General features: G+C 39.8%; 10 protein-coding genes across 17 annotated transcripts; 6 read left to right on the forward strand and 4 right to left on the reverse strand.

The window, feature by feature from the left end:
* The first annotated feature begins 30,049 nt into the window (after positions 1 to 30,049).
* On the forward strand, positions 30,050 to 32,445 carry LOC106435088 (26S proteasome regulatory subunit 6B homolog). The gene is made up of 6 exons (XM_013875935.3): positions 30,050 to 30,619; positions 30,775 to 31,005; positions 31,099 to 31,257; positions 31,429 to 31,581; positions 31,744 to 31,827; positions 32,109 to 32,445. The coding sequence occupies exons 1-6, from the start codon at positions 30,167 to 30,169 to the stop codon at positions 32,241 to 32,243; spliced, it is 1,215 nt and encodes a 404-aa protein (XP_013731389.2). The 5' UTR covers positions 30,050 to 30,166; the 3' UTR covers positions 32,244 to 32,445.
* Positions 32,446 to 34,840: 2,395 nt separating this feature from the next.
* Positions 34,841 to 37,270, forward strand: LOC106435078 (protein NETWORKED 4A). Of its 2 annotated transcripts, XM_013875927.3 has the most exons (4): positions 34,841 to 35,072; positions 35,245 to 35,291; positions 35,386 to 35,500; positions 35,609 to 37,270. In XM_013875927.3, exons 2-4 carry the CDS (start codon positions 35,277 to 35,279, stop codon positions 37,144 to 37,146), a joined length of 1,668 nt encoding a protein of 555 aa, XP_013731381.1. In that variant the 5' UTR covers positions 34,841 to 35,072; positions 35,245 to 35,276; the 3' UTR covers positions 37,147 to 37,270. The 2 variants fall into 2 exon arrangements, with proteins under 2 accessions (XP_013731381.1, XP_022565723.1); XM_022710002.2 differs by having other exon boundaries at positions 35,034 to 35,291.
* On the reverse strand, positions 37,259 to 39,842 carry LOC106435080 (malate dehydrogenase [NADP], chloroplastic-like). The gene is made up of 11 exons (XM_048768937.1): positions 39,546 to 39,842; positions 39,369 to 39,462; positions 39,128 to 39,214; positions 38,708 to 39,045; positions 38,468 to 38,633; positions 38,284 to 38,385; positions 38,073 to 38,195; positions 37,922 to 37,990; positions 37,783 to 37,851; positions 37,648 to 37,701; positions 37,259 to 37,566 (listed from the first exon to the last, which is right to left on the reverse strand). Exons 1-11 carry the CDS (start codon positions 39,716 to 39,718, stop codon positions 37,510 to 37,512), a joined length of 1,332 nt encoding a protein of 443 aa, XP_048624894.1. The 5' UTR covers positions 39,719 to 39,842; the 3' UTR covers positions 37,259 to 37,509.
* Positions 39,843 to 39,873: 31 nt separating this feature from the next.
* Positions 39,874 to 42,895, forward strand: LOC106435082. Of its 5 annotated transcripts, XR_007328931.1 has the most exons (6): positions 39,882 to 41,095; positions 41,180 to 41,367; positions 41,491 to 41,554; positions 41,636 to 41,751; positions 42,097 to 42,167; positions 42,760 to 42,895. XR_007328931.1 is itself a non-coding variant. In XM_048768938.1 (5 exons), the coding sequence occupies exons 1-4, from the start codon at positions 40,070 to 40,072 to the stop codon at positions 41,672 to 41,674; spliced, it is 1,317 nt and encodes a 438-aa protein (XP_048624895.1). In that variant the 5' UTR covers positions 39,874 to 40,069; the 3' UTR covers positions 41,675 to 41,676; positions 42,097 to 42,332. The 5 variants fall into 5 exon arrangements, 3 of the variants coding, with proteins under 3 accessions (XP_048624895.1, XP_013716715.2, XP_022549034.2); XM_048768938.1 differs by lacking the exon at positions 42,760 to 42,895 and having other exon boundaries at positions 39,874 to 41,095; positions 41,636 to 41,676; positions 42,097 to 42,332; XR_007328930.1 differs by lacking the exon at positions 42,760 to 42,895 and having other exon boundaries at positions 42,097 to 42,332.
* Positions 42,760 to 45,100, forward strand: LOC106435079 (probable serine/threonine-protein kinase WNK4). The gene is made up of 7 exons (XM_048768936.1): positions 42,760 to 42,907; positions 42,983 to 43,248; positions 43,326 to 43,549; positions 43,635 to 43,792; positions 43,862 to 44,150; positions 44,220 to 44,513; positions 44,602 to 45,100. The coding sequence occupies exons 1-7, from the start codon at positions 42,848 to 42,850 to the stop codon at positions 44,979 to 44,981; spliced, it is 1,671 nt and encodes a 556-aa protein (XP_048624893.1). The 5' UTR covers positions 42,760 to 42,847; the 3' UTR covers positions 44,982 to 45,100.
* On the reverse strand, positions 45,020 to 46,615 carry LOC106435083 (transcription repressor OFP3-like). The gene has a single exon (XM_013875929.3). The coding sequence runs from the start codon at positions 46,136 to 46,138 to the stop codon at positions 45,098 to 45,100; it is 1,041 nt and encodes a 346-aa protein (XP_013731383.1). The 5' UTR covers positions 46,139 to 46,615; the 3' UTR covers positions 45,020 to 45,097.
* A 384-nt stretch (positions 46,616 to 46,999) lies between these two features.
* Positions 47,000 to 49,951, forward strand: LOC106435084. The gene is made up of 12 exons (XM_013875930.3): positions 47,000 to 47,116; positions 47,287 to 47,901; positions 47,987 to 48,105; positions 48,191 to 48,310; positions 48,407 to 48,494; positions 48,622 to 48,713; positions 48,790 to 48,894; positions 49,007 to 49,116; positions 49,194 to 49,281; positions 49,386 to 49,421; positions 49,525 to 49,642; positions 49,732 to 49,951. The coding sequence occupies exons 2-11, from the start codon at positions 47,319 to 47,321 to the stop codon at positions 49,606 to 49,608; spliced, it is 1,425 nt and encodes a 474-aa protein (XP_013731384.1). The 5' UTR covers positions 47,000 to 47,116; positions 47,287 to 47,318; the 3' UTR covers positions 49,609 to 49,642; positions 49,732 to 49,951.
* Positions 49,952 to 50,246: 295 nt separating this feature from the next.
* Positions 50,247 to 53,745, reverse strand: LOC106435086 (glutathione S-transferase T3-like). Of its 3 annotated transcripts, none has more exons than XM_022709142.2 (2): positions 53,609 to 53,745; positions 50,247 to 52,182 (listed from the first exon to the last, which is right to left on the reverse strand). In XM_022709142.2, exon 2 carries the CDS (start codon positions 51,719 to 51,721, stop codon positions 50,381 to 50,383), a length of 1,341 nt encoding a protein of 446 aa, XP_022564863.1. In that variant the 5' UTR covers positions 51,722 to 52,182; positions 53,609 to 53,745; the 3' UTR covers positions 50,247 to 50,380. The 3 variants fall into 3 exon arrangements, with proteins under 3 accessions (XP_022564863.1, XP_022564864.1, XP_048624896.1); XM_022709143.2 differs by lacking the exon at positions 53,609 to 53,745 and adding an exon at positions 52,360 to 53,580; XM_048768939.1 differs by lacking the exon at positions 53,609 to 53,745 and adding an exon at positions 52,360 to 53,570 and having other exon boundaries at positions 51,926 to 52,182.
* An 817-nt stretch (positions 53,746 to 54,562) lies between these two features.
* On the forward strand, positions 54,563 to 55,249 carry BNAC09G33850D. Its single transcript, XM_013875934.3, has 2 exons — positions 54,563 to 54,918; positions 54,993 to 55,249. Exons 1-2 carry the CDS (start codon positions 54,757 to 54,759, stop codon positions 55,092 to 55,094), a joined length of 264 nt encoding a protein of 87 aa, XP_013731388.1. The 5' UTR covers positions 54,563 to 54,756; the 3' UTR covers positions 55,095 to 55,249.
* Positions 55,250 to 55,328: 79 nt separating this feature from the next.
* On the reverse strand, positions 55,329 to 57,564 carry LOC106435085 (CBL-interacting serine/threonine-protein kinase 10). The gene is made up of 2 exons (XM_013875932.3): positions 57,365 to 57,564; positions 55,329 to 56,999 (listed from the first exon to the last, which is right to left on the reverse strand). Exon 2 carries the CDS (start codon positions 56,811 to 56,813, stop codon positions 55,428 to 55,430), a length of 1,386 nt encoding a protein of 461 aa, XP_013731386.1. The 5' UTR covers positions 56,814 to 56,999; positions 57,365 to 57,564; the 3' UTR covers positions 55,329 to 55,427.
* Between the last annotated feature and the right edge of the window lie 5,196 nt (positions 57,565 to 62,760).

Consider the following 62,760-nt stretch of genomic DNA (forward strand, 5'->3'; position numbering starts at 1 on the left):
AATGTTATACTGTAGCATGCTTTTTTTTTTCTTTTCTTTTTTAAAATAAAATACCTTTTATGACCGTTGTTTTGTTTTCAGCTTCCAGACGTGTAATTTGATACCTTTTTAAAAATTGGAGTAACCATAATTGATTTAGTACTAGGGGAATTGCCCTCGCGCAAGCGCGGAGTTGTATACAGAGTTTTTGTTTCATTTCAATATTTGCTAGAATTATTGTAGTTGTGAATTTTACGTTTTGAGTTGTTTTTCAAGTTTTTTTTAATTGTTATAGGGTTAGAGTTGTGATGATGAACTTTGTATGCATTGTTCTCCACTTATGAAAGACTAAACGGTGTTACTAATGTGATTAATATAGTTCGTGTTGTTGTTTGATGTGTCACTGAGACTTATTGTTTGTTTGTCTTTTTAATTTGTTTCTTGTACTGTAGAGAATACATAAATTATATTAAAGTTGTTGAGATTACCTTTTGTTTCTAGATATTTTTTTCTCAAGTTTAGTTGTGTAAGTTGTGTGTATTAAGTAATAATTTTTATTATCCTTATTATGTTTGTTATATGTTTTTATTTCATTTTTAAACTTGTTGCTCTTACCGGACCTTTAAAACAAATACATGAAGACTTGTAGAAATAACTATAAAATGAGTGACAGTTCTGAGTATTTGGCCTTTAATGAGTTATAAACGAAATTATGTATTTTTCATAAGAAGACAATAGCATTGGCCTGTTGACATTAGGCAAGTAAGATATTTTTATAAGACAAGAGGAGTGAGCAGGTGGAGATGTTGTTGCCGCCTTTGTGTCTGTCGAGATTGTCTCTTGTATCTCCTGTTGTGGCTGTGTTTGTTTATCTTTTATTTGATGGGTAATATGTAAACAAAAGTCATTCTTAGTTGTATTTATCAGAATTCATAACTTACACTTCTTTTTTTTGTTTAGGTAATTTCACTGATCTTAGTTGTCGTCTTCGTCTTCTTCGTTGCGAAATAAGTTTGTAAATTGTTAAATAGCTGGCCGTGTAGTTTGTATTTGTTTAGCTGACTCGATGTATGTGTTGTTGCTAAAGTAAGTTTGTAAATTGTTAAATAGCTGGCCGTGTAGTTTGTATTTGTTTAACTGACTCGATGTATGTGTCGTTGCTAAAGTAAGTTTGTAAATTGTTAAATAGTTGGCCGTGTAGTTTGTATTTGTTTAGCTGACTCGATGTATGTGTCGTTGAGTTTTAATTGAGGTGATTGGTTTGGTATATTTGTTTTGAAGTATATTTCTAAGATTAGACAAAAAAGAGAGGTGATCATTAATGATTCGTCTTTTTTTGGAATTCTAGTTTTTGATGTTTTGATTGTTTGGGTTGTTGTGGTTTCTTTTAAGCTGTAAAATAAAGGTTTGTGTAAAATTATTTTGATAAGTAAGAGAAATAAATAGACGACCACAAAATTTGGGTAGGAAATATTTTTGATTATTGATGTTAGTACAATATAGATAATACTATAAAGGGAATTGTGTGTTAATTTTTTTCTTACGGATCAATTAGGAGACGGATAACAAATCGAGTTGTTTCATTGCTAAGGTCGGAGCCTTGGATAGAATGGATTTGCCCAACCATATCTGCGAGTTTAAAATATCAGTTATGATAACGAAACATATTATAAACCCAGATGCAATATGATAATATACCTGGGAGTTCTAGGTTTGTGTTCGCAATCACTTGGAAATTGTCAAACAGTCTAGTTATGATTGGAGATTGATCTCGTGAGAACATGTGATGTTCATCAATAATAGTTGGTGAGATGAAACGAATGAGGAATGGATGATCAATTATCTTGTACATGCTTGAGCACCTATCAACCTCAAAACGATCGACTTTCACAATTGAACCGGCTTTCAAAGATGGCATGTAATGATTAGCACGTCCGGCGGGAATAAACCCATGAATCACGGAATCTGCAAATAATATTATTTAACAAAGAATCAGGAAATTAATTAAAAATAATTATATTAAATAAGTGTGATAAATCGAAGATTAACTTACCTTTTCATCAAGGAAGAGAACCGTGATTTCCATAAACTCACTGTCTTTCTTGAAGTTCAGGGAATCCCATAAGTGAGGAGGTTAGAGGCTATGCTCTGACTACTACGACCAACACGGAGAGACTTGAAGGTTGAGTGACGGATGTCGGGAACGCCGGTTTGAGGAACTGGAGAGGCAGAGAGACAGTTTCTAGAAGATCGTTAAAGTTAAGAGGAATCAATGAGTTTTGTGGAGATGCAGATTGGGTTCATCAAAGATGAGAATCATATATATAGGTTTTATAGAAAGGCTACAAATCAGGAACATTTAAGATCAAGCGATTTATGATGGGGAGATGAAGAGTTCACCGGTGAAAAAATAGATTACGAACATACACACGGCGCAACTCTATAACTCAGACTTGTCTGAGACAATGATGAAAAGAACCCTGACTCGTGTTAAACTATGACAGTTTACAATATGGAAAAACTATAATTGTTATTTTTTTTCATATAACGTGATGAACCTCATTTAAAAATGAAACTCATAATACACTTGTAGGCCCGACCCACAGAGAAAACCTAAGAAGCAAAGGTTTCTGACCTTCATAAATATATATTAGTTTCGACCATCGATGTACAAAATATCATTTAGCTTAGTAGTATAAATGTATTGTTTATTTTTTATTTATCAAATCCTGTTTTATTAATATATTATTAGTTTTCATAATATATTTCTTACGATTGTAACATGTTTTCTTACTATTATAGTAAATACGGCCAATTTAATATATTCATTGTTTTAAATTCAAAGATGTATCTCCTTTTCGAAACAGAGACATACAAAGGTTTAAATAAAAAAATATTTTTAAAGTTTTAATGTTTAAATACACTAAAAATTCGTTATAAAAATATATTAGTCTAAGTTTCATAAATTTTTAAATTTAATTTTTAAATTATATTTATTTGAAAAAGTAATGCGTATATTTTATAAAAATATATTATAAAATGAAGTTAGAAGATTAGAATTCAAAATTGGTTGTTACAATAACACAAAGCACCTTTAATCAAAATAAAATAAAATACACTACAAGAAAACACAAATTTAACGACGGCCAAAATCGTCGTTATTTCCTCGGAAAAGAAGGCTTACGAGGAAATGGCGATGAAAGGCGTTTCGTCGTTATATGATTGTCGTAAGAGAAGATTCGTCGCCATTTCCTCGTTAATTAGCGAGGTTATATTTTCCTCGTAAAGAAGAATTAAGTTTTCGTCGTAAAGACCACGTGGGGTTTCCACGTAACGCGGTCGTTGTGCTTCCTCGTAAGAAACTCGTAAATGATTCGTCGTAAAAGACACGCAAAAACCTCTAAATAAATTCGTCGTAATAAAAACGTAAGAAACACGAAAATAATTCGTCGTAATAGAATCGTAAGTAAATCCACGTAAAATCCTCGATAATTGTTCCTCGATATTTCGTCGTTAATTTTCCTCGTTAATACATCGGGAATTAGCGACGAAATTACTTTGTTTTCTATTTACTGAATTTATAAATAAAAATTATATTTATTTAATTTATTAATAAAATTTTAATTGAAATTAAATCGAATAGGAAAAAAATTTTTGGCCGAATTAAAATGAAATTATATAATATATAAACAAGTTTTGAATTTTAAAATACAATAACAAAAAAAAAACTAATGCTGCATTGCCGCGTCGTAGAATTCCTCGCTCCTTCTCGAGAGATCTTCCTCGTTGACTTGCACGGATGTCTCGCCTGGAATGGGGTTTTGTTGTCTCATGGTCCTGAACATGGCCTCCCATTCCGGATTTGTGGCCGCTATGACGTCCAAGAAGTTCTCGAGACCAGTCATACGAGCTGTGAACGACGATTTTGTCGAGGCCAACTCGTTTTGTGTCGACGACAGCTGATGTTGTGTCGTCTCCAACACGTCGCGCAGCTGAGAGACTTCATCATCCCGTCTCTGGCCATAAGAGGAAGTCGCTCTCGGAACATCGTTGACGGAACCAATCCCCAACACACGTCCCTTTTTCTTAGGAGCGACCTTAAAAAACAATAAAATATATATTAAAATTTAAATTTTAAAGTAAAACGGAATTAATAAAAAATTTATATAAAATTTACCTCCTCGTAAATTCTATCCACTTCTATTGTGGATAAGACGACGGGTAATCCGTCGGCGGACTCCTGCGCCAGCTGGGTCTCACGCTCGTCAATACGAGCTGCCACATCATTGTAGATCTTCTCAGACCTCTCATCTACAAATGCGCCCGCCTTGTTTTTGTGGGTCCGATCGAAAAGTTCCATAAGAGTCGGTAAACGTCCCAACTCCTTGGCCTAAAAATAGTTAAGAAAGTTTTTATTATATATATATATATATATATATTAAAAATCAAAAAGTTAAATATTTAAATTACGTACCATTTCCAAACGGACGCGGGCGTGTGGTTTTTGGCCCGTACTATGTTGCATCGCCCTGTGGCCATGCTCATCTACCGAGTTACGGGAGGCGGAGCAAGACTGGGCGACTCTCATGGCATCAGGATCCCTCCAGTAACGGATGAGGCCATCCCACACGTCCGTGGTGATGGTTGAGGGTTTGCCCCGCTCATAGCCCTTCACGATCCAGTCACCCTTCCAGTTGGAGACCGTGTCCAACAAACGTTTCTTCGCCTTGTCGATAAACTCTTTCCGCACCTTCTCAGTGACCCCCATGGACCAATTAAATTTTTGCTGCAAAAAAAAAACATTAATAATTAGTTTAGAAAAATAAAATTTAAAAAAATATAAATCAGGAATAAATTGTAAAAACTTACAGCGTAAATCTTGAACCACGTCCTTCTGATGTAGATCGGAGTGGATTTCCAGTTGGGATGTGCCATGGAGAAGTAACCTTTAATCGTCTCGGTTACTTCTGTTGCAAGGAAGTTATCAACCCCAAACCTGGAAAAAAAAAACAAATTCAAAGTTTTAAATATTTATTAAAGTCACAAATGAATTTTAAAAAATAAATGTAACATACATACCAAAGAGTTCCTTCAGGTCGGTCGGGGTCTATGATCGGTAAGCCTTCTCTGCCTGGCAAACCGAGAATGTCCTCAACAGTGTACTGAGAGTAAGGACAACTCGCTGGCACCATCAAATCAGCATGAACCTGATGGGCGGGCATCTGAGGAGGCACATGAGGAGCTGGCATCGGAGGAGGAGCTACCGGAGGAGGCACATGAGGAACTGATGGCGATGCCGTAGAAGAAGGCGAGACTCTCTGAGAAGATTGAGTCTCGGGGACGGTCTCCTGCTGACCCGAAGAACCAGGAGCTGAAGAAGAACCGGGAAGTGAAGACGGGTCTAACCGACTACCCGGTGGACCGAACATCTGCGAGTAGTGAGCACTACGCTGGTGCCTACGAATAGTCTGCAAAATTTAAATTTCTAAATTAAATTCAAGAGTAAATAAAAAATTATGAACAGTATTAACTACGTAATTAATAAATTGAGGAAACCTAAATTTTGTAAACTAATTTCGTAAACTAAATTCCCTAAACTAACCACCTAATCTAAATTCCCTAAACTACTTAGAGAGGAAAGAGAGTTACCATGTTGGGAGGAAATAGAAAGGCTCTAGAGAGGAATTAGAGAGGAAATGAAGAGGGCTGCGGTTTCGCCTATATATAGGATTAGTGTTCGTCGACAATTCGTCGCAAAATAACGAGGAAAGACAGAGGCCCGTCTTTCGTTTTGTCGCAAGGCCCAAGCAAATTAACGAGGATATACAGAGGCCCGTCTTTTATTTAACGTCGTTCTTGCGACGATTTTTGTTTTATCATCGATTTTACGTGGGCCCGTCTTTTGTTTCGTCGCAAGGCCCAAGCAAATTAACGAGGATATACAGAGGCCCGTGTTTTATTTAACGTCGTTCTTGCGACGATTTTTGTTTTTATCATCGATTTTACGTGCAAATAGCGAGGCTTTTTTTGCTAACCCCTAAAATTTTAAACCCCAAACCTCAAACCCTATCTTTCTTATCTCCAAACCTCAAACCCTATCTTCCTTATATTTCTTATCTTATACTTCATATATTTCTAACCCTTTAACTTCAATATATATATTTTTTTGAATTTGAAAGGTTTAATACGTTGGAAAACAATTTTACAAATTTTGAATTTGACATATCACACAACAAATCAAACACACTCTACAAATCATATATGAAAGGTTTAAAAACATAAAAAAAAAATTGAAAATTAATTTTTTTTTAGTTTATATGAAGTAGGATGGGGAGTTTTAGGGTTTGCACATTTGGGGTTTAGGGATTTGGGTTTCATTTTAGTATATTTACCGACGAATTAAAATTGGAACGGGAACTTGGCCATTGCTTTTTATATGTAACTCACTTCTTGAGCAAATATCCGGCAAGTCCAACCTCGATTTTATGTTGTCTTTTGTCTTCCCTGGGACATTCAATATTGTATTCATGATGTTATCAAAGAAATTCTTCTCTATATGCATCACATCAAGGTTGTGGCGCAGAAGGAGATCCTTCCAATATGGTAACTCCCAAAATATACTCTTCTTGTGCCAGTTGTGATGAACACCGTAAGAATCAGGCATATTACGAGGGACATGCCAATTACCACCCCAGCGAACTGTTTCGTTAGCTCCGTAGTAGTCGATTTGCGCTTCAATTTGTTCTCCAGTTAGATATGGAGGAGGAGTGTCTCTCACAACCTTTTTGTGCCTAAACAAATTCTTGTTTCTTCGGTACGGATGGCCAACTGGAAGAAATCGACGGTGACAATCGAACCAACTTGTCTTTCTACCATTCTTCAGTTGAAATGCATCTGTCGTTCCATTACAATATGGACAAGCTAATCTCCCATGTGTAGTCCATCCAGACAACATCCCATAGGCAGGAAAGTCACTTATGGTCCACAAAAGCATAGCTCACATCGTAAAATTCTTCTTCGTTGAGCAGTCATACGTCCTCACCCCTGTTGACCACAAATCCTTCAACTCTTTTATCAGTGGTTGTAGGAAAACATCAAGTGACCTTTTTGGATGCTTCGGACCGGGTATTAATATGGTCAAGAATAAAAACTCCCGTTGCATGCACATCTCCGGTGGCAGGTTGTATGGCGTAAGAAAGACAGGCCACAATGAATATTGTCTCCCTGACATTCCAAATGGACTAAATCCATCTGTGCATAATCCGAGGTACACATTCCGGCTATTGCTAGCGAAATTCGGATGTACTTTGTTAAAATGTTTCCAGGCTCTTGCATCTGATGGATGAGTCATCTCACCATCCGTCTGAGTATGCTCGGCATGCCACCTCATCTTTCCAGCAGTCTGCTCCGATTGGTACAATCTTTTCAATCTATCTGTAATTGGTAGGTACCACATCCTTTGGTACGGTACCCTATTACGTCCCCTTCCTTGCGGCTTGAATCGTGGTTTCTTGCAGAATCGACATTCTTCCAACTTCTCATCATCTCCCCAGTAGATCATGCAGTTGTCGATGCAAACATCTATCATCTCCGAAGGCAACCCAAGACTATAAACCAGTTTCTGAATCTCATAATAAGAATCAGCAGACTCATTGTCTTCCGGCAAATACTCTTTAAATAAATCTGCCCATTCGTTCATGCAACTTTCAGGTAGATTGTGATCAGTTTTAATATTCATCATTCTAGCAGCCAATGACAATTTAGAGAGACCTTCTCTACAACCACTGTAAAGTGGTTGATTTGCCGCATCTAACATTTCATAAAACTTTTTTGAATCTATGTTAGGTTCTTCATCTTCATCATCATGAGCTACGAATGCATCAGTTACCATATCATGAACCCTATCATAATCTACCATCGGCTGATCCTCCTGATGGTAACTATGTGCATTATGCAATTGATGATCAACCGGTTCTTCTTGAAAGTTGTTATTACTACTACTAGCTTCATTCTGATCATAACTATAACCTTCTCCATGTTGAAACCAGATATAATAATTTGGCGTGAAACCTCTATTTACTAAATGCTTCCAAACATTTTCACGATTTGCCAACTTTGAATTGTTACATTTCCTACAAGGACAGAATATTTTACCGCTTTCTTGGGCGAGCGGTGTAGAATCTGCTTGATGCATAAAACGCTCCAACCCAGCAAGATATTCTTTCGTCACTCTCCCGTTAGCATCTCTATGCATATACATCCACCTCCGCAACTCGAAAATATTTCCCAAGCCCGACATTTTTTTCACTTTTTTTTTCTTTTTGGTGTGCTTAAAATTATGTTCAAACCTCCATATATATAGAAAATTTTCGAATCTGGTAGTTGAATTTTGCTAGGAATTTACGACGAAAAATTAGGTTGGTGGCAAAAAAAACGTGTTAAGTTGGTGGATTTCTCGTTCTTTCCTCGTAAGTTATTTCCTCGTAAAAATCATGCTAAAATTACGACGAATTTGCGACGAAACACATTTTTCTCGGAAAAACCACGTTAACTTACGACGATTTTACGAGGAAAATCTTTACTCGGTATTTTACAAGGCCATTACGACGAAACTTTATTTCCTCGCAATTTCATCGTTAAGTCATCGTAATTTCACGAGGAATAGTTTTCCTCGTTAAATTTCCTTGCTAAAACTGTGTTTTCTTGTAGTGATAACACAAAGCATATTTTGGATGGTACACAATAAGAAGGTGAATATATAATTAACTAAACTTAGTTGTGATTCAATTGTTTTTGTTTTATTTCAACAAACATTTTAACATTTTGAATCGTATTAAATTCTAGGCTAATAAATCTATGCAATATACACATTCTTCACCTTATATGAGATACTAAAATTAAACTGAAATACAGTTATTAATACTGATAGAATCAAATATTATATAATATTTTTAACAAAAAGATTATTTTCCCAATTTAAGTGCATTTGATATGGTAAAATATATCTTTTATAAAAAAAATATTAAATTAGTAATAAAAACTGGTGTATCATTTCAAGACACAAAATTCTAAATTTAGTAAAAACATAGATATTTTCCTTAAATTATTTTTTTTTCTTAACCAATATTAGTATCATCTAATGTTCATCCATATTTTCACAAAATTATTGTTAATAATTTATTTATTTTAATATTTATTGGTTGAAAGACTGAACACATAGATAAAAACTATTTCAATATCAAATGAAATTTGATGAAAACATTTCGTCGCCTGTATATTTTATTATTTTTGCCAATGTTTGTATTTGAACTCATCATATTTTTTTTGTAATGTGAACGAAATAGTAATATATGTTTTCCAGGCAAACTGATTGTTCATAGATGATGTTTGTTTTCGTTTAAAAATTGTAATTCTAACAAACACAATCCGTTTAAATTTACATGAGTCGCCGACAAATGACTTTTTTGTATATAACAATTTCTGTTATAATAACCGGTCCGGTCCATAACCGGCCCGGTCCATAGTCGGCCCGGTTCATAACCGGCCCATACCTAGAGAGACATGGCCGAAACCCTAGAGAGAGAGAAGAGAGAGAGATGCGGCCGTCTAAGGAGAGAGAGGCAGCCGACTTAGGGTTTCCATATTACTAGTTTTCCTATTCCTTGTTGGTTTATGATTTGTAATCTTTTCATTTATATATTACCATTTAAACTCCTTTGTAACCCTTATATAAAGGGATGTATTATTCATTAATAAAACACACAGAATTCCCCATTCTTTTACAACACGTTATCAGCACGATTGTCCTCTGCAATCTGAGCCTAAATCGCCAACCCCTTAAACCTAACCTAGCCGGCAACTTACCTAAGAACCCTAATCTGTTCTTGCTTGTGTTCCGGCTTGCAACTATCCGATCAGCTTAAACCCTAAAGCGTTCCTGATCCTAGACGTCCTCAGTTTCCTGTTCACAACAGAGCCAGCCCACGTTCCCGATCAGACGCTCGCGACACGATAACAAGTGTCCAGCTCGCGTTCCCGATAAAACATGTCCCGCGTCTCAGCTCAGCCAGTACGCGTCCGACATTCCCAGCTAGCTCGCGCTCCCGAAGGACCAGCTTGCAATCCGACGATCGACGCCCCCAGCTCGAAGACGCGTGAAGCAGACGAATGTCCCCGGAAGCAGTTGGCGCGCGTTCTTCGTCCCAGCTGTTCACGATCCGAAAGCAACCAGCTCGTGTCCAGCTCGTGTTTGTTCTCATTCCAGCTCGAGGTTCATATGTTCCCTTTGATGGTCCGGTTCAACCCTACAAACAAAGGTATACCGAATAATCTGAGAACATAATGATCAAACCCTAAAACCCTAATCCATTATTATGGAAATCCGATGTTATTGATCAAACCCTAAAATTGGTATAACCTAAAACTGATCATCTCATAATCACTAGATTGAAATTGATTCCCTAGAACATGATTGATTGTTTTATTGATTGTTTCTGATCTGAATTATGAAACCCTAAATTCTGAAATCGAAACACTAAATTCTGGAATCGAAACCCTAAAACCCTAAAGCTTGAATTCGATTTTGATTGTTCTTGTTTTGATTGAATGATTGATGATCTGTGGTTTTAGGATTAATAGATTGATTGATAGACCTAATCTCGAATTTGAAATCCTAAAGGCCTTGAAACCTTGATCTCATATTGCTAAAATCGAATTCTAGTATTGCTTAAATCAAAACCCTAATTTTCATAATAAGAAACCGATTGATTAGGGTTGTTTGCATAAACATATAAAACTGAGTATGAATTTCATTCGTCTTGTTTTAAAATATCGACCAGCATGACATAATAGATCGTATAAACTTGAATAGTTTGCATCATAGAATTGTATGGCCGTGCGGCCTAATACAAAATCTATGATTGATCGCACCATGGTCGTTTTATATTGTTTGAAAACATGATTGTATAAGACTTGCTTGTGGCCGAGATTATTGATTGTCTTGCGGCCACATGATCACATTGTGAAACCCTAAATTTCGAATGATAATGTGATTCAGATGTCGAAAATCTCAAACCTAGACTATGCTGCCCTTAATCTCTCCGGAGACAACTATTTGCAATAGGCACTTGACACAAAGATTAACTTGAGGTCAAAGGAACTCAGTGATGCTATCATCGAAGGCAAAAATGAGACTGATAAGGATCGGTACAGGGCTATAAGTATTATATGCCACCATCTCATTGAGGGTCTAAAAGATCAGTACCTCACCATGGAGAATCCACTAGACCTTTGGACCGCTTTACAGCGACGATATGATCACCAGAAAACGGTGCTATTACCAAAGGCTAAACATGAGTGGAAGAATCTCAGATTCATGGACTATAAGTCTGTGGATGAATACAATTCAATATTGTTTAAGATAGTCTCAATGATGAGACTTTGTGGTGAGGAAGTAACCGAGAAAGAGTTGCTTGATAAAACATTCTCCACGTTCCATTCGACGAACATGTTGCTGAAACAGCAGTATAGAGAGAGAGAGGCTTCGCCTCATACACTGATCTGATCTCGTGCCTACTTCTGGCCGAGGCTAATAATGAACTCCTGATGAAAAACAGTGAGATGAGACCCATCGGAACAGCAGCATTACCATAAGCCAATGAGGCTGAAAAGAAAGATCCCAAAGAGTGCAACCACGTCCATGATGATAAGAGATTACACGGAAAAGGCCGTAGTAGATACAAAGGACGTGGCCGTGACAACTACTCATATGGCCGGCAAGAAAACCACAATAACTGTGGTCGTGGTTCCATCTATGGACGTGGCCGAGGCAGTTATCGCCGTGGTCGAGGCGGCATATCCAAACCATCTAACTCAACCAAATCAGCTTGTCACAGATGCGGGATGAGTAACCATTGGGCCAAGAATTGTAGAACCCCTAAACATCTATGTGAGCTCTATCAAGAGAGCCTTAAGAACAAGAACCCGGAAGCCCATATTGTTCATGATACCGGGTATGATTCTGATGATGATTCCGACCTTGAAAAGGACGACCTCTTGGATTTTGAGACTTCTGATTGTCTCAAAGACTAAAATCGACATCTTGTCTTATTGTTTTATGAAATGCTTTGAGTTCATTGCTATTATATCTTGCCTGATTTTGCTTGATAATGTGAATGATTTTATTGATAAAGAAATTGCCTAAAAGACATTATAGTACGGGTATGGTAGCCTAGTAAGAAATCTATGGCCAAGGCATTGCCTAAAGAGCATTATATACACCAAAGAATGTATGACCCATTGAGTTATAATAAAATGGTTTCCAAATAGAAACAATGGGCAAAAGGAAACAAGTTCCTTCAGATTTAAAGAAAGAAAACGCCTAAGACCTTATAAGAAATTGGTCAAGACTATACCTACGTACTCTACTGATCAAAACTATGCTACAGATCAGTATGATAAGAGGCAAGAGCCGTGGTGACCATACTGATATATCCCACGAAATTATATACTTTTATGGTATGACTGGATTAGCCATCCTAGTCTAAAACTTGATGCAAAGATTGTTATTGAAAGGCACACAGAGTTATCCCATAAAGATCTCACGCTGTGTACGTGTAACATGTACACAAGGGAAACTCATTAGGCTTGATTGTCCTAAGCATCACGAAATTGTAGTATGTTCATGAGGGGGAGAGAGGATAAAACCCTAAATCCATGACCACACTACAAATTCGTGTACCATGGTCTATGACCATGCTATAAACGGCTTGGCCGTGCAGGCCATTACCTATAAGGTTTGGACATCCATCCTAAAGCTTAGGGACATCATGAATTTACATGTACATAAGGATAATATGCATCAGGCCATATAAGTGAGCATAGATATTCGCATCTCAGATTGAATACAGGTCATAAACCAGACATACACCATCTTAAGAGACTTTGAATAAACCACCACAAACATATGTACCGTCTAAGATGGAACCTCAGAAGAGGATTGGAAATATATGTTGGATAAGAATATGTCTTTCTCCCACGATTTCTAAGAGACCTTGAGCCAAAACATGGGAGATCAGATTATGACCAGGTACACGGATTGCATGACCAATGAATCCGACTATTCAACATTAGAAGGAGAAAGTTATAAGCTGGTACAAAGAAAAGAATGATAAAGAGAAATAGTATGGTATCGACCATCATTGTCTTGGCAAAGATCCTCGGACTAGAGAATATGATTATAGACGTCCAAACAAAGAAAAGAAAGGATTATACAAAGCTAGCTAATCGAGATGCCAGACACTGACCCAAAAAGAAAAGAAAAGAATGACTAAGTCATAACTAGCTTAGCACCAAACAAAATCTGATGTCCTAGAAAGAGACACAGTCAAGTTGCTACAGAGTCTATACAAGATAGACCAATGTGTTCCATAAGATAAGGAACCTCGGAACGAAAAGTGAAAGGTGAATAGAATACAGATCCGAGGTCGTAAGGGAAACCATACCAGACATTGAGAAAAGACTGCGCAGCTAAACATCTAAGGCAAACCATGTAGCTTGGGACGCCAAGCTGCTAGGTAACAAAGGTCCTAGATAATGAAATCTCAAATCGATTATATCATGTCTGGAACACAATGGAACCATATCCATAAGTGTCGACACATAAGAGATATATTTGTATAAAGATACATAAGAGAGTAGCACTTGAGTTTAAAGATATAAACGAGGATCATGAACTCACGAAAGAGTACTCATAAAAGATTAAAGATTAGATTGAAAAGATAAACGTGGCGTTTAAAGTATCTAAAGAAGATATAGGCGTATTGGCCATACATATATATACAGAAACGTCATCTGATATAAACCAGTGAAATAGATGGGTCTTGTGAGGGAAAAGAAACCGTGAGATATGGTACATGATCATGTGGTCTAAAGGTGTTCATGTTTCTTACTAACAGCATACGATCATAGCTTGTTACACAAGGATACTCACAGAGACCATGGAACAAATTATATGGAGATAAACTCCTATGTGGTGGATGCTGCTACATATTTTCGAAATTGATAAAGGTCTGGTCATAAGAAATAAATTAGATTGACATATAATGATGTAGTAAGCAGCATATGGATCACTGGATAAAGAACAACATTGTTCCTAAGCTGTTCATGGACTGAAACAAAGCAGCTGCATATAGTATGAAATACTAGTAAAGGAATTGTATAAGAACAATCCAATTCAGTCCACACACATATACAAAAGAAATTTGAAATTCCTTGTGTTTACTTTATCAGCCTAAAGAAAGGTAATTTGGATTAACTCAACTTGCTATCTCATATATCATGTTCTCCGGATAGACAAATCCGACATCAGATCCCTTAGATAAGGATCCGGTATAGCAGAACAGTTTGCTGCTGCTGTATAAGGAAACTACTCCCACGAGACTCTGTCATGAGGCTGAGAGGAGATATTTAACCTATCTCGATCGGATACCAATATTTTGCAGTCTATAAGCTCATGTGATCAAAGTCCATGACCTAATATATATATATATATATATATTCAATGTGTGATATGATACATGGCAAGAGAGGTCATGGGATGCCATCAAGATAAATATATGACTGCAATGTCTGATGTATATGGCATTACCGAATGCAAGAAAAACCGATAGCCATGTATGAAGTCCACGAGTGTATTTGGCCGCAGAGCCATAGTTTGATAAGATCGTAAAAACTCGTTGCAGCAATGATCATTGGTCACATCATGATCTTGGACACTCATGAGACGAGTTGTGGACATGTATAGACGAGGTCTATGACCCGAACATGGATCGATCAGATTAAAACATTGCCGATGGTAGTGAAAAGGAGAAGTTCATATAGTCCACACTTTATCATCGTCACCAATCATAATTGCCAAAGGGAGTATCTGTGGGCTTGTGTGGTTGAGATCTATGACTCAACATGAATAAATTAGAATAGAATATGGCCGATGATGATAATAAAGAAAGATCAATGGAAAAAGACATTGGTACACATCCGTGTATAGAAGATACACCGGATCACAGGTTTACGACCTGGGATTATAAATTCATGGTACCACACTTAGTATATTGTCCATAAGTATGTTTAGTCTGTCCGACAAAAGTATAGACAAGTCGACAGCAAAGGTTCATTTCTTGACCTTGCACACACGATGTCAGAAGACATGAGAAAAGACCGGAGAGGTCGAAGTGGTCCAATTACGGTTCAATAATAAACTTGGCCGATTTGTTTACTTCCTACCTGCACGTTCAGGAAGCTCACGCATCAGATGCGTAGACTAAAGAATCTCCACTGAGGTTCACATCAGGGGGAGTAGTACGTGTTGTACTCTTTTTCCTTCATCATGGTTTTGTCCCACTGGGTTTTTCTGATAAGGTTTTAATGAGGCAACATTAAGCGTATTACAATCATGTATGGTTATGGCATCCAAGGAGGAGTGTTATAAATCATTAAGTGGATGGCCCATAACCGGCCCGGTCCATAACCGGCCCATACCTAGAGAGACATGGCCGAAACACTAGAGAGAGGGAAAAGAGAAAGGCGGCCGACTAAGGAGAGAGAGGCAGCCGACTTAGGGTTTCCATATTACTAGTTTTCCTATTCGTTGTTGGTTTATGATTTGTAATCTTTTCATTTATGTATTTCCATTTAAACTCCTTTGTAACCTTTATATAAAGGGATGTATTATTCATTAATAAAACACACAGAATTTCCTATTCTTTTACAACAATTTTCTATATTTCCTTAAATATAATTTAAAAAGTGTGAGAACTGAAAAGGTTGAAGTTGAACAATCAAAAGGTCATGTCTACAAACTAAACCAGTTAAACCAAAAAATTAACTACTCAAATTGTCAGTTGTTCTTGTAGTTGTTTTCTATTGTATATGAATATCTATATACTAAAAATTTTAGCCAAACCTTTCCCAGTTGAATTTTTTTACCAGACAAAATGTTATACCATATGATATGTTATTCTCCAAAAGTGAACATAGACTTATTACTCGTGCGTAATTGAGAACGAGCAATATTGGATAACACTACTACTAAGACTATCATTACCAAAATCATGTTTCTTTTTACTGGGTTGGATCAAAGTATAGTATTTTTATTCTTGGGAGCCTTGATATAATAATACATCCTCTTCCACCTTTAGTTCTAAGTACCTCTCCTAACTTCACCAGAAGAGAACATATATGACCAATCACAGTTACAATACTGAAAGCACATGTAAACCTTTAATAAATACGTATAATTTTTTGTGAGCACAAATCTTGATTAAACATATTTTGACCGTCATTTACTTGTAAGTAAAGGATGTTTGGAAAAGTGATGTCCAAAAGATGCTCCTTATGCATTCCATGAAGCTGTACAAATACAGATCCATCGTGGCCTCCTTTTCTAAAGTGCTCTCATCCATAGAGTTGCTCCACAAACGCATGACTCTCTGCTCATTTTATCTGCTTTTGGTATCTTAATACATCCGTCTCTGATCATATCCAACACGCTGGCCAGAGTGCAAAGGTCACAACCATACCCAGGCTCCACACGACCCACTGGCACCGTTCCAATACAACCCTTAAACATCCTGTAGTGGAAGACGGAGGGGCTTATCTGAGGGCCGCTTGGGCTCGTTGATCTGGTCAAAAACCTCAAGGAGAGTTGGTCCATTATACCAGTCAAGGTTGGTGGACGTCTCAATCGTGTTGTCATCCTCAAAAGCAGAGATGGGGACGAATGGAATTTTTCAAGTGTCGTATCCAAACTTCTTTAAGTAAAAAAACACCTCCCTGATAATCTCATCGTACTTACCCTTGGAGTATATGGGGGTAGTTGCATTCATCTGCAACAGAAAAACAACAAAAGACATGAATTGATGTTAGTATCGTATCAAAAGAGTATGGTCATATCAAGCAATGAAAAATGAAAAGCTAGTTCACCTTATTACAGAAAAAATCATTTGCTTGACATCAAGGGTGAAGCAAGGAGAGTGTGCTCACGGGTCTGTCCATCCTTAGAGATACCAACTTCGAAACCACCAATGGTGGAGTCAATGATAAAAACAGTACAATCATCCTGGGAGGTACCACTAACCATGTTCTTGATGAAATCAAGATGTTAAGAAGCAGCAAAGACAGTGCAGTAGTACTCGGTGGTCAAAACTTCCTAAACCATGAAGCTTGTCGATCAAGTGACCAGTGTCTGTCGATTTTCCAGAGTCGTCTTGGCCTACGACCGCAATGTTGATGTAAAAATTTTCTTTTTCCATATAGAAACAATTAATACAGTAAACACATACATTCATCAAAGGAGACATAAAACCATATCAAATTCGTCATAGACACTTACATCGGACTCGAGCTCAGAGTCATTAACACTTACATTGGAAGGTGTCTCACAGAAGGAGATGTGCATCTTCCTAGTGATCTTTTCCTGCCTCCAACTGCTTGTCACAACAATCAGTGGCTTGTTTTAGTCTTTATGAGTGCAATCATCAAAAGAATCAGCTAGCAAACTCAACTATTCTCTTATAAAGGAAAGAAAGACAAAAAAAAAATAGCTCGACATACCAATGGAAATAGTCCTCTCAATCCATTTACATGGACTCGAGTTGCAACAGGAGCAACCTCAGTATTTCCATCCAGAATTTTTTGATCCATTAACCATCCATGCATGATGCAACAGTACATTGTTGTGTCTCTTCATAGCTTGGAATTCATCAGTTCTTCTCATAAACACAACGTCCACCGAGCCTTGTATCACGGCATACACGGCTGTTATGAATAGATTAAAACAAAGCGAAAAAGTAAGCAGAAATAAACACTTCGCTGTTTTAAAAAACTGATGCGAGATTAGGTTTAGGCAGAAGAGCTATTCCTTTTCCATAATCAAGGGATGCCCAAGTTACTATCTCAGCTTTTGTGAGACGGATCTCAACATTTGGTTCCAAAAACTTTATATATGCACTTCACGTACTATCTATATAACACATGAATGTTGATTTAGTAAAGGCATGGACAAAACCCACTATTCAAGTTGACGAATATATACACCTTCCCAAACAAACTTGGTTAGGAAAGATAAGCTTCTTCTCCAGCAAAATGAGAAACATCATCAACTGGAAAACATAACCTGAATAGATATCTCAAATCAGTATGCAGTGCCAAATCACAAAGCAAGATAAGTTCAATTAAAGGTAAAGCATTTATCTGATCGAATGATACTCACAATCTGGTCATCAAACTCGACTTTTTAGTTATGCTTTGGAGAAAATTGAGATATATAGTGAGTGATAAACTAAAAGAAGAGAGGAAAAACACTTTGGATAACTAAACTACCTGAACATCAGTTTGGCAGGTGGTGCAGGAGTTAGAGCAGACGGACCACCAGCTGTGGTTGTAGAGCTTGAAGCCAAAGTCGGTGGGCATCTGTTGAACCACTTATTTCCAATCAAATTAAAATATATATCATCATCAAATTTAATAGAAAGAGACGATGTCAATATCAATATTCAATTTTATCAGTAAGCAAAAGGAAGCAACAGTATCCGACTCTAACCTAATTTCGATTTGCAAAGAGATGTCTTTCCTTCAATCCAATCAACTGACTGCAATCAGCGTTCTGAATCAACCTGATCAAATACAACGTTTCAATTTTGTTTTCCTTCAGAATAATAAAAGAGAAAATAGTTCGTTAAAGAAGACAGGAAGCTGGGGAGAGGGATCCGATACCTTGATTCCACTTCCATTTACGACTGAGGCTGGCAGAGGCTTAGCAACGGTGACGTCGGAGTAAGGAGTCTTATGAATCCAACTTTCTGCTAAAAGCTTTGAATCCCATGTGAATCATGACGATAGAGAAAGTTTGGAAGGGAGTAGATGTGAATTTAGGACATGTGATTGAAGGGAACGTTTCTATTGATGATTATTAAAGTTCATTATCAATCTGGAAACCTTAGGAGGTGAGACGCTTAGAGCATGATCAAGTTCAGCGGAATATAAGCAAACTACTAAAACCCTAATTTCCCAAACATACCGGATATCTGCTAATAACACACACCAAGCAATCAGAACACAATAATGACAACGATTAAGTATAAGAAATCGAAAAGAGAGCAAAGTAGATCTTATTCCGAATTCGCGTTTGAGCGTTACAACAAGGTAAGAGCTTAGGCTACGAGAGCTGTCGGCGAAATTCCTAGTTCTAAAACCCTAAGACGGCAATAACCTACTTGAGTCGCAGCTCGAATAACAAAAACGGAAATATGCCTAATTGCTCTAAGTGCTAAGTTTGCTCTGAAAAAGTCATTCCTTTGCTTCTCGCCTTAGACTCCTTATATATTGGCTCTTAGGTCGGTTTGCGCTTTTCCTCTTCTGCCCTTAAGCCGTCATAGCGTAAAAATAGAGATATTCTATTTTTTCCGATCTTCGTAATTATCTTCAAAATTTCGTAATTATCCGCGGAAACTTGACATTTATCTTTCCTTGCGAGCCAAGCGTAAACCGCCGTGCGGCTTACGGGCTATCAGTTAAGAAATCATAAGCTGGGCCTCGAGTCGTGTCTTAGGTCCCTTTGGGCCGTCTTCTGACTCGAAGCGTTTATTACGGCTTCTTTCGATAAAGAACGAACTTTCCGCGGTTTTTACCGTAAAGTTTGATCAATGAATTAGAATAGCGGGAAACACGAAATGGGTTCGCTACGATCTTCGGGAGATAGCATCGAAGGGTAGACGAGAATGAATGGACTAATTGTCGTGTCGATGTTTCGGAAGAGCTCGGTCGCTAAGTAGCGACCGAGCGGACGAATGCTCGGTCGCTACGTAGCGACCGAGCGGACGAATGCTCGGTCGCTACGTAGCGACCGAGCGGACGAATGCTCGGTCGCTACGTAGCGACCGAGCGGACGAATGCTCAGTCGCTAGTAGCGACCGAGCTTCGGCTCGAGCTCGGTCGCTACGTAGCAACCAAGCGGACGAACGCTCGGTCGCTACGTAGCGACCGAGCGGACGAACGCTCAGTCGCTACGTAGCGACCGAGCTCGAACCAAAGCTCGGTCGCTACATTGCGACCGAGTGGAATGAACGCTCGGTCGCTACATAGCGACCGAGCTTCGGCTCGAGCTTGGTTGCTACGTAGCGACCCTTTTCGAGCTCTTGTCCGATGTCTCAGCTTTCCTCCGCAAAGCTTTTCCTAAGGAAGAATCTATTTCGAAAAAGTATTTGTCTAAGAAGGTTTTTTGTTTTCTTCTTCGGAAGTTTTGAATGTTAACTTCGTCGTAACCGTTTTTGACCCCAAAAGTTAGCCCCCCAGCTCGTTAGAGTCGAGACTCTAACGCGCGGTTTGATGATTTTGGCAAAGTTAGGCGTATTGAACGAAGTTTACTTCAAACTCCGCGGAAGAGAATTCTCGAGAAAGTGTTTATTAAAAAATATAAAATTCTGAGCTCATACTTCTATAAGTAGTGAGCTCTTGTCATTTATTTGCTTCACACCTTCCCTTCTTCAAACCTTCAAAACCTCTCTAGCTCCAAATCATTTGTCTTTAACATGTCTTCTTCCCATGGTGACAAGAGAAGTTCCGATGTGGAGATGGGCGAGGCCACCTCTCCGGCGCCGATTCCGACTTCTCCGGTCGAAGCGCCGGCTTGCGTTGCCGACCATCTCTTCTTTCGAGAGAGACTAGTTCGTCGCCAAGCCGAGAAAGAACAGGTTCGAGTCGGCGCCGAGCTCCCGTCCTCTTCTGCACTGGCCGTTGCTCCGGGTTATGGGACCGAGGGCGTAACTCCGCGAGATACGAGAACTCTCGCAGGCTCGGTCATTCCGGATGCTTTGGCTTTACCTGCTGGATCGTCAACGACTCTGATTCTCGTCGAAGATAAGGAGAGGGCTGCTGACTCTATGCCTCCTCCTCCGGCCAGGAAAGAGATCGTTCTAGCGCTGCGCGCTCCTAGTGTTGTTCCGGTTGCTCAGCCTAAGGGCCGGAAGAGGAAGTTTACCAAGGGCGGCGACGGGGAACCTTCGCAGCAAGGAGACTCGAGCATAGCGTCGGGGCTTCGCAGAAAGGTTTGTCGCTCGCTTACTCTCTTGATTGTTACATATTTCTCTGAAAGACAACGGATCCCTAACTTTCCTCCCATTTCGTAGTTCATGTCGTTGATCGACGGGATGATCAGCGAGTGCGGTTCTACGACTAGTCGTCTTGCCGGGGATTTGTTGGAGCTGCATGGTAGATGGTCTGAAACTGAGGCCATGCTGACGGCTGTCAAGGATTCTCACTCCGTGAAAGTGTCGAAACTCGGGATCGCGATAGGGGAGCTCGAGAGGGACCTCGGGAAGACGAAGAGGTCATTGCTTAAGGAAAAGAAAGGCAGGAAGGCTAAATCTTCGGAGGTGCGTCGTCTTCAGCGTCAGATTGAGGGCGATGCAGGGTTAGCGAGCCGCGGGATTCGAGATGCCAAGGACGCTCTTCGTTCTGAGTTTCAGGCTCGCTTGGCGAAGATCTCCACTTTTCTGGGCTCCCTCGAGTGCATCCGGAATAGAGATTTAGCCTTGGCGACGATTGAGGGCAGGATGGCCGTGGTTCAGTCGTTCCAGAGCCAGACTCCTCTGTCCTTAGAGGCCGAAGAGGCCCGACTGTCCGGCTGCAAGGGAGATTTGGCAGTCGTGGATGAGATTTTGATCTCATCCTAGCTGACCTTAAATCCGCGTGCTTTCTTCCGACGTGTTCAGAAGGCCCAGAGGGGAAAGATCCGGTGCTCGGAGAAGGCGGAGGTGATGCGGCCCCAGGCTTGGACGAAGCGACGGGTGAAGAAGGAGCGTGAGTTCTGAGGATGACTTTGGTTAAATCTCTTGCGGGAGATTTTTTTTAATGTTTTGATGTTTTGGCCTTAAATGGCCTCATTTCGTGTTTCGGGACTGGCCGTATGTGGCTTTGAATCCCTGCCGCTCTGCGGCTTTTCGTTTTATGACAAGATGATCGAGTTGCATTTTTCATAAGTTTACGTATGGCGTGGAAGAAGGGCGATGAGTTGTCGTCTCATATCCCTCTTTGATGTGAAATGTTTCGTTCGAGATCTGTTTCGAGAGTTTTTCCGCGAGATATCGACTTCGCGGGATATCTGAAGATGTCGAATATAAACATAGAGGCATGGTTTTGGGATCTCGTATCTTTTGGATATCATGCCTTGAGATGTTAGAGACCAGTGCGCTGGGTTTAGGGCAAGACCTAGGTTTACTTTCGGTTCTAAGATTTTATGCGGTGACTAGCCGGCTATCGATTTATCTGTCGCGATTTTAACCTGATTCGTACCGATTTAAAGTCTGCGATAGGTTCTCGGCTTATATGACTTGTTAGATATGAATCGAGCATCTCTCCGGAGATAAATTTTAAGCCAACCGGAAGTGCTGGACCAAAATTTTGGGTTTCTTTTATAGCGCGATTATCCTTGTGTCCGATGTACGGGAGTCATCTTCGTGAGATGGCTATGTCTGTTTAGGACGTTCAAGAGTTCGATGTGATCAGCACCAAACTTGGCGGCAGATGCCGTCGTTTAGAATTTTTTGCGCAAGATATGTGTCAAAATGTTTGTCATTTTTTTACGAAGTGTCCGTTTTCGTCGTTCGGAAGAAGTAACCCCCGAGGCATCTCTCGCGACGTCTCGCGATGCCAAAGGCTGCTTCTCGTAATCGGCTGATTTATTTTCGAATATCGAAAACGTTTTGCGGATGAAAGATAATTTGCTTGGTTAAGATATGTCGGAAACATCGAAGGCGTGGTCGGATGTTTCCGAGTTTGAGAGTATACGAGTATACGTATCCACTCCCCCCACCTTTTAATGAAGGGGGACAGCTGAATTTGCCTTTCGACAAACTGCCTACGTACTCTTTATGGAGATCAAACCATCTCGTAGTTCGGTCATTGTGAGTTGGTTTGTTTAGTGATAGTATTTTTTTAGATGCATCGCGTTCCAGGTCCTTGAAATTTTTATGCCTTGCATGTTGGCTATTTCGTAGGAGCCCGGTCGGACGACTTTTTCGATTTTATAGGGTCCTTCCCAGATTGCTCCGAGTTTTCTCGCGTTTCGTTCAGCGGTGTTTTGGAAGACTTTTCGAAGGACCAGATCTCCCTGATTAAATCTGCGATTTCGTACGTTGGAATTGTAGTACTCTGCGGCTGCGTGTTGGTAATTTTGGATTCGGATGAGCGCTCGATCTCTGCGCTCGTTAATGAGATCGAGATCGTCGAGGAGCATTGCGTTGTTGAGCTCCTCTCGTTCGGGAAGTAATCTTCTTCGAACACCGGGAAACTCTACTTCTGCGAGAATCATGCATTCCGTTCCGTACACCAGAGCGAAAGGGGTTTCTCCGATTGCTCACCTCGAGGGGGGGGGGTACGGTGGGACCAGAGGACTCCCTCGAGTTTGTTGGCCCACCTGCCTTTTTTGGCCTCTAAGCGTTTCTTCAGTCCGTCGAGAATGGTTTTATTAATCGTTTCAGCTTGTCTGTTACACTGCGGATACCTGGGCGTTGATGTGTTAAGTCGTATCTTCCATTTTTCGCAGAATGCCTCGAACCGGGTGGAGATAAACTGAGATCCGTTATCGATTACGATTTCGTAAGGAACTCCATGCCTACAGATGATGTTTCTCCATACGAAACTTTTGACTTGGACATCTTTTATACTTGCGTACGAATCTGCCTCTACCCATTTTGAAAAGAAATCGGTGAGGACTAAAAGGAAACGCTTTTTGCTTTGAATTATGAAAGGGACCGACGATGTCCATGGCCCAGCGCATAAAAGGATATGCCGATGTGATGGAGGAGAGAACTTCGGCTGGTTGTCGGATGGTTGGAGCATGCCTCTGGCATTTTTCGCATTTTCGTGCGAACTTCTCGCAATCTCCGATCATCGTTGGCCAATAGTATATGTGGCGCTTGATTTTCACCGCCAGTGATCTTCCGCCGGAATGATTGCCGCAGGACCCATAATGTACTTCTTCCATCACTTTTCTCGCTTTTTCCCCTTCCAGGCACGTCATGAGTGGTCCGGAGAATCTCTATTTGTAAATTTTGCCGTCCACTGTTACGTAGCGCGCGGCCTGTGTTCAGACTTTGCGGGCTGCCCATTTCTCGGTGGGCAGGTGTCTGTCGATAATGTAGTCTCGAATTATCTGCAGCCATGGGGTGTCACAGCCGTAATCAGATTGCTCTGATTGCGGTTGTATCATAACTTCTTCTTCCTTGTCATCTTGACCTTTTATGAGGTTGACGACGATTGGTGGTCCGCTGCTCGGATGTTAGATGAACTCGACCGGAATTACCCTTTTAAGTCCTGGGTCAGAACTTGATGCTAAGGCCGCGAGAGCATCTGACTGGACGTTTTCGGATTGGGGAATTCGCGTAAGGGCAAAGCAGTCAAAATCTTGAGCTAGCTTTTGGACCAGTTTGAGGTACGCATCCATTCGTTCGTCCCTGGCTTCATACTCTCCGCTGAACTGACTAGCCACTAACTGGGAGTCCCAGTAAGCGTGGATGTTTCGTATCTTCAAGCCGTGAGCCAAACGCAGCCCTGCGATGAGTGCTTCTTATTCGGCCTCGTTGTTTGAGGCGTGGAATTCCAGTCTGAATGATTGCTCTAAAATCTCGCTCGTCGGAGATGTGAGGCGAATTCTGATGCCTGATCCCTGCTTGGATGAGGATCCGTCGACGTGGAGGAGCCAAGTGGAATTTGGTTCCTCGTTGGTCGTGGTCTCTGCTGGTAGTTCGACCAAGAAGTCTGCAAGTACTTGTGATTTTGCGCTTGTTCTTGGTCGGTACTCGATATCGTACTCGCTCAATTCGACCGCCCATTTGGCCAATCGGCCCGATTGACTCGGGCTATGCAGAATCGTCCGTAGGGGAAAGGTTGTGAGGACGACGATCGTGTGGGATTGGAAATATGGTCTTAGTTTTCAGGTCAATGTTACGACGGCGCATGCTAATTTTTCCATTAGCGGGTACCTAGATTCGGCATCCAGCAAAGTTTTGCCTATATAGAAAATAGGTTTCTGTTCACCGGGTTCCTCCCTGATCAGCACGTCGCTCACAGCTGTTGCCGATACAGCGACGTACCAGAACAAAGGTTCCCCCTCCACGGGTTTTGCGAGGACTGGAGGGGAAACTAAATACCGCTTCAGCTGTTGGAAAGCGTTTTCGCATTCTTCCGTCCACTCGAATTTTTTATTTCCCCGTAAGACATCGTAGAAGGGTAGGCACTTGTCCGTTGATCGTGAAATAAATCGATTAAGTGCCGCGACCCTACTGGTCAGCCTTTGGACCTCCCGCTTATTCTTCGGTGAAGCCATCTCGATCAGCGCGTTGATCTGTTTTGGATTAGCTTCGATGCCGCGGAAAGTGACTAGGTAGCCGAGGAATTCCCCTGATGCTACGGCAAACCTGCATTTTGTCGGGTTGAGCTTCATGTTATGGGAATTTAGCTGTGCGAAACATTCCTCGAGATGTGAAACGTGATCTTTTGCTTGGAGGGATTTAACGAGCATGTCGTCGATATAAACCTCCATCGTTTTACCGAGTTGTTTGGAGAACATACGGTTCACGAGTCGTTGGTAAGTTGCGCCAGCATTTTTGAGGCCGAAGGGCATTACCCTGTAGAAATAGGTTCCGCGATCGGTAATGAATGCAGTCTTCTCGCGATCGTCAGGGTTCATCATAATTTGATTGTAACCTGAGAAGGCGTCCATGAAAGACAGAAGTTCGTTACCCGCTGTTGCTTCTACTAATCGGTCGATATGTGGCAGAGGGAAACTATCTTTTGGACAGGCCTTGTTTAGGTCGGTAAAATCTACGCAAACTCGCCATTTCTCGTTTTTCTTTTTAACTACTACAGGGTTAGCGAGCCAGTCTGGATACCTTACTTCTGTTATAGACCCGACTTTAAGCAATTTTTCGACCTCGTCGTTTACCGCGGAAGCCCGTTCGGGTCCTAGCTTCCGCCTTTTTTGTTTGACGGGTTTGAAGGTCGGATTGATATTCAATTCGTGACAAGTTATGTTAATGTCGATCCCTGGCATATCTTCCGCGGCCCATGCGAAAGTATTGAGGTTCTTTTTTAGACAGATTATGAGCTCTGTCCTCAAAGGCTCGCGGAGATTGGCTCCGATCTCGACGCATCGTTCCGGAGATGCTTCGTCGAGACAGACTGTTACCACAGGTTCGCAAGTTGGTTCGCGTTTCTCCTCCAAGGCCGCGATGTTACGAGACTGCCAGAAGAGTTGCGCCGAATCTTGATTTCGCGAATCCTCGTTGGAGACCTTTTTCTCCGCTTTTCTAGGAGTGGTCTCGAGGTCTGCTCTTTTTCGTTTTTGTTCTGCGGCGTAACACACCTGTGATACTCTTGGGTTTCCCCAAATTACCTCGACTCCGTTAGGGGTTGGAAACTTGAGGCAAAGATGGTACGTTGATGGGAAGGCTCGCATGGTGTTCAACCATGGTGTTCCCATGATAACGTTGTAAGATGCGGGACGGTCAACGACTATAAAATCTGTGACTCTTGTCACGGTTCCGGCTTTGACTGCGAGATTAATCGACCCGTAGGCCATCGTTGTTTCTCCCGAAAGTCCCAGTAGTGGGTTGGGGTATTTCGTGATTTCGGATTGATCGATCCCCATTTTCTCGAGAGTATCTTTGAAGATGATATCCGCCGAACTTCCGGTGTCGATTAACACCCTAGCGACATCGACGTCTCGGATCGTCAGCTCGATAACAAGATGATCGTTTCGAGGTTTGGCTCGATCGACCGTTGCTCCCCCCCCCCTTGAACAAGATGACGTTTGCGCACGTCGAGTCTTGCATATCGTTTCTGATCGTTGAGTGGCTTTTGTGGGTTAGATTGATCCGTAGGGTCCCCTCCTTCTAGCGCCAAACTGTGGGAACCGAAATTCGCACTGTCGAGTTTTGTTAAAATAAGGAAACTAGGAAAACCCTAATTACCCAGTGATCCCGGATATCTGCTAATACCACACGCCAAACAATCAGAACACAATAATGACAACGATAAAGTATAAGAAATCGAAAAGAGAGAAAAGTATATATTATTCCGAATTCGCGTTTGAGCGTTACAACAAGGTAAGAGCCTGGGCTACGAGAGCTGTCGGCGAGATTCCTAGTTCTAAAACCCTAAGACGGCAATAACCTAGTTGAGTCGCAGCTCGAATAACAAAAACGGAAATATGCCTAATTGCTCTAAGTGCTAAGTTTGCTCTGAAAAAGTCCTTCTTTTGCTTCTCACCTTAGACTCCTTATATACTGGCTCTTAGGTCGGTTTACGCTTTTCTTCTTCTGCCCTTAAGCCGTCATAGCTTAAAAATGGAGATATTCCATTTTTTCCGATCTTCGTAATTATCTTTAAAATTTCGTAATTATCCGCGGAAACTTGACATTTATCTTTCCTTGCGAGCCAAGCGTAAACCGTCGTGCGGCTTACGGGCTATCAGTTAAGAAATCGTAAGCTGGGCCTCGAGTCGTGTCTTAGGTCCCTTTGGGCCGTCTTTTGACTCGAAGCATTTATTACGGCTTCTTTCGATAAAGAACAAACTTTTCGCAGTTTTTACCGTAAAGTTTGATCGATGAATTAGAATAGCGGGAAACACGAAATGGGTTCGCTACGATCTTCGGGAGATAGCATCGAAGGGTATACGGGAATGCATGGACTAATTGTCGTCTCGATGTTTCGGAAGAGCTCGGTCGCTACGTAGTGACCGAGCGGAACGAACGCTCGAGCTCGGTCGCTACGTAGCGACCCTTTTCGAGCTCTTGTCTGATGTCTCAGCTTTCCTCCGCAAAGCTTTTCATAAGGAAGAATCTATTTCGAAAAAGTATTTGTCTAAGAAGCTTATTCGTTTTCTTCTTCGGACATTTTGAATGTTAACTTCGTCGTAACCGTTTTTGACCCCAACACCCGCTCTTAACTTTTAACTAAAAAAGTTAAGAACCGGCTCTTAAAACTCTTATTTAAGAACCGGTTCTTAGCTTTTTTAGTTAAAAGTTAAGAGATGAGTTCTTATATTCCGCTAAGAACCCCATCCTAAGAACCCCAATAATCATGTTCTTAGGATTTTAGAAGATATGAAAGAAGATCTACGTCGCATTTTCTTTTTTTATTGAAACGATGAGTTTCGACAAAACTCGACACGTGTGCTGCCATAAAGAGTGACTTATCTAGGTGGATGCCTATGTGGCTTAACGAGAAGAGAACAAACTAGTGTTTATATATATATAGATAGATAGATATTTAAGGAGCTATTTACGTTTTAGGGTACTTTTCTATTGTTTCTTGCATGTCCACATACTTTGGGAATGAGGTGTACTTTTTCCCTTACTTTAACTATTTCACTCCCCAAAAAGCTCTTCTAGTGGACAAGCTTTCTAACCTTGGTTAAGTCTAAAGGAGCTAAGAAACTTCCTTTAAGATTGTCGTTACATGGGCTGGTTGCAATTAAATGGTCAAAAAATGGTAGTACATGAAACAGAGGTATTATTTGTGAGCCGTTAGATGAATATATTTTAGGAAAGAATCGGACAGCTCTCGTTAAAAGCAGTACAACGATGCTTTAAGCGGTAAAGCAGGGTTGTGGTCATCAATGCATGGGTGGACAGACGTGGTTTCCTGCAACGGTGTGTAGGTGGGTTAGTTTCATTTGCGGCACTCTAATTGCAGATGGTTTCGCACTATTATGGCGTGGGAAGCATAAGTAAGATGATGTGTACTTGTATTGTCTTTGTTTGAGGGCTGAGCTCGTTGATGGCGTTTATAGTCGTGTGGTCAGCTGCTTTTGGTTGGTTGCCTGTGTTTTCCTGCAACGGTGTGTTGTTGGGTGAGTTACAATTTGAAGCAATCTAATTGCAGATGGTTTTTCACTATTATGACGTGGGAAGCACGAGTAGGATGAGTAGAAGATGTGTACCTGTATTGTCTTTGTTTGAGGGTTGAACTCGTCGATGGATTTTATAGTCGTGTGGTTAGCTGCTTGTGGTTGGTTGCATGTGGTTGCCTGCTCAGGGGTTTTGTGTTTTAGGTGCACGGCAAGCAACGAATCTGAAAACACGGGTTGAGAGTATTTAAATCACGGGCTCACCTGCGTAGGATAGTCTGGAAGAGAATAGTCAGGCATGTCAGCATCTTGTATTGGCGCAGAGCTTGTGGGTGACTGTCAGGCTGTGGAGAAGTTTGTGCGAGACAGGGGACTGGCGAGCAGGGATATCGAAGATACGTTCCTGACGAAACAGAGTATGTCGGGTTTGGAATATACGTTTAACCGTTTCGTCGGGAATCGGTTTGTTGCAAAGAGTCGTTCCGGTAGACGGCGATCTGGCCGGGAACTCGCACATGTGTCTGCATGAAGAAGTAATTAGAACGAGTGAGAAAGTAGTGACTGTAAAAAGTGAGAAAGAAGTTTCTGGGGAGAAGAACATCGATAAATAAGAGAAGGAGCGACATACCAGTCATTGAGGGGCAACCAAAGTACTTCTCCTAACTTCGTCTCGACGGAGAATCGGCGAACAAGACGGGGTGAAACTAGAGCTGCGGCGAGGAGAGATTAATCAACGACATTTAGGACTTTTTAGAGGATATGGTAATTTGAGATTGTCTGAGAGGATTGTGTTGAGTAATCGAAGATTTGAGAGGATTTCGGCTAGGGTTAAACCGTCGACGTAGAGATGCGGCGGGGGAGAAAAATCAGCGACAATTAGGGTTGGTGAATAGCACGAGACGAGAAATAAGATTTGGTAAAGAGGTAAATTGTGTTGTGTGTAAAAAGTAATAAATTTAACCATGGTAAAAAGAGTTAACTAGAGTAGTCATGGTTCTAGGGTAGTTCAGTCATTTGAGAACAGTAAAGTACTCCACATGTAGAGAGTATGTCTAGTTGATATGGAAAAAGGATAAAGTATGTGTGAATGTAAAATCTACATATTTAAGTGGTCAGATTCAAAATCGGTATATGATGTTGGGCCTTGGTTAGAGACATAAGGCCAATCAAAATCGTCACACTATATTATTTCTTTTTTTTCTTTTTTTCTTTTTTTTGATCAACTCACTTTTCTTCTTCTCCACTCCAAAAAACTCCACAGATCTCTCCGACGAGACGACAATGGCCGCAGCGATGGTTCTCGACCCTAAAGCATCTCCGCCACTGATGGATCAATCCACAACCGACGAAGAAGATCCCTACTCCCGTCTCAAATCCCTCGAACGGCAGCTAGAGTTCACGGACATCCAAGAGGAATACGTTAAAGACGAGCAAAAGAATCTCAAACGAGAGCTCTTACGCGCTCAAGAGGAGGTCAAGAGAATCCAATCCGTGCCTCTAGTGATTGGCCAGTTCATGGAGATGGTGGATCAGAACAACGGCATCGTCGGATCCACCACAGGCTCCAATTACTACGTTCGGATTCTCAGCACCATCAACAGAGAAGACCTGAAGCCTTCTGCTTCCGTCGCCCTTCACCGTCACTCGAACGCCCTCGTCGATGTTTTGCCGCCTGAGGCGGATTCTAGCATCTCTCTTCTTAGTCAATCCGAGAAGCCTGACGTCTCCTACAATGTAAAGTCTCCTCCTTTTTCTAAATTAGGGTTCTGGGTTTTTGAAAAGGTCTTGGCTTTATATAGATTAGGTTTCGGGTGTCTGAAAAGGTATTGTCTTTTTGTAGATTAGGGTATGGGTTTTTGAAAAGAGATTAGCTTTTGTTGTTGTTGTAGGATATTGGAGGATGTGATATTCAGAAGCAGGAGATTCGCGAGGCTGTTGAGTTACCACTTACCCACCACGAGCTTTACAAACAGATTGGTATTGACCCACCACGAGGTGTCTTGCTCTATGGACCTCCTGGGACTGGGAAGACTATGTTGGCTAAGGCTGTTGCTAATCACACAACAGCTGCTTTCATTAGGGTTGTTGGCTCCGAGTTTGTGCAGAAGTACCTCGGCGAGGTATTGAAAAAAAATCATAGCTTTGTTCATTGTTTGAGGCTTTTTATATTGGGTGATTGTAGTTGGTGACTGTAACTTGTCCTTTGATTGCAGGGACCTCGTATGGTTCGTGATGTCTTCCGTCTTGCCAAGGAGAATGCTCCAGCTATCATCTTTATTGATGAGGTAGATGCCATCGCTACTGCTAGGTTCGATGCTCAGACTGGAGCTGATAGGGAAGTTCAGCGTATTCTCATGGAACTACTTAATCAGGTCAGAACAGGAAACAATTTAGTGTATGTATTTATTTTGATATTCTCTTGAGGTGTAATTCAGATCTTATGGTGTAGACTATGGACTTCAAGATTGTGGTCTATAAATGCCATGATGCCTAGTTTCAGGTTAAGTTGTGTTCTAACTTGTTTTTGGTGAATTTCGATGTAGATGGATGGATTTGACCAGACCGTAAATGTCAAAGTCATAATGGCCACCAACAGAGCAGACACTCTTGATCCTGCTCTCTTACGTCCTGGGAGACTTGATCGTAAGATTGAGTTCCCCCTTCCCGATAGACGTCAAAAGAGGCTTGTTTTCCAGGTTAGTTAACTACTACAAGTACTTGAATGCTGAATTAACTTGTGAAAGAAATGTTAAACCAAATGTTTCTTAAGAGAATGTGTTTAAATTTTAATGATCTTTAATCACATGACATGTCATACTTTCTGTCTTATTGACTCTTTTTTTTTTTTCCTTGTGTAGGTATGCACCGCCAAGATGAACCTAAGTGATGAGGTTGACTTGGAAGACTATGTTTCACGGCCTGATAAAATTAGCGCTGCTGAGGTTAGTTTACTTTGCTTGCTTTTATATGCTTCCCACTAGAGTTTGCCTCTCCGTTGTTTCTATATCACCACCTAATGATTTTCTAAGAATTGTGCACGTGAGATAATGCGTAAAACCCAACATTGGCGGTTAGGTGGTTTGATTTACTTTATCTGGTAGTAATGTTGATGGAAACTGACCCTACAATGATTGCATGAAAATCCTTACATTTGAGTATTTTGCAACCAAAGATGATAGATATCAAGTAACATACTAATTCAATATTATGTTGAACAACGCAGATAGCAGCAATCTGCCAGGAAGCTGGAATGCATGCGGTGCGTAAGAACAGATATGTGATACTGCCCAAGGATTTCGAGAAGGGTTACCGCTCGAATGTGAAGAAGCCAGACACGGACTTTGAGTTCTACAAGTGAGTAGAAAGCGAAGATGGGAATCAGATTATGCGTTTTGTTGAAATTCAAGTGTTTTTTTAGTGGACATGAATTTGCCTGTTTAATGTATGACCTAAGTTGCATCTCTAATTCATGAAGCTCAAGTTCACACATGTTTGTGTTTCTTTAGTCTCCCTGCCTTTACAGTTCAATCTATAAAAAAACAGTGGAGTTACATCTCTAATTCTTTGGGTTTGTGTTTAGTCTCCCAGCTTTCTACAGTTACATTTATATAAAAGAAAAAGTAGTGGGTGCCTGAAATTTGGCAAGTAAGCACCAGGTGATAGCATCAATGTCTTGTGTCTGATTCCATGCCCGGCACCATCCACAAACACAAAATGCTTCTCACTCATCTTCAAATCTTCTTATACATCCAGTATTTCTTCCTACAATTATCTTTTGTAGCTAGGTATCTTTCTGTACATTGCTATGATGCGCTTGTCATCATGTCAATTTTTATACATTAGAAGAACGATTTTGAAAATGCAGCATTGTCCAACTGACAAAGTTTATCACGTTCTTCTCCACCATACGATGTAAATATTATACTTTCTTTTTTTTTGCGAAGAATGTAAATTTCATTACTAGAATGATGGTTTGGTTATAATTTGAATGAACCAGAATCTGCTTATGAAAGCTATTCTGTTCTTAAGGACCCCAAAAAAGTTTTAAAAAGATCCTTACGAAACTAAAATTAAGTCCAAGGCAAACCAGTAGAGGTGAGCAATGAAAATAATATGAACTAGGACTAGTGACAACTGATTACATCCCTAACACACCGCTTCTCGATCCTGGAAAAGACCAAGAGAATAGCAAAGACAGCAGTTCAACAGAAACTCACCCGAAGGTGGCTCCAATGTAAATATTATACATACCACTTACCAGTCTCATCTTGCATTCTCGATGTGGTGTGGAGCAACTTTAGTGGCCCACTTACACGTCTTCTGAACCAATGCACGAGAGGACCAAAGCGAGGCAGGGTGGACACGAATCGGATTTTTGGAGGTATTCGTGATTCCCGTTTCGTTCGAATAATCAATCATCCGATCTGATCTGATCCGTAACGTATATTCGGTGTTTCGGATATCCAGAAAATTTTAGATTTTTGATCGGATATCTGATTCGATCCGTAAAAATAAATAAAAACTAAATAAATTCCAAAATAATATAAAATAATAATATTTTATTATTTTATTGCAAAAATAAAAATTCATTTATTTTTAAAATTTCTAATAAATAATTTAATAAATCTAGTAAATAAAAATACTATTAACTTATACACAATATATTATTTATATAACTTATATATATAATTTTTTAAATATATGTGTATATATGCATATAACGGATCGGATCGGATCGGATATTCGTTCGTAAAAATATTAGTATGTATGATTTATTTCGTTTCTTACGGATATTGCATATTAGTATTTGCTTTGCTTCAGATTTTTCAGTTCAAATCGAGATGAATAACGAATAGAATCAAAATTTACGGATATTTTGCCTATTCACGGAGACATGCGACATTTACAGTTTTACATTTATTTTTCTTGCTCTTACGACCTTTTCGATTTTTTAGATCTTACAACTTTATAGATTCTTATGAAAAATATCTGCGTGCTTTTTGTTTGAATATGAGTAATCTCCTTAAATTTAGGAATCCACATCACACAATTCCACTAGTATAAAGTTTTTAATTGATAGTTATAGTATTCAATTTTGAAAAAAAATAGTTTAAGTGAAATAAATTAACTATAGGTATTAAAGATTGTTTTACATGTTTTCTAGTGTATAACTCATCAAAGAAGTTTGTTAAAGTTTATAGTTATCAAATAATTTTTTTCAAACCAGGTTTTCTTTTAAAAAATAATTGAAATGTTGTACCGGATGGACCAAAATAATCTAATATTTTTGAATTTTTGTTCTATGATTCTTACAGTAATTAACATAACAAGATTTGACTAAAACAGAAGAAAAAGATTTGCAAGATAGTATTCTCTATTCATTAACTAAAATTTTCAAATAATCTGAATCTAGCAGTTATAGTGGATTATACATGTAAGTAGCTAAATTTATTTCAAATGATTGTAATGAGTTGTGTGTGTGGCTGTCAGCAGTTAGAACTTTGAATGTGCTGACGCATCATAAGAAAATAAATTATTTAAATTACAAAACATGTAATGTCTAATGCATTATGAAATGAAAAGCTAAGTGGAGCGCCACAAAAATATAATTTTGTGTTGGCCTTTTGATATTACTCCCCTAAACCCTGAAAAAGTGTTCGTAATTGCATTAAGAATTAAAAAAACTCCAGATTTTTAGACAAAAAAGGTAATTTAAAATATTCAGCGTCTGCAAAAATTGATATTTTGACTGCGCAATTCAACTTCAAGTATGTGTGAGAATGGCAACATAATACTAAAATAAATAGTCTTAGATGACCATTTCTTTTATTAATCAGTCGGTTTGATTAGTGGGGGGAGAGAGGTCAAAATACAACCCTTAATCCCTATTATACGAACCTCTTGTATCTTCTCCACATGGACACTATGGAATTAGTCCCAAAGATTACGTAACTAAATACATAAAAATTTTACAGACAGACAACCAATCACTTGGCCACGTTTTATTGCTAAATACTTTGTCCGCAATATCTGTTGTCTTGAAAGGTAATAAGTGTATAAAATCTTCTGACTTTAAATTTTTTTTTTTTTCAACAATCTGAAAAAGCCTCATTGCATCATCAATCATCATCTCCCTCTCTGCTTAACCTCCCTTGCAAGCCTCACAACATCTTCTACTTCTTGTCAGGTTCTGTTCCTTGTCCTTTTCTCTGTATAAGTATTTGCAAATTCTCGATTCTTTTGAGGGGAAAAGGAATAAAAGAGACCGACGTTTTTTTTTTTTTGGTATTATTTGTCTTTCAGAAAAAGAAGTCGTCTTTTCACATTGTATCTCATGATTGTCTCTTGTGTGCTTCCAGCTTTCTCATAGGGTCCATCGATTTTTGCAGCCATGGATTATGATCTGGTAAACATTCAAAAAAAAAACAAAAAGAAGAAGATTTTGTCTTTCTTTTTTTCCTTATAACAAGAATCAATTCTCATATCTTGATTTTTGCTAGGTTCGTTCCAAGAAGAGTAGTATCAAGAGAGCAGAATCCACCAAATCACATCTATGGTGGTGGGATAGTCATATCGGCCTCAAGAACTCAAAGTGGCTCGAGAACAATCTCGATGGTGAGTAGTCTATTGTCCTGTTAAATCATGTGTTCATTAGCTTCTTAAGCTTACAAAGTTAGGTGGATAGTCTTTTTCATAATCATGAATGTTTATTGTGTGGTTCAGAGATGGACAGGAGCGTGAAACGGATGGTGAAGTTAATAGAAGAAGATGCAGATTCGTTCGCCAAGAAGGCAGAGATGTATTACCAAAAGAGACCTGAGCTTCTCACCCTCGTCGACGAGTTTCACCGCATCTACCGTTCTCTAGCCGAGCGTTACGAGAACATCACCGGAGAGCTGAGGAAAACCTCTCCCTTAGAGCTTCAATCACAGGGCTCTGGCTTTTCTGACGTCTCCTCCTCTGACATCACCGCTGAGCTTAATAGGTTAAGCCGTCCTCCTTCTCGCCGTGCCCCTGGTTTTGACTACTTCCTTGGCTCTGGAGGAGGACTTCCCTCTGATGTTTATCATAATAAAGATGGAGATGATTCTGCTTCTGTTACAGATTCTGAACTTGAGTCTGATGATTCTTCTTCTGTGACTAATTACCCTGGCTATGCTAGCGTTGGCTCTGACTTTCAGTATTTGACTAAAAGGGTAGCTGATCTTGATCTTGAGCTGCGTGAGGCTAAGGAGAGAGTGAGGATGCAGCTTGAAGGAAACACTGAGAGCTTGATGATGACAAGGGTGAAGAGTGAGTTCGTTGATTATCCTGCCAAACTCGCTGCTTGCGAGCAGGAACTGAGAGATGCAAACGAGAAGATACAAAACTCAGAAGACCAAATCTACATGTTAAAGAGCCAGCTCGCTAGATACTTGCCACCAGAGTTGGATGATGAAGAGGCCTTAGCTTCAACACAAGACGTGGACGTCGACGTTGAGACTTTGTCCGAAGAGCTGAGGATCACAACCCTGAGGCTTAGGGAGGCGGAGAAAGAGAACGGTATCATGAGAAGAGAAGTTGAGAGGAGCAGGTGCGATGACGCAAAGCTCAAGAGCCTGCAAAGCTTGCTTGACTCGGCTCAGAAAGAGATTGCAGCGTGGAAAAGCAAGTCAACTGCGGATAGAAGAGAGGTTGCGAAGCTGCAAGATAGAGTCTCCATGATGAAACATAGTTTAGCAGGTAGAGATCATGAGATCAGGGATCTGAGGACAGCTTTGTCTGACGCGGAAGAGAAGATATTCCCGGAGAAGGCACAGGTTAAAGCCGAGATAGCCAAGCTGTTGGAGGAGAAAACACATAGAGATGAGCAGTTTAAGTTGCTGGAAGCGCAAGTGCGTTATCTTGAAGACGAGATAAGAAGAGTGGCTAATGAGAAATTGGAAGAGGAGGAAAGGCTGAAGGGAGAAATTGAAGTGCTGAATGTGGATAAGGAAGAGAAAGAGAGATGCTTAGAGACGGTAACTAAAAAAGTGAGCGAGCTAGAGTCAGAGATGAGTCAGCTTGGAAATGAAATGAAAGCAAAAGAGAGTAGGAGTGTAGAGATGGAAAAGGAGGTGGAGAAGCAGAGGAGGGAGGTAGAAGAAGTAGCAGAAGAGAAGAGGGAAGTGATAAGACAACTCTGTTCGTCACTTGTTTACTACAAAGACGAGTGTAAGAGACTACGCGATGACTTTTCAGCGCATCGACCAAGAAGACCATCCTCTATTCTAGCTTCTTAATTATGATGTATAGCATATATACACATTGTAACTTTTGTTTTGTGTTTACTATTTTACATATAGAAAGCTGTTTTGGGTTTGGTTTGGTGAAAAGAAAAAGAGAAGCTTAAAAGATTTGGGAACAGTTTGGGTTTGATATTAGATATGCATTACATAGTTTGTGTGTTTGGAATTAAAATAAGGCAGATGACATTTTAAAGTGGTTACAAACGCTACTGTTTATGACCTTTGGTGCATTGCTCACATACATATATAAATAAGAGTTTCATTCACTTATTCAGACCAATCAACATGAGTAATATGGGTGTGCCCTGTACAGCTTAATACCCAGAAGAGAGTGCTTACTTGAGACGCTCACCAAAATCAAACTTCACCAGGAAGCATAGTATCTACCGGGCCAAGATCACAGAAGGCGATGCCCTGAAACATACATACATGAAGCAACTAAGGTTAGCTTCTATTAAAACAGGTTTTATTTGAATAGACAAGACTGATACATACGTCTCCAGTGAGGTGTGCAACACATTGCTTCTCAGCTAACAGTTCTGCTTCCGACTGCAATGTTTTCATGTCTCAGTTTTACTTCTGGCAGTTAAACACAAAACCCACAAAACACTAACTTTAAGAAGGCAATACCTTGGCGATTCGTTTACGAAGGTAGTCATCAATTTCTACATCCTTGACAAGTTCATAATCTCCATCTCCCTGGAAACAAACACAATTTTAATAATTGCCACTAGAGAAAAGATTCTTAAGTATTAAGGATAGAACATACCTTTGACCGGCATGGCATGCTGAAAACGAGGTCCTCAGCAATACCATAAGGATTTCCATTTGTATACACCTAAACAAAAAAAATCCTATCAAAGTCTGAACCAATCTATCTTGTTGTTATCAAAATGAGAGTAAAAAAAAAAAGATGGTACCCCAGTGGAAAACCAGTCACCCTCAGGAGTAGGAGTTACAAGGGACTTTATAGCATCAACAATGGAAACAGCTGTAGAAGCAGCAGAAGAACGACCCCATTTCTGAATTAGTAAGCCACCTCTCTGTAAACACAAACGCAAAAGCAACTTACTCAGCCAATAGTGTTATCTCCCTTGAATCATCATAATATCAGAGGAAACGACATGTTACCTTCTGGACACTCTCAGTGAATCCCTCTTCTAACCATTTGTGATCTGAAATAACCTCCTTCACCGGCAGTCCATTGATTCTTGCATTCAAGAAGTCTGGCACCTGTTTCACCTCTAGAAAATAAAAGAAACATCCAAAGAGATAGAGAAACAACGAACGACATTTAGAGCAAGTAAAGGCAAACCTGAGTCGTTGAGTGGTTTCCCCATATGGTCATATTAGAGACTTTGTCATAGAAGACACCAGCTTTAAGAGCAAGCTGGCATTTGGCCCTATTCTCATCCAACCTCGTGAGGGCATGGAAGTTCTTTGCAGGAATGTTGGGAGCATTTTTAAGACAAATCAAGGCACTAAAAAGAAGATAAAATGAGTACAAAAGAAGTATACATAAGATGTTAAGCGTTGATTAAGAGATGTAGCTTACTTGGTGTTGCAAGGGTTTCCCACTACAAGGACCTTGACATTAGGAGAGGCAACTGCGTTAAGAGCTTTTCCCTGCTCAGCAAATATCTGTCCATTGATGTCCAACAATGCAGCACGTTCCATTCCGGGGCCTCGAGGCTTTGCACCAATCAGAAGAGCCCACTCCACATCTTGGAACACTTCGTATGGATCTGTTCCTATATCAACTTCTCTCAACAAGGGGAACAAGGAATCCTCGAGTTCCATTGCAACGCCTTCTAGGGCTTGGATTGATCTCTCTGATCCGAGAAGTTTCAAAGCAATGGGTTGGTCTGGTCCAAACACTGCACCTGAAGCAAGCTACATCCAGAATATGCAAAGGTTACAAAAGATAAAAAGATTAACGACCAATGATTAGTATGTAATAAACAAGATAACTTACTTTGAAGAGAAGGTGGTTAGATATCATTCCTGCAGCACCTGAAACTGCAATACTGATCATCTTCTTCCATGACTTCGTCTCCTCTTCCTGGAAACACACACACACACACACATGGTAACATTCAAAATCAAAGAATATTGCAGATTTATACCAAAACAGTTATACATATACTACCATATATATCCATGTGAAGCAGAGGATTATCTATGATTTAATGAAACAGAGAGAAAGTAAAGATTACAGCTTTGAGGTCATAGGTGAGGCAGAACACTCCATAACACTCTTTCTTCGTCTTCACCGACCCATTATCTTGAACCGCTACAGGCGCTTGGTTACTTTAACCATAGATTCAAAAACAAGCATCTGATCAGATAAAGGTTGAAACTTTAATATAGTGAATAAGTAATTAGAGACTTACTTCTGAGAAACAGAGCATGAGATTTTGGAGGTGGAAGTTGCGTGGAGAGGAGGTGGAAGAAGAAGATGGCGAAACTGGTTTGAAAGATGCAACTTGGAGGAGAGGCGAAGCTGAGACGACGAGTTGAGAAACGGCGACGTCGTTTTGGGGGTTGTAAGCTCTGCCATGGCCATTATCGCACAGACAGACACAAACTGTGGAGAAGACAGAGAGAGAGAGAGAGAGAGAGAGAGAGAGAGAGAGCGCCAAGTCAGAGAGATCGAATGAATGAGGATTGGCGAATCCGTGGATAAGGCTCGGGTAACGACACTTGTCAATTATTTGCCATCGAATATCATCTTTGACTTCAGGCCCATCTTAAGGCCCAACTTAAGGCCCATTATACATTAATCTGAAATCGTTCGGTATTCCGACAAATATCTGAAACCGCTGCTCGGAGCTATTCATCTTCTCCGTTCGATTTGCAAACTTTCATCTTTGGGAAGCAAACAAAAGGTGCAATTTTGATCGCAAAAGTTTCAATAATGGAGATTATCGACAAATGGGTTGCTGAATTTTTGATCCGTTGTCAACACAATCCTAGGGTTTCCCCTACTAACCTGCTCTCAGCGCTGAGATTTGGAGATTCCGGCGATTGCTTAAAGCTCAAGGTATCTTCTGTTTTGCTGGACTTATCTGATTCGTTGACCCGAGGTAGTGTGGACGAGGGAACGCTTGACCTACTCGAGATTCTTGAGAAGCTTCTGTTGCAGCAGTGTTCGGTTATTACGGAGTCTCACAAGTCTGCTTATTGCTGGACGGCTGCTGAGTGCACGCTTAGGTTCATGTGGCCGTTGGATCCTTTGGATGGTTTGTTCACCGACGCTCTTGAGAGGATATGGACGAAAAGGATTGGGTTTTTGAAGGAGAGTGGGAGCGGTTTGGTGAGCGATGAGTTGTTGAAATGGGAGGCTGATCTGAAGAAGGCTGTTGAGGATCCTGAGATGTATCAGCGGATTCGCGAGAGTAACATCCGGTACACTGCCATCTCCTTTCTCAATCAGCTTCTTAAAGAGCAGTGGGGGCTACTTGGGAGTTCCTCTCTTGAGTCAGTAGCTCAAAGGAGGTTTCGTAAGCGCAAGGCTGAGAACAATGTAGAGGGTGATGGTGTTCGCAGCAGAGAGGGTCCAAATGGTGTTGATGAAAGGACGGGGCGTATGGAGAGTGACAACCTTGATAACTCTAACGAGAATGGGGACAATAGAGATGCTGAAGGAGTGGGATGTCCGGAGAATGATGGGATTGATAAGGTCAATGAACAACTTGCAGCAGAGGAGGAAGGGACAATGGGTTCACAAGAACAGAAACATGAGTCAAGTCCTGATAAGGGGGACAAAATGGCTGCTCGGGAGCTGAAGGATTATTTGTTGGAGATTCAACGACAAATCGACCCTTCCACTAGGCAAGTGCAAGAACCTAACGATGCATTCGACCACTCCGTAAATGTCACTCCTCAGCCTTCAAGGGTTAACAGGACTGGAACAAGCGGTCAAGACCATATTGAAACGCCGGTCAGTGTTAGTGAATTTTCCTTCAAGATGATCTCTAAACTTCTTTTTCTTTGGTTGATGAAAACTTGTGGTTTACTTGTGAAACAACAGGATAATGCAAGTGAGAAAGGTTCGAGTAGTCAGGGAACATGGTCTGGAAGAGTTCGGCCTCGTCTATCTAGCCCCGTACCTTTGAATGTATCCCCGTTGAAGAAAACAAATTCCCCTGTCAGAAGGCCAAAGAAGTTCTGGACGCCTGAAGAAGTGGAAGCTCTGAGGGCAGGAGTAAAAGAGTACGCAGCACTCTTTGCCAAGTCCCTTACTCTATTATCAATAGTCGATGCTGATACATCTTGATCTTGGCGCACTTTACACGTTTATAACATTGTCAATTTGTTGTTGTTGTCGTTGTGAAGGTATGGTAAATCATGGAAAGATATAAAGAATGCAAACCCTGCAGTATTCGCAGAGAGGACTGAGGTGAGCACATCCTTTGTTTACATTTATACTCTTTAGTTATATGGGAAAGTGTGAGTGATATAAATGATTGTAACTTGGTAGGTGGATTTGAAGGACAAATGGAGGAACTTAGTTCGGTAGAGGTAAAAAGTTTTGGTTGCGCTATGGGTCTGACTTGCTATAGAGTTTTGCCTGCGTGACATATCAACTGTGGAGAGGTTGGTCAAGAAATGGTCTTTACACATATTGTGTAGTGAATGAGCAGAATAGAATGATATGCTCGTGGGACAATTCTAGCTGCAACCTTTGTTGTAGTCATTGTCAAACTTATACGGCTGTTCTTGTTTGGGATATGTTCCATCCTTATCTTCATTTTACTACCATCTTTGTCTCTATATCTCTACTTTTACACGTGTCAAGTAACCGTCAAACCACAACAAAACAGTAGTCAAATATGCATAAACATATCCATTTTGATTTATGATTGCCAACATTCTGACCTTCCTTATAGACAAATATATTGGTTCAATGCATATTTGTTGTCTTATACTTGTTTACTACAGAACCCTGAACTGCATGAAGCCTGAAGGAACTCAGGAAGTCGCCGCCAACAAAAAAAATCAAATGTTCAACGGTGATGTCACTATCACTCTATTCTCTTCCACCTCTTTGTCATGTTCCCCACTTATGTTCTGAAGACTTTCCCCTTTTTTCTTGTCGTTTTCATTTTTTTTCCTTAGTTTCAATACATTGCATTTGTAGTTTCCACCAAACTAATAATGGGTTCCATTAAATCGTTCGAGCAGTTTCCTCAAGCAACAAAACTCTTACCTTCCCCAGTATCGCGTTTCCAGTAAACACCACACTTTCTTAACTCTTATCATCTTTGCTATTGTATCTGTGGTTGACAAAATAAACCAAGGGTATATTCTCTTTCTTCTTTAGCATATTTACCCATTTAATTTTTTTCAAAATGATGCACGTTTGATGGTTTTTGTCAATGCTATGGCTTGAGTATCTTTTATTAGCAACGAAGATTTGTCAAAGCTTTGTGTGTGTTTTTTCTTATTTATGTTATACAATTGGGTCAATATAAATAAAATGATTATCTGTAATACATGTGATGCAAGCAACGTTGAGGCTATTGTATTTTTTTCATTATATTATGTGATTAAGGCCACGTACTGTTCAACGTATTATCTGCTGACGCTTCTTTGATGAAGTAGAATAAGAAGTAATAGGACGACTTTTGGGATCCAGATATAGCTCATCCTCTCAAAAAATTTGGGAGAATCAATCTAGTTTTGGTCAACCATGAACATGAATCAAGTTTCAGAGTATGTGGAAACCGATCCGACTGGTCGCTATGGACGTGTAAGTAGGGAGACTTACTCTTATGTCCACGAATCAATACCTTTTTTGTAACACTTGGTTTTTATGCTGGAACAGTTTGCTGAAGTTCTTGGAAGGGGAGCTATGAAAACAGTGTACAAAGCTATCGACGAGATGCTGGGGATAGAAGTAGCGTGGAGCCAGGTGAAGCTAAAAGAGGTTCTACGTTCTTCTGTTGATCTACAGAGGCTCTACTCAGAGGTTCATCTTCTCAGCACTCTAAACCACAAATCTATCATTCGTTTCTACACTTCCTGGATCGATGTTCATTCCCATACTCTCAACTTCATCACCGAGTTGTTCACTTCTGGGACTCTCCGACAGTAATCCTCTTACACCTTTAAAAAATATTTAATCAAAACTTTTATTTGTATGAAAACTTGTCCCTTTTCTTGTGTAGATACAAAAACAAGTACTTGCGGATAGATATTCGAGCAATCAAGTCGTGGGCTCGGCAGATCTTGGAAGGGCTTGTTTATCTCCACGGCCACGACCCTCCTGTGATCCATAGAGACCTTAAGTGTGATAACATCTTTGTTAATGGCCATCTTGGTCAAGTCAAAATAGGCGATCTTGGTCTTGCAAGAATGCTCCGGGACTGCCACGCTGCCACTAGTGTCATCGGTATGTAGTAGCAAAACTCATTTGTCCTCACTTGTACAGATGATCCTTTGCTTAGTAGACCACTTTGTGCTTCTTTTTCACCTAGGCACTCCCGAGTTCATGGCTCCAGAACTATACGAGGAGAACTATAATGAACTCATTGACGTTTATTCCTTTGGAATGTGCTTTTTGGAGATGATCACCTCTGAGTTCCCGTATAGTGAATGCAACAATCCGGCGCAGATTTACAAGAAAGTTGTCGCGGTATGTCTTAATATCTGTGTGAGAATATTGATGAAGCTACCTCAGTTGAACTAATGTGTTCTTTTCCAGGGAAAGCTACCAGGAGCCTTTTATAGAGTTGAAGACATCGAGGCACAGAGATTCATCGGGAAGTGCCTTGTGCCTGCCTCAAAGAGAGTATCAGCAAGAGAACTATTGCAAGATCCGTTCCTCGCATCTGACGAGTCATGGATGGTGTACGCAAGTGGTGCTAGGAATCTGAAGCCCTTCTTGAACGAGAATGAAATGGATAGACTGAAGTTGGAAGAGGATGAAACTGGGGAGGTGGACTTTGAAGATAACAAAATCTATCTGAAACTACCAATCGCAAATGAAAACGGTAAACATGACTGAGTTGAATAAGCTGATCATTTTGTTATTCGGTTGCTTAATTGTTTCTTGTTTACAGGTTTGGCGAAGAACGTGTCCTTCTGCTTTGACATCATGAACGATACTTCCATAGATGTTGCAACGGAGATGGTGAAAGAACTCGAGATCACAGAATGGGATCCGGTAGAGATTGCTAAAATGATTGATGGAGAGATCTCTTCTTTGGTCCCTGGTTGGGGGTCCGAGGAAGATGATGAATCTCCTCATGATTATCATACTCCTTTTCACTCTTCTTCCTCGCCTTCATCCTCTCGAGCTTCACTCTCTAACTATATGGCTCCAGGCCGTCAAGATTGGCTACAAGGTATGGAAAGTAAACACCAGATCCAACATCTGTAGTGTGTGATTCATATGTTTATACAAAAAAAGTTTTTTGAGAGAGAAAAAATTAAAAACTGCAGATGATGAGACGTATTCTCAGAGTTCTTCAAATTCAGGGTCTTACTCCAACCTCAACTACATATCTGTAGATGAGCACATCTCCTCCCAACCTACTGCTATGAACAGAACTCACAACGTGACAAGGTTTTGCCCTGAAGAAAGCTACCATCTTCATTCAGGACAAGCCAGCATCTATGCAGCTTCTTCTAGTTCAAGTAACTCGAGACTGGCATCAGACAACCGCGTGCTCACGAGGAACCGCTCGCTTGTAGACGTGCATCGGTCGCTGGTGGAAGAAGCTAGAAAAAGAAGGTTGATCAAAACTGTTGGAGACGTTGAGAACGTTGGGTTTCAGTCGCCTTATGCTGTTTCCAGGAAGCCAAGGAGCTCAAGGCGCTAAGCTTCTCTCACTTTTTATTCATGTAATGTCTATAGTAATAATGCGGATAAACAAACTTGCTGGTTTCAAAATGTAAAAAGGTTACATGTGTGTTTCAATAAAGTTGCCTTTTGGTTTTACATAGAGCGAGTCAAATGAAACCATGTTTTCTCGAAGGCTTTGATGATTGTGTCGTGATACTCGCTTGAGTTCAGAGAAAGGTAACATGCAAGAAGATCTTCCAGGTCTTTCTGTTCCTTCATCTTGTTCTCCACGATCATCTCAACCATGGATTCTCTGAAGTCTTTTTCTGGATCCACTGAAGTCAAAACTATAGCGAAACTCTCTGCTGTTTCCTTCTTCATCATTGGTTGTGGGGACGTTCTTCCCTTTGTCTTCTTTCTGGCGATCCTTGGTGAATTAGCTCGAATCCTTATACCTGTTGAACCAGCTTTCGGTTTCTTCAGTTTCTGCTGTCTCTTTATTTCAAGAGGTGGTTTCTTTATAGTCTCAGACAAGTCAGGACTAGAGTTGTATGTGACTGAAGGATCTTCAGAAACTAGCTTCTTCACAGAATGGTTGTTCTTGACGTCAACTGAATGAGATTCAAGATAGTCTTGGTCAGAAGGAGATGGTGACAGAGGATCTGACGAGCTTCCAACGGTGGAATCAGAGACTGCATTTGCAGAGGATGGTTTAGAGCGATGATCCCGAGAAGAAGTGAGAGAAGGCTCTACAATGTTTGCATTTGCAGAGAATGACTTGGAGCGATGATCCCGAGAAGAAGTGAGAGAAGGCTCAAGAATGATTGCATTTGAAGAGGTTGGTTTAGAGCGATGATTACGAGAAGTGGTGAGAGGGACATGAGGGTTGAAGGAGGAGGAAGAGGAAGAGAGCTTGAGCCTAGAGGAAGGCTTGTAAACGGTCTTACGTTTGAGTTTTCTCTTGAAAGGAGATTTTGGTGGCGGTGAAGAAGAGCCTTGAGGGTGATAAGGAGATGAAGAAAGACGAAGAGTGTTTCTTGAGGAAGAAGCATCAGTGGAGAGGCGTTTGGGAGAAGAAGGAAGGTGTTTTCTGCTACTTCTGCTCATGCCTTTGAGCTTATAGAGCCATGAGGGAGGCATCATGTCTGAAAATCTGAACTTGTGAGTCCCCATTTTCTGATTCATCTCTTTCATTTTTCTCACAAGACTTTTGAACTCTTTGTCAATAAAAAAAACAAGGACAAAAGCAATGAGAAGTAAAAGAGAGGGTTCAGTTTGGGGTCCACTCTCTCTTTCTTTAACTCTTGTTTTGTCTCTTTCAGAACAGATAAGAAAAAGAACAAAACAAAAAAGTAGTTTCTTAATCAAAAGGGGGGTTTTTACTTAAATTTCGCTCCTTGAAGCATTCAAAAAGCTAAGAGTGGCTTCCATGTCAAGACTCATTCCCATAAACAACAAAGCATTTCTTTTGAAATGACAGTCATTATTTGTCTGTCCCCCAAATGACATCTATCTCCTTAATTCACAATCCATAATCTTGTAAAAGAAGCAAACAAAAAGAACTTATTTATGACAATGTTTAAGAAAGAAAAAAAACACTCTAGGTAACGGTTTTATACAGGATTAGCGTCTAAACTAGCGTTTGTTGCCATCTATAAAACATCGATTTTACGGACATAAGACAGTTAATCTAGTGGCTAAATTTCGGATTAACTCGTTAAAATATAAGAATTGCATGTCAAAATTTTTGTTAGCAATGTTCTATTTTTTCGAAGAAGAGTTAAATTACATAGCATATCAAAGAAAAATATATAAGTCTATTGGCCAAACTAAAGTTATATCAAACAGCTAAAGTTAACTTAACACTGATCGGATCCGGTAATCATGGATCCCACAAATTACATAACGTGAACTCCACACTCTTCCATAATGACGCTAACGTATGATGTGAATTTATCAACAAATACATTCTCACTCAACAATCCATTATAGGCCCAACAAAAGCCCATTATAACTGAAAACTAGTAAACAAGGTCAAACAAAAGCCCAATAAGAGACATCTAACTCCAAAACCCTCAGAGCATATCAACCAACAGCTAAACCCTGAAATCCCCATTTCTTCCTAAACCATCCAAGCTTCTCTGATCGCGTTCGTCGCACAAATCCGCAAAGGTTTCACCTTTTCGCTTTGTTTCAGTCATATTTGCGCATTCCTATTTAGTGTAGACCGGAAACGATTGTGTTTATGTTGTGATGGTTCTGGGTTCCTCTCCATTTCAATCTCTGGTAGTTTTCTCTCTTGCTCAAGTGTTGATGGCATTAGGGTTTGTCCCAATTTGCAGGTGGATAAAGTTTGTATCTCTGCAGTTGCTCAATGGCTTTTGATCAAAAGCTCAAGAAAAGGCTGAAGCTTTCATCTCTCAAATCTAATTCTTCTTACAAAGGAAGCAGTAGATCCAGTACTCGCCGAAGTGATGATGATGATGACACAACCCCTCGGAATAGTAGTAAAACTAAGTTTTCGTATGTGAAGAAGAAGAGGGTCTACGCCACTAAGGCTGAGCTCACTGAGCATCATAACCATGTGAACGAAGTTCCACGTACGATGTGGGCTGCTTCAAAGACAAAGCAAAGGTCTAGTTCTAGTTTTAAGACCACTAATGATGCTGCAAAAGCGGCTAGAGGGATGTTGAAAACGAAGTCACCGAGGGGAGATGATGGAACTCGAAAGCAAACTTATCGGAAGAGAGATGATTTGGAGAAAAATGGGGATGTGAGCCGAAGGAAAAGCTCTGATGTGCGTTCTTATAAGGCTAAGAAGCAGGCATTTGCAGATAAGAAAGTGTTGGACGATGGTTTAGATAGTCAGGAGGATCAGCCAAGGAAGAGAAAGAGGATACGTCTTGATCCCTATGATACCTCGAATAAGAGAATAGATGATGATGTCGTTCTTGATGGTTAGTTAGCTCTTTGTGCTTCTTCACTAGAATCAGTTTCACTTGGTGAATCTCCTAACTTGCTGTTTCTTTATCCTTTTTTCAGTAAGCCATAAAGAAAAGAAGAAGAACGATAAAGAGAAGAAGAGTGTAGAAATGTCGCAAAATGCACAGTTTCGTGCAATTCAGCCTAGTCAGTCGATCCTTTCCTATGTGGAAGAAAATGTAATTTACAGGTTTTTTGTGGTATCTTACATAATATTCATATACATATTCATTACCTGGCTTGTAACATACATTTTAACGGCAGCTGCTGGGACGTAGACGCTTGACTGAGCTAAAGAAGGCTGGCTACAACACAGAGCTTCCTGCTCCCTTAGATAATATCTCTCAGTCTACCAGCACTGAGAGAGAGCGTATAGAAGAAAGTGTATGTTCATATTCCTCATGCTCTGTCTCTAAGACCTAAAGAGTATAGATTGCCTTGCTAGCTTTCTAAGCTAATGTTGTGATTGCATATTTGCAGCTCTTTAGGAATAAACTGGAGTTCTTTGCTGCTGCAAATGTTTCATCGTCATTTCCACCTCCTGATGTGCCTGAGATTGCATTTGCAGGTAATGTATTTAAATTGTTATTCCCACCAGTACCATAGGATCATTAGGAGTATGCATGTTTAGTTACATTAGACAAGACAGAACGTTAGTAAAAGGTGGAGCTATTTGGTGTCTCAACTTTGATCAGGAAGGTCAAATGTTGGCAAATCGTCGCTGCTAAATGCTCTTACCAGACAGTGGGGTGTTGTGAGGACATCTGACAAACCAGGACTGACTCAGGTATTTCCCTCTTTCCGAGAATCACTCCCTTGTACGGCATATTTCTGTAATAACGAAGGCTTTTTGTTCACTGCAGACCATCAATTTTTTCGACCTTGGTCCGAAGGTTCGCCTTGTTGATTTACCAGGCTACGGTTTTGCCTATGCAAAAGATGAAGTTAAGGAAGCTTGGGAAGATCTTGTGAGTATCATCTGCCTCTGACTAGAATTCATTATGTTGATTTTGCGTGCTCAAGTTTGTGTGTTACTAAACAGTTCAGTGATTATAATATGTTTAACACTGATCGATGCAGGTAAAGGAATATGTCTCAACAAGAAGTAGTCTTAAACGGGTATGTCTTCTTGTTGACACCAAATGGGGCATGAAGCCAAGAGACCAGGAGCTTATTAATCTGATGGAGAGGTAAAACACTTGTTGCTGCTCTTAATCATCTCTGTTTATAAAGGCAAGTGTCCTGATAGTTGAAAACTGAATCGCAGATCGAATACAAAGTATCAGATAGTCTTAACCAAGACAGATGTTGTTTTTCCAATGGATGTGGCACGTCGAGCAATGCAAATCGAAGAGGTCTTACTTACTATGCTCTAAATGTATTATAAGGAATGGATACAAAAGACTGTTGTTTATTCTCTGCTTATACTAGTATTTATTTTTTCTTAACAAAAATGCAGAAGTTGAAGGCAAACAGATCAATTGTCCAGCCTCTGGTATGCATTTATATGACTTAGCAAGTCTGCGATTGCATCTCTATGGCTGCACAACAAGATAAGACCTAGGAAGGAAGTGGTTTAATGTTATAATGAATTACAGATGATGGTGAGCTCAAGGTCAGGAGCTGGCATAGGAAGCTTAAGAACTGCACTTGCTAAAATTGCCAAGTTTGCAAAGTTCTAGGTTCTCAAAGCAAGAAAACAATCCTCAAAGCCAGGTCAGGCTTGTCTCTTGACGCCTCTTCATAGTTAAATAATGTTCAAACAATGTCAACTTTCGCAATAAATACTTGCGTTTGTTCAACAGAGGCAGAGAAGAACATACTTTTGATGGCAGAGGAAGTCAAAATGATAGGATAAAGAGGAAGAATGGTGAATGGTTGTGATGAAGAACCAACTAAAGTTGGTGAAAAATGTCAACAAATCACTTTGGGTTTTTATCTATTTCTTTACTATCTACTTGTATGTTAAATGCATTAGCACTAAGAGAACAATTAAGCATAAAAGTGGTGTCTCACGTTCTTACAGATTAGGTTGCCAAAACCACTCACTTTTTCAGCAAATGGAATAAACTCAACTTCAATTTAATAAAAGATAAATAAACAGTGATGATGTGACGATCAGCCATCTAAGAGCATGTTCATTAGTGAGACCCATTAGTGTCTCTTAAGTGGGTTGTAATGATTTTTTTATTATTAAAATTATGATAAGAGATTTTGTTAAGAGACAGTTAATTATTGAGGTTTATTGGTGGTATCTTAATTAAGGTTCTTAACAATTTAAAAAGATTAAAATTATTTTTAAACATAAAATTCTAAACAAAGATTAAATTTATTTATTAATTAAAACAAAGTCAAACATAACATTTTAAACATAGATTTTAAAATAGAAACATTAAAACATTAAAACAAATATTACATAAATGAAAGATAATAATTTCAAAGCGGCATCGAATCTCAGTTGTTGTCTTGATCACTTCCGAATTTACGCCATATATGTTCAACCAAATCACCTTTTAGTTGTTCATGCGCTTGTCTATCACGAATTCTCGTTCGAACACCCATCTGGTTGGCGATATTAGTAGGGATATCTGTAGAATAGGTCAGATCAACACGTGAACTTCCGCTCCCTTCTCCTTGTTGGAAACCTGAGACATCAAAATGAGTGTAGTCATCTCGTTCGTCTTCAACAATCATATTATGGAGTATGATGCATGCTCTCATAATCTTCCCAATCTTGACTTTATCCCAACAAAGTGCGGGATTTTTAACAATGGCAAACCGAGCTTGCAAAACTCCGAAAGCCCGCTCGACATCTTTTCGAACAGCTTCTTGACGTTGCGCAAATAAAACTGCTTTCGGCCCTTGTGGAAGTGAAATCGATTGGATAAAAGTTGCCCACTTTGGATAAATACCATCGGTGAGATAGTAAGCCAAATGGTACTCTCTTCCGTTGACCGAAAAATTCACTAGCGGGGCTCGACCATTTATGATGTCATCAAAAACCGGTGAGCGATCAAGAACATTAATATCATTTAAGGTACCTGGAGGTCCAAAAAACGCATGCCATATCCAGAGATCATATGAAGCAACCGCCTCTAAAACGATTGTGGGTTTTCCCGAACCACGAGAATATTGGCCTTTCCAAGCAGTGGGACAATTCTTCCACTCCCAATGCATACAATCGATGCTTCCTATCATCCCGGGAAATCCATGAAGCTCTCCAATATGAAGAAGACTCTGAAGATCAGCCGCTGTTGGTCTTCGCAGGTACTCATCACCGAATAAATTTATTATGGCTTCCACAAAATTTTCCACACATAACCGAGCAGTGGTTGAACCGAGCCGGAGGTATTCATCGACCGCGTCAAGCGCAGAACCATATGCCAACACACGAATAGCTGCTGTACATTTTTGAAGGGCAGAGAGACCAAGTCTTCCGGTAACGTCTTGCTTTTGACGAAAGAATCGAACTTCATTGGAGAGGCGATCTACAATACGCATGAACAGAGGCTTGTTCATTCGAAATCGCCGTCGGAATAGATTTTCAGAATATGTTGGAGTGTCACTGAAATAATCATTCCATAACCGGACATGCCCTTCTTCACGATTTCTTTCGATAAAAACTCTTTTTTTTCTTGTCTTCCTTTCATCTTCTTGATCACCATAAACGTTGCACAAATCCTCAAAAGTTTCATCAAAAGTTTGATCAAAATATTGATTAAAATATTGATCAAACGTTTGATCAATTTCATCATCGATTGATCCATCGAAATTGTGATTTGAAGAAGAAGCCATGAGAAATTTGTTAGAATTTAATTTGTGAAATAGCGTGTGTTGTGTTTGTGATCACAATTACACGGAAAGAAGTTTGGTATAAGAACAGAGAGAAGAGTGTGAGTAAAATGTTTGTGTTTCTGATCCTATTAATTTGTGTTTGTGATCAGAATCTAGAGAATGCAAGAAGAGAACGCTTGAGATATAAGAACAGAGAGAAGAGTGTGAGTAAAATGTTGTGTTTCTGATCCTATATAACAAGATGACCATACACTAGAGTACAACAACAACATACACATCTCGTGACACACACATACACATAAAGATAAACACTTGTGACACTATAGTACAACAACAACATCATACACTTGTCCTGACACACACACACTCGTGACACTAGAGTACAACAACTACTCCACTCGTGACACTTGACTTCAACACTTCCCGTGACCTTTCTCTCTTCACCTTTCTCTCATTACAATCTGCATTACAAGATTGAAGCAAAGTAAGTACTAGATCATAAACATGAAACATTAAACATCAGATTTTTTTTAAACATTAAACATGAAACATGAAACAGAACAAGCAACATTCAACATGAAACAGAACAAGCAACATTCAAACATGACAATTTCGAGAACAAGACTTAAACGCCTAACCAATTTAGAACAACTCATTTATGAGCTGCTTCTTGAGGCATTCTTCATACTCCGCTAGGGGTTCCTTTTTTTCAATGAGACTCTCAAGCAGACTCATCTTAGACAACCGTTCCTTTTTGTCCATGAGACTCCCAAGCAGACTCAGTCTACTATCATCTACCACCGGCTTGTGAGAAGCTTTCTTTGCGGCCTTCACACCAATGGGACGCTTGTTCTCGGTCGCTTGAGAACTCTCAGTCTCTCCACCCTCCTTACCCTTCCTCTTCTTCATGGTCTCTCCGTTTTTAGCAGTGGCCAACTCGCACCACTTCTGGTCGTGCCTCAATTCCTTCCAAGCGTGTTCAAGTGTAAACCTCTTGTTGTAGTTGTTGTAGAATATCTGATGAGCAAGCTTCAAAACATCGTTCTCATTTTGGCCACTAGTTTTTTCTCTAGTAGCCGCTTCATAAGCTCCACAGAACTTGGAGACGAGGTCATTGATCCTATGCCATCGTTGCTTGCAGTGTCCTGCCTCTCTCTCTCTGCCGCCAGCAACCAGAGGACTTGCCGCGAAATAAGCAGCAATCTTTTTCCAAAAACCCGTGGACTTTTGCTCGTTGCCAACCACAGGATCCTTGCTCGTGTTTAACCACGAGCTGATCAGGACAACATCATCCGTTGGTGTCCATGCCCGTCGTTGGCAACGCTCTGCACCACTGTCTCCAGCAAAGTTTGAAGCTTCGTTTGCTACACTTCCTCGTAATGGAACTTGTGATGAAGATAGTTCAACACTATCTTCAAAGTTACCAAAGGAAACTGTTTGTTGACTATTAAGTAGTTCAACAAACTTGCTAGTTCCAGTGGAAGGATTAGAATCCATATCACACGGTTAAGAAAGAGAGAAATTAAAGACCAGTGTTTGAACAAAAGAGAAATAAAAGACCAGTGTTTGAAGAAACGTGAGAAAAAGAGAAGAGAATCACACAGTTTATAGAAGAGAAAGATCAGAACCAACCATAACTGAAATGACATATATCTAACAGCATTGAAGAGAAGGATGTAGCATTTATTAACTAAGCCAACCATTATCTTACACTAACCACTCAATTTATTATCTAACCTAACACAAACATGAATTAAATTTTAAACTCAGAGAGCAAAGACAAACGTTTGAATAACAATCACATTTCAAACTATTTTTAAAATCATATTCACACGCACAGAGCAAAGACAAACGTTTATATATCTACAAAGATCAAAGAGAAAGTACCTTTATGTTTTGTCTGACAAAGAGAGAGGTTCTGTGCCCACTTCCCGTCTGTAGATCAACCATGGATCATGCCAGTACCATTCCTCTTGATCCATCCATGTACCCATAAAAACACAGACAAGAAATAAACAATCATTACAAACGATCTCAAACCAGAGTAAAATCGTTAACTACAAGAGTAAAGATATAGGTTTTTTCACACAAGATCACACTTTCAATTCAAACTTTAAAACAATTTGAAGAAATTTTTTCATTTTCAAAAAAACCTTTTCAATTAAATATTCAATCCAAACCAACACCGAAACTGTTCAATCCAAAGAACCGAAGTATTTTGACTGAGAATCATACCTCCATTTTTTCATCTCCATGACGGCCTTTCTCTTCTCATGATTCTTCCAAGTCTGTATCTTCACTTCATCGATCTTATACCTAATCAAACAAGTCAGAGATGTATTTACAAAGATTCACGAAGACAAATCTAAGACATGCATACTTGATAGATTGAAACATAAACATATAGGATCTGAACCTTTACCTTTTCCATTCGCCACCGATAGAGAGAGAGGTCCGCGTTTTGCTTGGTCGATGAGAAAGCCTTTGCCATTTCCCTTCGTCGCCGAGACCCACCGAGAGAGCCATCGCTGTTTCGTCGACGAGACCCACCGAGAAGAGAGAATCGCCATTGAAATCGTCATCGCCTTTCGCCAGAGAGAGAGAATACGAAACGCAAGAGAAACAGAAAAAAAAAAAAGAAACTCGAAACCCTGACACTTCATTTCTCACACTGTCAAATTGCGACACGTGCCCCAGAAGAGGCGTGTCTTCGAGATGTTAATTAAGGGACGCCTCTTCCTTTTATCACCATTTTTCATTTATTTTAATTCCGGATTTTCCTTTAAACCTCTCTTAAGAGACGCCTATAAACATGCTCTAAAGGTGTTTATTAGGTGAATATTGAAATATTGGAGATAACTTTCGGGAGTGGCCTACCTACTTTGACACTTCTTCAACCTCTCCCTTTGAATTTTTCTTACCCTCTCTCTCTCTCTCTCTAGTCTTCATCAACTCCTCTTTCTTTCTCTCTCCTCATCGTCTTTCATATCAACTGGAGAAAAGCAAAATCAAGAGAGGAGAAAGAAGAAAGAGAGATGTGTCCGTTACGGCTGATCCTCATATTCTTGTCGGCGACTCTTGCTGGCTTCTTTGTCCTCAAGAAGCTCAACACTTCCTACGACGATCCTCTCGCCGACCCTCTCACCGAAGCTGATCCCGTCGACGCTGACTCTGACTCTAACTCCAGATTCTCTAAGGTCTCTTCTTCTTCTTTTGCCTCTGATCCTCATTCTCTCTATTTTGGATTAATATGGGTTTCTCTCACTTTCAGGTGGGAATGGCAATGAAGTCTGGATTTTGGACATGCGTTGACATGGCAAGTGGCCGCTATCTCTGGAACCATCTCTGTTCCAATTCCGACAAGTCTTCTTGAGTTCTCTTACTCTCTCTCTCTCTGTCTCGTATCTCCATTGTCTGTAATTGTCTAATTGTTGCAATGGACAACGCCAAAATTGCATATTGTCTCTGTACTATAATTACAGATCTCGTCTTCACCACTAAATTTCAATAAAGCCGAGTCTTTTATCAGTTTCTAGCTCTCTATATCTGAATTCACTTCAGTGATTCGACCAGATGATGATAAAGTACTTTTTCTCAAGCAATTAAAAGTTCTGGAAACGACTTTATTATATGCAGGAAACTCATTTACTGTACGTTTAACATCAGAGTTAAGACGAACTTGAAAGATAACAAAAGATTCTCAAAACTACAATGGTTCTTCTTCTTCCTGTTGTTGTTGTTCGGTCTCTTGGTTTGAATCAGGAATTAACTTCTCATCTTTGTCGCTCTGCCAAACCCACACAATATCTGCAAGAGCAGGCCTAAGATCCTCTTTCACTAATTTCTGATACTCTAGAGTATCTCCGTTAGATTTCTTCATTTCCACCATATGAAACGTCGGCGTCACTTGGAATATCTCCGCATCCATCGATAGTTTTCCTTTTCTTCCCTCCTTCGAAGTTTCTAATTTGAACAGACCCGCTTCTCGTTTTCTTATGCTCAGTTTCAATCGTTGCGCCACCTCCTCCAGCTTAGATATGATCACCGAAGCAGGTTTCTGGGATGTGAATCTAGATTCTCGCTTGTCGTACACATCTCCAAACAGTCCTGTCAGATCAAACCCAGCAGACGACGCAATTATATCAAACGCATTTATACTTGTCGGCTGGTCTGTATTGTTTCCCTCCGTGACCCTTCCTCCGTTCTCGCTTGGACCTGCAGCACTAGCTTCCAGGGGATTAGTCTCTCTGACTCGTTTCTCCATCTTCTTCTGTTTCATGTGTAAACCTTTTCTGAACCAAGTACTCTCCCTGATTTTTGCGATGGTAATTCTAGTTTCGGGGTTAGGGTCCAGCATCTTACACAACAGCCTCCGTACTTCTGGAGCGAACCAGCTTGGGGCTTTAAAATCTCCTTTTCCTATCTTCCTGTACATCTCCATGAGGTTAGAGTCATGGAAAGGGAGATAGCCAGCCAATAGAACAAACAAAACCACCCCACAAGACCAAATATCTGCTTTTGTGCCATCATAGCCTTTTCGGTTGATCACTTCAGGAGCAACATACGCAGGCGTGCCACAAGTTGTGTGGAGGAGACCATCCTGTCTCTTGCAATCAGCGAGGGCACTTAACCCGAAATCAGAAACCTTGAGATTCTCATTGTCATCAAGCAACAGATTCTCGGGCTTTATGTCACGATGATACACTTGCCTGCTGTGGCAAAAATCAACGGCGTTGATAAGCTGATGAAAGTATTTCCAAGCAACATCGTCTCTCAGCTTCCCTTTGGCAACCTTGTTGAAGAGCTCCCCACCTTTGCAATACTCCATAACGAAGTAGATCCTCGTTTTCGTAGCCATGACCTCGTATAGCTCCACAACGTTAGGGTGTTTAGCAATCCGCATGACAGATATCTCTCGCTTGATCTGCTCCATGAGGCCAACTTTCATAACCTTATCCTTGTCGATCATCTTGATGGCAACGCTCTGGTTAGTATGAACACTCCTTCCATAATACACCTTGGCAAAAGTACCTTGACCCAACAACCTCCCGACTTCATACTTATCGGTCAAGACACTCGGCTTGTTTTCCATCTAATTCACACAATTATACAAGCAGAACTACTAGCTCCAGTTAGCTCAGAATGTGTGCTAGCTCGTGCAACTAATGCCCTAGTGACAGGACACATCTTCCAGCATAGCTGAGTCTATTTCAAAGCAAGAGAGTGCTGGTTAGATTGGCGTAGCGGTATGAATGCACCCAGCTCTGGGAATCTGAGCCTGTGGAAGTAAAATGAACAAAGAGCCATGAGATCTCGTTGCTCATAAAAATGGGAACTTTCTCAATTTCACGAGTAATCCTTTCACCAAACAGAAGGAATAATTGAAAAGCTAATTATATTGAAGATAAGCCACGGAGAAAGAATGATCATCAAATCAATATTCGAAACGCTAATCCACACAGAAACAAAATCACAAGCTCCCCCCAACTCTAAAGCCCTAAACCAGATATACCGTTTTATCTATTACCGCATTTCCTATATATATCAGCAATTGGAAAACCCTAAAATTCAACATGTAATCGACAATTCGCACGGAGAATACAATCAATCGATCAAACAAATTATGATTTTAAGGAGAATCACCTCAGATTGAAGGAGAATAAATCGAGGGATCTTGAAGAGCAGATCTCTCTATCCGCCTCTGACTCTCCCTTCACGCGACTCCTTCTCTTCCTTGTTTCTCTCTCTGCTTCTTTTTTTTTTTTTTTTTTTTTTTGTTGATGGAGAGAAAGAAGAAGAAAAGATGAAAAATGAAAATGAAGCTAAACGTCATTGGCGGCGGTCCATTGGAATATTAAAAAAAAAAAAACTAATGGTTAATTAGGCTGAGAGGCCACTTGTCTCCTTCTGTGCCTTGCCCCACCTCTCTCCCATTCGCCAACTTTGCTTTTCATCCAATGGCTCTCCTTTTGCCACCCTATTTATTCATTATTGAATTTATCATTCTCATGTAAAACAAAAATACCAATTATATACTGATTGGGTTGGGTGTAGCTAGGCCTGAGATGGATCGGTTATCCGGACAATTTTAAGGTATCTGGATCTGGATCCTTATCCGGCGGATCCATAATTTTACTATCCTTATCCGGATCTGGGGTTTTCGGATATCCGGGTGTCGGATATCCTTCTAAAAATTGTAATATCCGGCGGATATGCGGATCCGGATTTGGATCATTAAAATAAATAAATAAAATATTAATATATAAAAAAAATAGTAAAAATAATTTAAAAATAAATGATACATTTTTTTTAGCTGTTACAAAACTTGTCGATGTTTTTAAAATTTATGGGTAAGATGTTTAAGTAGTTTGTGTTAGCTATATATGCTTTTTTAAATGTTACAAAATAGGTTATCAGGCTAACTTAATCATTATTTGTTTACGCTCTATATTTTTTACGGTTAATCATTATTGTATCATATGTAAACTAATAAGTTACATCTGCCATATGTTTTACGTGCTAAATAAAATATTACATTTAGATCATTGCTTTTGTTATATGATAATGATAATTTTATAATAAACAAGTTATCCACTGACAATTTATATAACTTCTTGAGTTAAAGCTTAGTGTTAAACTTCCTTTGTACAAAATAGTTGTGTTCATATGATACATAGTTTGTTAGATGTTTCATAATAGGTTAACATGATAATTTAATGTTTAGCATATACATGTTTAGTTAGATGATATCAAACATGTTAGACGCTTTTTAAAATGGGTGGTGAGATGTCCAAAACTATTGCCCTTATCTATGTAATTTATGTTGCAATCCTTAATTCTCCCATTGATTTTTCAGTTTCAGAAATTTAATTGTAAAATAAATAACTTGGGAGAAAAATCTATAGTCGTTTGAATTGATATCCCAGAAAACATGTTTGGAGGTTTGGCTTTCTTTGAATCCATGATTCACTGTCATACATGATGCTTCAAACATCATTATTATTGATGTGATGGTGATGATGACGAATTGAGAAGGAGAAGAGGAGATTAGCAAAAGATTGATGTTAAAAATGAAGCAAACAATGATTACTGGGATTTAGAAAGAAGAATGAATTATTTGAAGAAAATTTTTGTTTTCACTAAAGATTATGAATGGGAGAGGAAGAGATCAATCGGGAATAAAAAGAAGAGAAAATGGCAGGAATGAAGAATAGGGAAAGAAAGAGAAATAAGCTGAGTTTAGGGCAGGGCTAAAATGATCATTTTATGTGTATATTGCTACAAAAATTGGAGGTTTTCATGCATTTAGGGTAGTTTCCTAATTTTTGTTGTTTTTGTGTATATACATCAGATTATCTCAAAAACAAATACTGATTGAATGTAGCCATGTAAGACCTGGCCGACGTAAATGATCGACATTTTTGAGATTTCTCGAAAAAATAATAATAAATTTTTTGAACTTTAAAATATAACAAAAACTGTGGCCGTCAAGAGAGAAAATAGAGATTTTTTTTTTTAGTTTCAAGCCGATGGTCGGAGGTTTCTATAACTTTGTCATCGGCTTGTTTGATTCATTTTGTTTTTATTTCTTTGATTTGATTTACTTTCCGTTACTTAGTTTGTTGAATTGTCAAATTTGTTTTAAATCTGAGAAAGTTTTTTATTGTTCATTTGTATGTTTCTGGAAAGCCAAAAAATCCGGTTCAGTTGAACCGTTTAGAAAAGGTAATTGACACATCTACTGCGGATGGTGGCGACGGGTCTTACCGGCTTCAATCGTTGATGGTTCTTCATGTGATAATGATGAAGTTCTTGTTACAAACTATGGTTACTTCAAAATGTAATCTGTTTGACTTTATTATTATCAGTAGAGCAATATAAAGATTTGTCTTGTTTCGGTGGCTCCTATTGGAATATTAAAAAGAGAGTGATAATTGTTCTCAATTCAGTTTGAAGCATTGTATTTTTGGATTAATACGAAGAGATTCAATTATTCTAGAAGTAAATATAAAGTTTTTATATGAAAAATCTTTAGTCATCCATACGTAAAATAAATGTGTTAGTTTACTGTTGATCTCTACTGATGTATCTATTTTCTACTTTTGTTTTGCTAGTTTTTATTGTTTAGAACTGCTTGCATAGACTCACCTATGCATTTTTGTAAAACAGGATGATTTGTATAAAAGAAAATTAATAAACAATAAACCCTAAATGCAAATGTTAAAGCATTTTTGATTAAAAGTATTTTCGAAAAGTGGTAGCATTTCGAGTAATTTCTCTTAGGAATATGATTATGGTTTATACACTAAGATTAGGCTTTTCTAATTAGGATTTTCAGTTTTATTTACTATAAATACTTATGATGCACGACTTTGTAACTCAGCCCATTCATCATTTGTGCAAGAAAATCGTGTATCATTTATATGTTATCCCTTGTTTGTCCGTTAACACTTTAAATACACAAAAAAGAATCGTCATAAGTGTTATTCAGAGGTACAAACGGGGTTACATTCGCTAAACTGTTGAACTCTAAATAACATAAGATATTTCACAGTCTTTGTGTGAAGATCATCAAGCGTGTAAAAGCTCTAGGAATTCGCCCTCATCCATCTTTGATATTTTTGGGATGAGATTTCAAACCAAGACCGCACATGATGTATCACATGTTCGAAATTGCGCTAGGCGTGAGTCGGGCGCTCGGTCTCAGCCTAGTGAGTTGCACAAAACTCGGGGAGTAATCGTAGATTAATCGGGGATTAGTTTTAATATTGTATGTTTATATAAATTAAAATGTAAACAAAAACATAATTGAATCGGTTGCCCTAGTGGTAAAAAACTCTTTATTTACTCTCAGATATCAGGTTCGATTCATTATGAGCTCAAAAAGTTTTGTTTTAATTTTCTTTCATTAACTAAGCGTAAATACTATATTACCCTCGTCTTCTTCCTCTAAGTTCTCAAACCCTAAATCAGCCGCCCTTAGTTTTTCTTCACTTTTGTTTATCCAATTTCATGTTTTAGTTAGAGTTCATATCAAAATCTAATAGATATATCCTGTATCCATTGATTTATTCATGAAAAGAAGAAGAAGAAAATTTAATTTTTTCCCTCAGTTCCGAGTTTTTATCTGCACAGGCTCTAAACGCCACGGTGAATAGCCGCCAAGCGCCTCCACGCCGAGAACTCGACCGCCTTTCCCGCGTTTTCGAACATGGGATGTATCAAAGCTCTTTGAGCTTGACTGAACACGTATCATCTTGGGATGATCCCCAACCGTCTGAAAAATATTGTGACATAGCGGATCATATGGATGCAGACTGTCGTACACGGTTGACTACGGGGGCACGTGCCCCTACTACTTAAAAAAAAATATATATTGTTACGATTCGATCTTACTGCGTTCTTAGTCGATTCGATACGTTGTATGTTTGTTATGCGATTGAACCGAATGCAAAGAAAATTTGTTTGCCCAGTTCACTTGCCCCCTACTACTTTAAAAAAATTATATATTGTTACGATTCGATCTTACTGCGTTCTTAGTCGATTCGATACGTGTATGTTTGTTATGCGATTGAACCGAATGCAAAGAAAATTTGTTTGCCCAGTTCACTTGCGCTACATCTGGGGGGAGGCTCTTGCTCCCAATCCACTAAGCTTTGATTGCAGTTTACAATACAAGCTTATACAAGATTCTATCAGTAGCTAACTTCGAATCTTGTTGTTTCAAGATATGTATCTTATCTTGCGTTGAAGAGAGCTCAATACGAGCTACCGGATTGTGCCACTGCAACTCAGCACTCGCCGGAGGATTCACTGAAGAAGATGATTGCTTTCTCTCTACAGCTCTCTTCTCTCAGCTCCAAGACGAAGGCAGGTTGTTACTGATTGTTGTAACTACCAGAACGATGACGTCTTATGCATTCTCAGTCATTGGGCTTAATCTAATTCACCAGCCCAGTAACCCTGAAGCCCACGAGATATACCATAAGTGTTGGATCGGGTTTATACATGAAGCCCACAATTCTCCACCTTGTATGAAGCCGACATAACTCATTTTCGGACAACAACTCGAAACCCTAGCGAAGCTCTGCCGAAACATCTTCTTCTTTCTCTCTATCAGCTCCACCTTCTCTCTAACTTTCCGGTTACCTCAACCAATGAAAGTTACCAGAAAGGAACACTCCACCTTAAAGAAAACCTCAGAACCTCTCCCAAAGAATCCCTCAGACCTCAGCTCAGATTCACGGCGACTTTTCAACTGATCATCTTGCCTCTCAAGATAAAACACGCCAACTCTCAATCTGACCAGACCTACGCCAACTCAAGGTAAACTGATACCTCTTAAACAGTTTCTTCTGATCTTGACCTCAACTTCCCGATTCATATGTAGATCACTCAAACCTCATTGAAACCCACTTTGCTTTTTCACTGCGAGGTAACAAATCGGAGTTCCTCAGTAATGACTCGAAGCTTCTGACTTCACTCGCGAACCTTGACAGACACAAAGCCTTCTCCAGTGTCTTTCCAAGTACGCTCTTTGTTAGGATATCAGCTAGGTTTAGAGTAGTGTGAATCTTCACCACTGAAACACTCCCGTTAGCAATCACATCTCTAATGTAACTGAACTTAGTGTGAATATGCTTTGTTCTCTCATGGTATCCACATTCTTTGCTAGGAATATAGCTGATTGAGAATCACAATTAATCTTGACTGCTCCTTGTTCATAGTTTATATCTTCACACACTCCTTTAAGCCATAAGGCTTCCTTAACAGCTTCATTTAATGACATGTACTCGATTCAGTAGTTGATAGAGCCACGATAGGTTGGAGCCCCGATCTCCAACTAATAGTCTTGCCGCCTACTTGAAACAAGTATCATGTAACTGATCTGCTTCTGTCACGATCAGTCGCATAGTCTGCATCGCATAAATCCTTCAATTATGAATTATTCTTTGTAAACATAGGCCATAACTAGTAGTTCCGTATATATCTCAGAATCCACTTCACGCTACCAGTGTGTCTTCCGGGATTTCACATGA

The sequence above is a fragment of the Brassica napus genome, chromosome C9 (genome assembly GCF_020379485.1).
Source record: "Brassica napus cultivar Da-Ae chromosome C9, Da-Ae, whole genome shotgun sequence".
Lineage (NCBI taxonomy): Eukaryota > Viridiplantae > Streptophyta > Magnoliopsida > Brassicales > Brassicaceae > Brassica > Brassica napus.

Bases quoted from the DNA above. Each gene is read 5' to 3' on its own strand.
- LOC106435088 (XM_013875935.3), top strand. From the start codon at position 30,167: ATGGCCGCAGCGATGGTTCTCGACCCTAAAGCATCTCCGCCACTGATG. The intron at 31,006-31,098 runs GTATTGAAAAAA...CTTTGATTGCAG, and splicing joins TGCAGAAGTACCTCGGCGAG to GGACCTCGTATGGTTCGTGA. The intron at 31,828-32,108 runs GTTAGTTTACTT...TGAACAACGCAG, and splicing joins ATAAAATTAGCGCTGCTGAG to ATAGCAGCAATCTGCCAGGA.
- LOC106435078 (XM_013875927.3), top strand. The intron at 35,501-35,608 runs GTGAGTAGTCTA...TGTGTGGTTCAG, and splicing joins GCTCGAGAACAATCTCGATG to AGATGGACAGGAGCGTGAAA.
- LOC106435080 (XM_048768937.1), bottom strand. From the start codon at position 39,718: ATGGCCATGGCAGAGCTTACAACCCCCAAAACGACGTCGCCGTTTCTC. The intron at 39,215-39,368 runs GTAATCTTTACT...GTGTGTTTCCAG, and splicing joins TCACCTATGACCTCAAAGCT to GAAGAGGAGACGAAGTCATG. The intron at 39,046-39,127 runs GTAAGTTATCTT...TTCTGGATGTAG, and splicing joins CTAACCACCTTCTCTTCAAA to CTTGCTTCAGGTGCAGTGTT.
- LOC106435082 (XM_048768938.1), top strand. From the start codon at position 40,070: ATGGAGATTATCGACAAATGGGTTGCTGAATTTTTGATCCGTTGTCAA. The intron at 41,368-41,490 runs GTACGCAGCACT...GTCGTTGTGAAG, and splicing joins CTGAGGGCAGGAGTAAAAGA to GTATGGTAAATCATGGAAAG. The intron at 41,555-41,635 runs GTGAGCACATCC...GTAACTTGGTAG, and splicing joins TATTCGCAGAGAGGACTGAG to GTGGATTTGAAGGACAAATG.
- LOC106435079 (XM_048768936.1), top strand. From the start codon at position 42,848: ATGAACATGAATCAAGTTTCAGAGTATGTGGAAACCGATCCGACTGGT. The intron at 43,249-43,325 runs GTAATCCTCTTA...TTTCTTGTGTAG, and splicing joins ACTTCTGGGACTCTCCGACA to ATACAAAAACAAGTACTTGC. The intron at 43,793-43,861 runs GTATGTCTTAAT...GTTCTTTTCCAG, and splicing joins TTTACAAGAAAGTTGTCGCG to GGAAAGCTACCAGGAGCCTT.
- LOC106435083 (XM_013875929.3), bottom strand. From the start codon at position 46,138: ATGAAAGAGATGAATCAGAAAATGGGGACTCACAAGTTCAGATTTTCA.
- LOC106435084 (XM_013875930.3), top strand. From the start codon at position 47,319: ATGGCTTTTGATCAAAAGCTCAAGAAAAGGCTGAAGCTTTCATCTCTC. The intron at 48,311-48,406 runs GTATGTTCATAT...GCATATTTGCAG, and splicing joins GAGAGCGTATAGAAGAAAGT to CTCTTTAGGAATAAACTGGA. The intron at 49,422-49,524 runs GTATGCATTTAT...AATGAATTACAG, and splicing joins GATCAATTGTCCAGCCTCTG to ATGATGGTGAGCTCAAGGTC.
- LOC106435086 (XM_022709142.2), bottom strand. From the start codon at position 51,721: ATGGCTTCTTCTTCAAATCACAATTTCGATGGATCAATCGATGATGAA.
- BNAC09G33850D (XM_013875934.3), top strand. From the start codon at position 54,757: ATGTGTCCGTTACGGCTGATCCTCATATTCTTGTCGGCGACTCTTGCT. The intron at 54,919-54,992 runs GTCTCTTCTTCT...TCTCACTTTCAG, and splicing joins CTAACTCCAGATTCTCTAAG to GTGGGAATGGCAATGAAGTC.
- LOC106435085 (XM_013875932.3), bottom strand. From the start codon at position 56,813: ATGGAAAACAAGCCGAGTGTCTTGACCGATAAGTATGAAGTCGGGAGG.